This window comes from Marmota flaviventris, chromosome 1 (genome assembly GCF_047511675.1).
Source record: "Marmota flaviventris isolate mMarFla1 chromosome 1, mMarFla1.hap1, whole genome shotgun sequence".
Classification (NCBI taxonomy): Eukaryota; Metazoa; Chordata; class Mammalia; order Rodentia; family Sciuridae; genus Marmota; species Marmota flaviventris.
The window spans coordinates 213,296,528-213,355,292 of NC_092498.1; the positions used below are offsets into that span (position 1 = coordinate 213,296,528).

At 38.3% G+C, this 58,765-nt stretch overlaps 2 protein-coding genes and 1 pseudogene across 3 annotated transcripts; 1 reads left to right on the plus strand and 2 right to left on the minus strand.

The window, feature by feature from the left end:
- Positions 1-14,508: 14,508 nt before the first annotated feature.
- On the minus strand, positions 14,509-22,834 carry LOC114083520 (olfactory receptor 7E178-like). Its single transcript, XM_071601210.1, is given in 2 exon segments — positions 14,509-15,451; positions 22,290-22,834. Coding segments are annotated over 2 exon segments (1,488 nt in total).
- LOC114083521 (zinc finger protein 699-like) lies at positions 22,301-44,921 on the plus strand. Of its 2 annotated transcripts, none has more exons than XM_071603022.1 (7): positions 22,301-22,388; positions 24,808-24,860; positions 26,463-26,589; positions 38,122-38,232; positions 39,061-39,244; positions 40,156-42,225; positions 44,639-44,921. In XM_071603022.1, exons 2-6 carry the CDS (start codon positions 24,813-24,815, stop codon positions 41,927-41,929), a joined length of 2,244 nt encoding a protein of 747 aa, XP_071459123.1. In that variant the 5' UTR covers positions 22,301-22,388; positions 24,808-24,812; the 3' UTR covers positions 41,930-42,225; positions 44,639-44,921. The 2 variants fall into 2 exon arrangements, with proteins under 2 accessions (XP_071459123.1, XP_071459128.1); XM_071603027.1 differs by lacking the exon at positions 22,301-22,388 and adding an exon at positions 22,433-22,467.
- A 4,155-nt stretch (positions 44,922-49,076) lies between these two features.
- Positions 49,077-51,023, minus strand: LOC114082081 (eukaryotic translation initiation factor 4B pseudogene; annotated as a pseudogene).
- Between the last annotated feature and the right edge of the window lie 7,742 nt (positions 51,024-58,765).

Genomic DNA, 58,765 nt, shown 5'->3' on the forward strand with positions numbered 1-58,765 from the left:
GACTACAAGGCAGCAGGGAAAGCTAACATTTTGCTATCATATGAGCTTGGGGCTCAGGAACTCACAATCTGTCAAATTGATCCACAATATTGAAATGTATAAAGGACTTTCTCATAATAGTGGAGGGGAGAAATGAACATCTACAATAGGTTTTGGGCTCTTCTAATACTCAAGACTATACTTGTGTGTACTTTCCACTGTTTATTGCATTGATTTTAAAAATGATTAGAGCATAATAATTACACAGATTAGTTGAATTCATTTTGACAAAATCATTCATGCATGAAATCTGTTTGTTCCATTTCAGTCCCCTGTCCTATCCTTTTCCCTCCCCTCTTCTCTCCCCCATTATCCTTCCTCTATTTTACTGATTTTCCTTTCACTCATGTTGAAGTGCAGAGTTGGGTGGCATTAATTGCATCCACTCTTTCATGCAAACATCACCATCAACAATCTCCAGAAGGTTTTCATCTTCCCAAACTGAAACTTTGTACCCATTTAAAAAAAAAAAACACTTCCTCCTTCTCCTAGCCCAGGAAAACACCATTCTACTAAGAAACATGATGAAGAAATAAAATCATCAAACTACAAAAATAATGTTATCACAACGATGCATAAGTTACATGGAAATCTAGATGTTTACCATTGCTGCTTTTTCCAACACATGTTCCAAATGAAAGCTGCATGCCTGAACACTGTCCTGCTGTGCAGCCTCCACAGAGCATTATTAATGTCCCTGTTCCTCAGGCTGTAGATAAAAGGATTCAGAATAGGAATGACCACAGCATACATCAGTGAGAACACAGAAATCTTTCTGGGCGATTGTGATACAGTAGAAGCAATGTACAATCCAACCACTGTTCCATAAAATAAACAAACAGCTGCCAGGTGAGACCCACAGGTGGAGAAGGCTTTATACTTCTCGCTTGATGATGGGATTCTATGAACAGAGGAAACAATTTTGTAGTATGAGTAAAAGATGCCTGAGAGAGGAAGGAATCCTGAGATGGCACCAACAAAATACATGATTGCATAAGAAAGATTCAGTACTTGAGAAGCCTCACAAAAGAAACTAGAAATTTCCACATCTTTAAAGTAGGCAAAGTGTAAGACAATCAAATTGTGGAGCTGGGATTCCAAAAGGCTAAACAAAATAGACACCAAAACTAAAAAGCCACAGAGGCGAGGGTTCACGATGACTGAGTATTGCAGGGGGTGACAGATGGTCACAAACCGGTCATAGGCCATCACAGTCCAGAAGCATGTCATCCATACATCCCAAAATGATAAAAATGGACATCTGTGTCAGGCAGCCCACATAGGAGATGGCTCTGCTGTGAGTTTGGATGTTCATGAGCATCTTTGGGACCATGGTGGAGATGAAGCAGATGTCAGCCAAGGACAGGTTGGAGAGGAAGAAGTACATGGGGGTGTGGAGGTGAGAGTCAGAGCTAAAGGCCAGGATGATGAGCAGGTTCCTGAGCACCCCAACCAGGTACATGCACAGCAACAAGCCAAAGAGGATGGGCTGCAGGTCTGGGTCCTCTGAATGTGCCATGAGATGGAATTCTGATACAGATGTTAGGTTTTTCAGTTTAATTTTGCTTGGGCACCTTTTGAAAAAGAAAAGAGTATTGGACAAAGAAACTAGATAAGCAGAGACACCAAGTAATCAAACAATAATACAAATTCCTTTAGCTTATAATATTTAAAACACTAGATAAGGGATAGGATGGCATTATCTCACCACTCAGCTAAAGCTGATAGTTCATATCAGAAAGCAGTCATGTAGCCAATGACCATGAACACAGCATTTGTGGGCACTGAATTTATCAATGATGACACTGTACCAATATGCTAAGAAGCACTTTCAAAATTTTTATTTTATGCAGGTTGATTTGTATCAACCCCACACAATTACAGTAACATGTCTGGCAAAGAAAGTCAGTTCTTCTATTTCCCCTCCCCTGCTGTGGCCTGGGAATATTAATTCATTGCCTTTCCCATAATCTATCATAGATACAGTTGAAGACTATAACATCAGGGAAGAACCTGAAATTCAAATTTGATTCCAGCCCTTTTAAAAAATGTCATTTAATAGATTTTCACATCAATATTTTCTGGTACCTGGAATTTAATACCTGCATTCCAATTCTCTTAACTGAGCTACTTGAATATAATTTAGTGTTCTTGTGTTTTCAGATCATACTGATTTAACTTGGAAAATAAATGAAAAAGAAAAAAATTCCTGAAATAACATAAGCATACCTGGGCCATCAATTCCTCATCTGTAGAATGAAAAAAAAAATCATTACTTTTCTTATAAGTGCTATTTTGTAAAAATACTTAAGGTGTTTTTAAATACCAAATACTAGTGGTCCTCAGACTGATTTGTGATACAACTGGCCTGTGAATATTTAAAAATATTAGGATCCCTGACATTGTATTAAAGACAATTTAGTTAAAATACCTGCATTTGAAATTAGTGTGATCCTTTTTTACATCAATTTTGGGAACCACTGCCTATAACATTTTCTGACATTTAAAAATCGCCATCAATATTCTTCATTTTTATCGTCAATAATAAGCACTACCCATGTTAGAATATTAAACATTTAGCAATATGTGCTTTAGAACTAATATTTTATAGGGAATTGAATTACCACTTATGAAATTTGTACTTGATTATCTCTGCATAATTCCATTTTCCTGCATACCTGCCACCCAAAGGAAAGTGCTATCAGGATTAAGTGGTCTTATTTTTATGTCAATATACAATGTCCATACAGATTTGTGTTTCCATAGGCAGTTCTCTTCAGCGTTCACCTCAACAGTACCTGAATCTTATCTAGGTAGTGTACAACACAACATCCATGGTCCCTCAAATGTACAGTGTACATCTATATGTACACTTAAGCCTCTCTGTGAAGTATGTTTTCACTAATGCTTCTGCATTACCTAAAGGAGAAACATAATTTAATACACAAATTGGGGCAATCTTTTCAAAATCCTGTGTCTCATGAAAATAAGAAATTCTACATAGTATGTGGGCATGATGGTAACTTGAATTTCAGTAATTGATACATGTTGTATTTTACTATTAATAAACTATGTTGTTTGTCTCAATAAAAATGAGTCCTAACTGAGCCACTTGTCAAAAGAAACAAACTTTATTTTTGGAACACACACAACGCACCACACAGCTCCTCAGGAAAACCCTCAGAGCCCAACTGCCACCACCGGCTTCCCACAAGCCTCTCAACCTCCCCCACCCCTCCAGCTCTTGAGGCCGATTGGCTGGGTTGCATGGGCAGAGCCAAAAAAAGTCCCCCAATGAGCAGCTCCCATGGTCTGAAAGGGCGGGGAAACAGCCCAATGAGCATCACCGCAGAATAGCCAATCAGTTGGCAGCTAGAAGTTTGCTGGGGCCCCTGTGAGCCAATCATCAGCTGGCAGCTGGAAGTTTGCTGGGGCCCCTTCGGCTGTGGCTCTCAACATAATACAACAACCTATTACAGTTAAATGTGTACTGTCAGAAATGTTGCTTATGGGTATCTAGTGATAGCCCTTGCATGATTATTGGCTAAGACATTTCCTCTTGTGTAGGTAGTAATATTTCCATTTGACCCCAGCAGAGGGGACAGTGACCTGGGATAGGAGTAAGGAATTGGGACAATCTTTTCAAAATCCTATTATATGCAGAGTGGGTACAAATCTCCCCATCTCTCAGAGCACAGACTGGTTATTGAAAACAGGTACTAAAACACCATGTATAAATCCTGTAAGGGAAATTTGGAACCTAATTCATATTTGGTCATTGTATTATTCTTTCCTAATAAAATTTTTCATTTTAATGGAAACAGCAGATTTATTGATGAAGACAAATGTCAAAAGTCAGTGACTCCAAAGTGTGAATCAGTTCAGACATAAATATTATTTGTCCATTTCTCTTTCTCCTTTTTTTTTAATACCCACAAATATCCCCATGATTACATTTGAAACATTGAATAATGTAGACGCTGGTAAATAACAATTTAAAGTTCATGTGTTCAAGATACAGGCACAAAGAAGAGCTATAGTTCTTGGTTTTCTCTCAGAGTTATTCTGTTGAACATTCTTGAAAGGAAAGAAAGTGTGGACAGGAAATCACCAGGAGTGTTAATGACATATTGTGACTGATTTTTGTGAACAAAGGAAGAGTCTAGTAAATGTTTAACATAGTTTTACCTTGCTTGATGATTTCTTTGTGGAAAACAAGGTGTCATATACTGCAGAATTAGGAATGAAAGGGAATTAGCATACCTCTCCAAACAACATGGCTTATATTTGTACGAGGACAAAAGGACATGTCTTGTTTCAGAAACAGGGAAATAGTCACTACAAATAACAGGATATTATAGTTGAATGATATGCAGATTAACCTTATAATTAAAAAAGTAACAATATCTAAATTGTATATTCTTATTTGTACATTTATCAAATAACAATCATCCAAGGCACACCCACATCTGTTTAATCATTCTTCAGTGTGACAATGCTGAGTTTTCAGAGATGATAAGTACCTGCCCTGTTTTGCATTGGAGGATCCAATACAAGGGGGACTGACAGATTCAAACATTAATTTCTGGGCTCTGTGTCTGATACATGGAACTTTTCATTGTTTACCAGATATTTTAAAGTTTCAAGCAGATATCCAGAGATCTAAACCATAGGAGTTCCTGTGGTATATTTTTAAACTCTGGTCAATTTCCTGAGTAGGAAGAAAATCAACAGTAAACTCTATAATAACTTTTGAGATGGAGTGGATAGATTACAAAATGGCAGAAAGATTTGGACAGCTGCAAGGATATTCCAGAGAGGAGCGAGAGGAAAATCTGTGCTGCTTGGTCATGTGCTGTTCTTTCTGTGATCTTTGTCTGTGATCCTGACCTGTCCTTCCCATACTTGATGGACCTGGGTGGATGTATGTCCCCTACTGCTCTCCTCTGTGACTCATCAGGAACCCCCAAAGGGAAAGGCACAGAGAGCAAGGGGTGTCTTCCTGAAGTGACAGAGAAGAGGAAAGTCCTCTTAGGTTTTTAAGGGGAAAATCCTCCCAGAAGATCCTAGCATCAATGCCCTGGTCTGTGTTCAGGCAGACCAATCCAACCCTCTTCCTTCTTTTCTAACAATCTGAGAGTTGTTACCTCAAAATGCTGTATCCTGGTGCTGTATGTAACTAAAAAAATAAATTTTAAAATGCTGTCATTCCTCTTTCTGTGGAAATAGTGTGTGTACTTATGGCTTGGGGCCAACTATGCAGCTGACTTGAAATGGAAAGAGCTGACCAAACTTAGCTCAGAGCCTCACACTCAGTAAGCCCTCCAGCATGGTGCATGGCATTTTTCACAGCCATTCTTCTTGCCACCTTCCCCTTTGTAATCCTGCTGGGTACATAGGTCACAGTACAGAGGGACCCACTGATGGTGGGAAGTTCACAGCCAGAGTTACAAATGTGAGAGGAGAGCCCGTCTGTGAATGAGTCTGGGCTCCACCACACATCAGAACATCAGCCTCATACTCCTCCTCCCATCTGTCTGCACAAACTCACTCTTAGACATAAAGAAGGAGAAACAGCATTTCCAACAGGCCCTCTTCCATCCACCATCACCCTCAGCACTTACTGGTTTAAGCTGCTTCTCTGCTCGGTCATGACTAAGGAAGGAAGATCCAATGCTGCTGCCCTCTCTTGTGCCCAGTGAAGGCTCTGTCTCTGTCTTCAGGCTTGATATGAGCACAGTGTCACATATGAGCTTCCTAATCCCAAACAACCATGAGAGGAGGAGGCACAGGTATGGAGCACATTCAGCTGGAGCCACCAAGTTGAAGGGCTGGAGGTGCAGGCGATTATTTATCATAGCATAACAATGGAGGTTCAATACACAGAGGTCATAATTAGCAAAATTTGTCCATGTTGCCCAATCTCTAAGGGCTTCTTTATATTAGTGGAGAAAATGTAAAAAGAAGAAGAGAAGGAGGAGGAGGAGAAGGAAAGGGAGGGGGATGAAGAAGAAGAAAAAATGAATGCCCACCAAAATTTTTATCTTATACTTTCTGTTCAAAAGGAAGTTCTATGGGCTATTTGTTGGATTTTAGTTTTTATTCATTTTTATTTTTATTTTATTTATTTATTTTTGTGGTGCTGGGGATTGAACCCAGGGCCTTGTGCATGTGAGGCAGGCACTCTCCCCACTCAGCTATATCCCTAGCCCTATTTGTATTTAAAAGAGCTATCTGTATTTTATTTTTGTTGTTTATTGTGGAAAGAGATATCTATCAAAACTGTAACATTTCATGTGCACTATGTATTCAACCCATTCACCTTGTTGTGCAGCTATAATCAACACCCATTTTTAGAAATATTTTAACTTCCAAAACCGAAACTTTGTACATTGAAAAAATTTCACTCCTCTGTATCCCAACACTGGCAATGACCATTTTACTATTAAATACAATGAAAAATTAAGTCAAAAATCAACAAAAAAATGATATAAGGAATGAGGAATGGCTAAAAGGTCTACTTGTTTAGTTTTGCTGCCAACTCCAACCTACATTCAAAATGGATGTCAAAGATTGTGAGATTAGACCATCCTGCTCTGGATCCTCCTCAGGGCACCTTTAATGTCTTTTTTTCTCAGGCTTTAGATGAAGGGATTCAACAGGGAGTGACCACAGTATATAACACTGAGGCCCACCACACCCTTTCCGGGAGAATGTGAGGTAGCAGAATCAAGACACACTCCAATGGCTGTTCCATAAAATAAGCCACCAACTTCCAGGTGAGAACCACAGGTGGAGGAGGCTTTGTACTCTCCGCCTGCAGATGGTTTTCTAAGAATGGATGAAACAATTTTATAGTAAGAGAAAATGATCCCTGAGATGGGGAAAAATCCAAAGATGACTCCAATAAAATACATGACTATGTTGTTCGTAAATTTAGCAGAACAAGCAAGACTAAGGAGTTGAGAAGGGTCACAAAAAAAAAAAAAAAAAAAAAAAAAAATTGAAATGTCCACATCTTTTTTTTTACCTTTTAAAATGTAACTTTTATTCACTGAACAATAGGTTTGGGGGCTATTCCCAAGTTGATGGACATCTGAATCATGTTAATCACTGTACAGTATTTTTTATTAGTTGCTCAAAACATTACAATGATCTTGAAGTAGGAAAATTGTAAGATGATCAAGTGGTGGAGCTGGGATTCCAAAAGGCTAAACAAAACAGACACCAAAACTAAAGAGCCACAGAGGTGAGGGTTCATGATGACTAAGTAATGTAAGGGGTGACAGATGGCCACAATCTAGTCATAAGCCATCACAGTCAGAAGCATATTATCCATGTTTATGAAAAAGATAAAAAAGGACATCTTTGTCAAGCAGTCTACATAAGATGACTGACTGTGATCTGAGTTTGGGTGTCCACAATCATTGTTGGGACTGTGGTGGAGATAAAGCAAATATCAGCCAAAGAGAAATGGGGAAGGAAGAAGTACTTGGGGGTATGGGGGTGGGAGTCAGAGCTGATGGCCAGGATGGTGAGCAGGTTTCCAAGCACTGAGACCAGGTACATGGACAGGAACAGTCCAAACAGGATGGGCTGCTAGTTTGGGTCCTCTGAGAGTGCCATGAGAAGGAATTCTGAGACATGTTAGATTCAATGCTTCCCATATTGCTCGGACATCTTTTGAAATAGGAAAAACTGTTTGGAAAAGTGATTCAAATAAACAGACATACAATACTCTGTAGATAGTTTTAATTCAAATATTGACATGTATTCACATTTGGTTTCCATAAACTTCAACAATATTTATCATTTGTAATCAACACAAATTTGTTATCACTCTTTCCTTGTTTATTTTTGTTTTTCATATCTTTCTATGCATACTTACTTTATTATTATTTAGATATTATTTTTCAGTGATATTAGGAAACCAAGAATATCAGAGGTAGCTATTTCATAAACACAGTAAAAAACAAAGTATTCCTTAGATAACATAGCTACTAAATATTCTTACTTGCTTAAGGAAAAAATTCCAATTAAAGGCAATTCAAACAATTGAATACACCTTATTTTTCTAAGATAGTAGTACTTCCCTTAAATCAGCATATTTAATGTTTATAAACATTTTTCTATGATCTAGGACAACATTATCTGAACACTTTATCTGTGTTGATAGTTCATAATCAGGAAACAATTATTATATACCAGTTTTCTCCTAGAATTTTTTCTTCATTATTGTTTTCTAATTACCTTCCTTTGTGGGTATAATTTGTCACTCATTCATATTTTGTTTTTGTTTCTTAAAAATCATTTAATATGGGGCTGGGGTGGTGACTCCGTGGTAGAGCACTTGCCTAGTTTTTGTGAGACCCTGGGCTTGATCCCCTGCATCACATAAAACGAAATAAACAAAATAAAGCATTGTGTCTATCTACAACTAAATATATTTTTTAAAAAAACTTTTAATATATGTCCCTTTTTTTACATTGGTGGACATCAACATTTCAAAAAGTGGCTTAGTTAAATGCATATCTGACATCTATTAACACAAAGGTGACTTTAGTGTACGGTGCACCTATCAGTGAATACAAAATACTAAAGTATGAAGAAACATAGCAAGAATATATGCTTGCTTTTCTCCTTCATTCTGTGTTCAATAATGGCCTGTTCACACAGGGAAGTGGTTTCTGAAAGCTTCACCCAACTTTTAAAAGTGGAGGACTTTAGTGTCAGTGAAGATCACAAAGTACATTTTGAGTCCCAACCTGATGATGGGTCTATGCATTTCTGTCCAGTTCTTCCTGATACATGGTTTGCAATTCTCTCACTTCAACTACCCTTAGGTTTATTATTTTATGCGATCAGACTATGACTTAAAAGGAAAAAGTTGAAAAAAAATTCAGGAACTATGAAAATGTGCTGACAGCTTCTTCATCTGTACAAAAGGGATAATAATTACCTTCTTAGAGGTTTGTTGTTAAAAAATATATTTTATTTAATTCTTTTAATTTGCATAGAGTATTGGTCCTCAGCCCCATTTATCATCATATCTACCTGTGGGTATCTATAAATGCCCAGATATCTGGCCACATGTGAACATATTCAATCAGAGTGCCTGCATGGTGAAGTTCTTAATGGTCATTTCTTCTTCTTCTCCTTCTTCTCCTCCTCCTCTTCCTCCTCCTGGGGGTGGAAAGAATCAGGGAATGAACTCAGGTGCACTCGACCACTGAACCACATCCCAAGCCCTATTTTGTATTTTATTTAAAGACAGGATATCACTGTTTGCTTAGGGCCTCACTTTTTGCTGAGTCTGGCTTTGAATTTTTGATCCTCCTGTCTAAACCTCCTAAGCCGCTGGGATTACAGGTGTGCGCCACTGCACCCAGCTCCCGATGGTCATTTCTTACACCATAATTAACAACAGCTGCCTTTGAGTATTCCCTGGCATTAAAACAATTAATATTAATATTAGTCACCATTGATAATACCACTACTTCCAAGAACATATAAAACTTTAATATTTGCATAAAACTCCTATTTTGTGGAGATGCAAATTATCCTCTAGACATTTGAGTTCTTGGTATCTCTTCATGGTTCCATTCCCTTGTATATCTGTCCCCCAGAAGCAACTGCTATCATGAATTTGGTTCATTTATTTTCCTCTCAATGTTACCATAGAAGTATTGGTTTAGGTATCTATGGAAATTTTTCTTTCAAACTTACCTTAAAGTTTCTCAAGATTATCTAAGTAGTAACACCTATTGTCCCTCAAATACACTAGTGTCCATTGACATGTGGTTTTATATCTCCTTGTGTAACACATACATTGACCTCAAAAGCTTTGTACTTTACAAAGCATTACCCAGGAAAAGGACATCATTTAGTATGTCAGTTTATTGTGGCAACAATCCTTTAAACTTCCTGTGACTCTGTCTGTATAACACAAGTTAGAATTTCTATGTGCCATATTTATGGGAGATAGTTGTTTGACCTCCAATAATTGATGCATGCTCAATGTTAATATTAATTATCTACATTTGTTTTTGTTTCTTAAAAATCATTTAATATGGGGCTGGGGTGGTGACTGATCAAGTCGGTTGTTATCAATTACATCATTGTATTCTTCAGTTATACTATCAAAAATATCCCTGCATTCTGTTTTGTGAGAATCCTTCCACAAGAACTCATGAAGACATTTCATAATGCATTGGGGATAATATTTCCAATTTTCACTAGTAATGGAGATAGGAGACTGGAACACAAGTTAGAAAATGAAAATTTTAGTTCTGGATCTTGGAGTTGCCACTATATACAGAACATGTGTAAAATATCTGTAAACTTGCACATGCTAGGAAACTGAGCTACAACCCCAGCCACTCTGATATTTTTTCATACTTCCTCTATGCCATGCAAGGTAGAATAGAGAATCAGAGGTGAAGAGAGCTAGTCATTCTTGTCCAAATACCTGGCATATGATTATCAAATATAACTTTTGCCTCAAAACAGAAATTGGAGAATGGTAACTTCAGGCAACAGCATATTTTGGTTGAATGGTAGGAGATTACCCTTATAATTAATAATTAGTATAGATAATAATATCTATATTTTATTTTGCATTATTTAATACATTCATCACATTATAATCACATGGGAGCATCCATTATCTCTTTATTACTAATTCAATGCAGTTGTATCACCAGTAGATCAACTCAGATGACAATGTTGTCTTCAAAATACTAACAATCTTCCCCTCTGAGAATAACAAATTCAATAGATAGTGATCAAAATTAAACAATCAAGGGGAAGACAGAGCCCCCATAGAATGGGAGAAAAATCTTTGTCATCTTCTCTTCTGACAGAACATTAATATCCAGAATACACAAATAACTCAAAAATTTAACATCCAAATCCCTCAAATATCGCAATAAATAAATGGACAAATGAACTAAATACACATTTCTAAAAACAAAAAAAAAAAACAAATACAGATGGCCAACAAATATGTGAAAAAAATGCTAAACATCCTTAGCAATCAGGGAAATGCCAATAAAAACTACATTGAGATTTCACCTCCCTCCAGTTAGAATAGTAATCATCAAGAGCACAAATAATAACCAAGGCTGGAGAGAAGGCAGGGATTGCAAGTTAGAACATCAACCGTGGAATGCAGCATGGAGATTTTCCAAAATAGTAGGATTGGAAACACCATGTAACCCAGCAATCCCATGCCTTGGTATTTACACAAAAGAACTAAAATCAGCATATGATAGGGACACAGGCACATCAGTGTTGGTACCAGTGAGATTTGCAATGGCCATGTTATGGAACCAGACAGGGTGTCCATCGATAGATGAATGGATAAAGAAAATGTGGTAAATACACACAATGGAGGTTTATTCAGTCATACAAAGAAAGAAAATATGTAATTTGCTGATAAATGGGTGAAACAAGAACTTCATGCTACATGAAATAAGAGACTTGAAAAGCCAAGGATCAAATGTATTTTCTCATATGTGGAAGCTGGAGAAAATATAAATAAATACAAATGGCCCTTAGGAAAACAGAAGGGAGGACAATGGAATAGAGGAAAGGGCTCAAAGGTGGCAGAGGAAGGAGGGAAAGCAGAATCCTGGGGAATGAAACTGACCAAATGATGCTAAGTGCATGTACAAATGCACCCCAGTGAATCCCACTTTGGGGTAGAATTAAAATGCACCAATTAAAAAAAATAGTAATAAGACCACTAAAGTAAAGAAATAGAATCAGGGGGAAGGAGAAGGAAAGAGATAGGAGAGGTCCTGGGAAAGAAATGGACCAAATTTTGTTTTGCACATGCATGAATAATCGCAGAGTATTCCATTATTATGTATAACTATAATAATAGTTATAGTATAACTATACTAATGTAAAAAATTCAGCAGTCATTATCTGGGTGTGATGCAGTAATCTTGTCCCTTATTTCCCAATTATCAGAAAGTTTTAAGCAGAGGTCCAGGACCCTGACCACCAGTACATCTGGAGAACCCTTTAAAACTCTCCAGTTTCTTGTGTAGGAATGAAACCAAGAGGTGGCATTGACTCCTTTGAGACTGAGTGGGCCAGTAGCAAGGAGGATAGAGAGGGCTTCAGAGTGTCCTGCAGTGGGGAGAGGTCTGTGATGAATTTTTATGTGCCCCTGTTTCCTGTGATCTCTGCCCTTGATCTATTCTTCCCATGTTGGATGTGGCTTTCATGTCAACTGCTCTCTCTTTGATCTACCAGGAACACCCACAATGAAAAGCAGAGTGAGCAAAGGGACACTTCTGGAGTGACAGGAGTGGAAATGGCAGATTAGCTTGTCAAGGAAACAGCCTGCTGGGGTTCTCCTGCCCAGAAGCCTGGTGTCCATATTTAGACCACCTCAATCAAACAGATTTACTCATCTCTGCCTAACAATCTGGCAAAATTTTCATAAATATAATATTCTTTTATTTTCTATAGAATAATGTGAACATGTGTAACTAAAGAAAGGCTCTGTGGAGACTCTGAGATGAGCCAAACTGCGTGAAACACAGCTCTGAACCTGGCATTTAGGAAGCCCTTGGCGATGCATCATAAAGCTACGTGTGCTGCTATTTTCCTCTTAAACATCATGATCACCTTTATACTCCTCTTGGATTGCTGAAGAAAGAGTTTGGGGGACCCACTTTCTGCTAGAATGGATGAGGAGTCTTTTGGAAGTACAGCTAGTGGAGGTGAGCACTGGAGTTGGATGTCTCACCCTCAAAACAACCAAGAATATAAAAACCAGATCTCATAACTCTTTGTTTTGCACACTGATATCCTTTCATTTGGCCACCCAGACTATCATATTTGTCCTGATGACGTAGAAACAATATTTCTGACAGCCCTTTTCCTATCCAATGTCTCCCTCAGACATACTGGTTAAGTTTCTTCTCAGCTGGCTCATGAACAAAGAATGACCATCCAAAGTTACACCCTAATCAGGTGCCCGTGAAGGCTCAGAGTCAATCATCAGGACTGATAGGCACACAGGGTCAGGTAGGAGCTTCCTGCTACAGACAACCCTGGGAGGAGGAGACCATGTACGGAGCCCTCTGAACTACCAAACTCAAGTGCTAGAGACACAGGCTGATTCATTTTATTAAACTTGGAGGATCCATGCACAAAGCTTGTAATTAGCCAAGGTGTTCTGTTATCCTAATCTCTAAGGACTTCCTCACATGGGTAGAGGTAGAAAAAGAAGAGGAGAAAATAAATATCCCCCAGGTTATGGTCTCTTCCTCTACTCAAGGAAGCTCTGGGGTATTGTTCACTCAATTTGTTTCTTTTCCTTGTTTTGAATGACCCATTTGTGCCTAATTCTATTTCTTGTGATAAAATATACAGGAAACAGTGACTTCCATTTTTACCTATTTTATGTGCATAGTTCAGTAGTATCAATTACATTCCCTTTGTTGTTTAACCATTACCATCGTCCATTTCCAGAAAATTTTCATCTTGCTAAACTGAAAATTTATACCCATTCTCACAACTACATACTTATCCTGATTCTGACCCTGGCTAATGCAACACTATTATCAAACATCAGAGCATATATGTGGTCTACAAAAATAATGTAAAGAGGGAGAAGGAATACATTTGTAGAGGCTAGCTTTTGCTGCAGTTTTTCTAGCCTACCTTCTAACTATATGCTGCAGGTCCTGAGATTGGACTGTTCTGCTCTGTGTCCTCAGGACCCAGCGTGGAGATGAATGCAGTGCATGTCACTGAGGTCTGGAGTTGTGGGGGAATGGGATACCAACATGTACTCCAAATCTGGTTCCATAAAATATGCAACACCTTACAGGTGAGACCACAGGTGGAGAAGGCTTGATAGCCCAACTCTTGATTGGACTCTCAGAATGAAGAAACAATTTTATAGTAACAGAAAAAGCTCCCTGAGATAGGAAGCAATCCAGAGATAACACCAACACCATGCATGACTCCGGGCTTGGTGACACACACCTGTGATCCCAGCAGCTCTGGAGGCTGAGGCAGGATGATGGCAAGTTCAAAGCCAGCCTTGGGAATTTAGTGAAGCCCTGAGCAACTTAGTGAGACCCTGTCTCAATATAAAAAAAAATAAAAAGGGCTGAGGGTGTGGATCCATGATTGAGCGCCCCTGGGTTCAATCCCTGGTATCCAAAAAATTAGTGAAATGATAACAAACATATTTACATTTTATGTTGTAAGTAATGAATAAGTGCTATGTGGATCCCTCCTCCCATCCTGACTCCATCAGCACATTCTTGGTTGCGCTGACTACCTGCTTGGTCATGACTAAGGACTGCAGATGTGAGAAGCCTCCCCTGCTGGGGGCACAATCAAGGCTCTAACTTGCTACTGAGGACTGATATGAACACAGTAACCAGGGGTGTCCTGGTTTAGAATCCACACTCCAAGAAAAGATGAAACAAAGAAAAATTAGGCCATCCTGCTGTGCAGCCTCCTCAGGGCACTTTTAATGTCCCTGCTCCTCAGGCTGTAGATGAAGGGGTTCAGCATGGGGCTGACCACAGTGTACATCACTGAGGCCACTGCACCCTTCCTGGGAGAATGTGAGACAGCTGTGCCAAGGTACTCTAAAATACCTGTTCCATAAAATAGACAAACAACTGCCAGGTGAGACCCACAGGTGGAGAAGGCTTTGTACTTCCCTGCTGAGGATAGGATCCTCAGAATGGAGGAAACAATTTTATAATAAGAGAAAAGGACCCCTGAGATGGGAAGAAAGCCAAATATGCCACCTATAACATAAATGACTATGTTATTGGTAAAAGTATCAGAACAGGCAAGATTGAAGAGTTGTGAAGGGTCACAGAAGAAGTTAGAAACTTCCACATTCTTGAAGTAGGCAAACTGTAGTATAATCAAACTGTGCAGCAGGGAGTTGAAAAGGCTAATTAATAAAGACGCCATGACTAAGAAGCCACAGAGATGAGGGTTCATAATGACTGGATATCGCAGGGGGTGACAGATAGCCCCAAACCAGTCATAGGCCATCACAGTCAGAAGCATGTCATCCATACAGACAAAACTGGCAAAAAGAGATATCTGTGTCAGGCAGCCCATCTAGGAGATGACTCTGCTGTGAGTTTGGATGTTTACAATCATCTTGGGTACCGTGGTGGAGATGAAACAGATGTCTGTCAAGGACAGGTTGCAGAGGAAGAAGTACATGGGGTTGTGGAGGTGGGGGTCAGAGCTGACCGCCAGGATGATGAGTAGGTTCCCAAGGACAGTGACCAGGTACATGGACAGGAACAGTCCGAAGAAGATGGGCTGCATGTCTGGATCCTCTGAGAGACCTAGGAGGAGGAATTCTGAGACACATGTTAGATTAGGTTCTTCTATATTACTCGGACACCTTTGGGAATAAAAGTGTTAGAATAAGGAAACAACAGGTGTTCAGCACAAGCAAGTACTCATGCTTGAATTCCATGCACCTTCAGAAATATTTTCTGGACAAACTGAGTCTTCTCTGAACTCTTGCTTTATTGGTATCTGTGTTTCACACCCTTCTCTGCTCATATGTAAATGAGCAGTGCTAGAGACCAAGATCATTACACATAACAAGTCTATGATCACAGTGAAATATAGTCCATTTTGACAATTTTTATGGGTGTATATTACTTATATCGAAGAGTAGGTTTTATCGTGGTCTATTTGTACATGCATTTAACAATTGATCAGTTTTATTTTCTAGTACCTACTGCTTCCCTCCTCACCTTCCCCAAGCTCCTACCACTTCCTTAATGTCCTCCCTCTTATTTTGATGAGTACCATTTCCCCCCTCTTTTCTCTCTAACTTCCACATTGGAGAGAAAACCTGGCTTGTTTTGTACAGTCTTCTTTTCTAATAAAATAGCAGAACCAGCATGCCTTTTGGGCTCCATCCCCAGCACCATAAAAAATAATAATAAAAGAGAAGAAGAAGAAATACTGTTACCATTTGAAAATTATTGTCATTAAAAGAAATCAAGAAGCTGTCAAATATAACTTACCTTAAGGCAATGAAGAAAATCCTGGCATTAAAATGACTATAAACACTATGTCAGAGAAATTCCTGTCTCTGGCTTTGGTGATCTTCATATTTTGATGTATAGTTTAAATGCACATAGTCACATAACATCAGTTAGCACAAAGGTGATATTAGTGTACAGTGCACCTGTCAGTCACTGGTTAAAGAATAATGTAGTAACAAGACACCCTTATGAAATTTTTAAATTTTTTGGCATTATATTTTTGTCCAACCCCATGCCATCACAGGAAGGTATCTGTTAGGAAGACAGATTTTTTTTGTTTTTTATTTTCTCTTGATAATTCATTTAATGTTAGCCTGCCAATGCTGCTAGATTGTTGTTCTAATCATAAACTTTTATTTTCATTTGATGATTTTAGCACCTAGCATGTGACCGAGGGTAACAAATTCTTCTCTATATTTTTTTCTTTGGGTACTAGGGATTAAACCCAGGGGCACTTAACCATTGGCCACAACCCCAACCCTTTTAAATATTTTATTTAGAGACAGTGTCTTGCTGAATTGCTTAGGATCTCACTAAATTGCTGAGGACTGAACTTCTATCCTCCTGCCTCAGTCTCCTGAGCTACTGGGATTACAGGCATGCACCACACGAGCCAGCTTTCTCTATTCATTACCTTCTGGTTGTGTTCACTGGGTCCACATTGATCAAGAAAGAACCTAGGAAATATGGAGATTCCTGGGAAAGCTGGGAATGGAACCACTATTTGACCCAGCTATTGCCCTTCTTGGACTATTCCCTGAAGACCTGAAAAGAGCATGCTACAGGGATACTGCCACATCAATGTTCATAGCAGCACAATTCACAATATCTAGACTGTGGAACCAACCCAGATGCCCTTCAATAGATGAATGGATAAAAAAAAAAATGTGGCATTTATACACAATGGAGTATTACACAGCACTAAAAAATGACAAAATCATAGAATTTGCAGGGAAATGGATGGCATTAGAGCAGTTTATGCTAAGTGAAGCTAGCCAATCCCTAAAAAAAACAAATGCCAAATGTCTTCTTTGATATAATGAGAGCAACTAAGAACAGAGCAGGGAGGAAGAGCAGGAGGAAAAGATTAACATTAAACAGAGACATGAGATGGGAGGGAAAGTGAGAGAAAAGGGAAATTGCATGGAAATGGAAGGAGACCCTCATTTTTATACAAAATTACATATAAGAAGTTGTGAGGGGAATGGGAAAAAAAAAAACAAGGAGAGAAATGAATTACAGTAGATGGAGTAGAGAGAGAAGATGGGAGGGGAGGGGAGGGGGGATAGTAGAGGATAGGAAAGGTAGCAGAATACAACAGTTACTAATATGGCATTATGTAAAAATGTGGATGTGTAACCGATGTGATTCTGCGATCTGTATTTGGGGTAAAAATGGGAGTTCATAACCCACTTGAATCTAATGTATGAAATATGATATGTCAAGAGCTTTGTAATGTTTTGAACAACCAATTAAAAAAAAGAGTAACAAGAGAGGGATGGGGCTGTAGCTTAGCATATGTGAGGCACTGGGTTTGATTCTCAACACCACATAAAAATACACAAGTAAAATAAAGGTATTCTGGGCTGGGGTTGTGGCTTGGTGGTAGAGCATTAGCACATGTGAGGCTCTGGGTTCGATTCTCAGAACCAAATAAATAAATAAATAAAGGTATTATGCCTGTTTACAACCAAAAAAAAAAAAAAAAAAGAACCTATTACATTAGGGTATAATTCAGAGTTCCCCAACCAAGTCTGACCACTATATTTATTTGTTTATTTTTATTTAGCTGAAGAAAAGGAAGTGAAATGCAGAAACAACCTGATTGGCTACAGTTAGCATTTGCCTTATATGCACTTGGTTGTTGAAGCATCTGCTTCACATGAGCATTGGCTGATCAGGTGGCAGCCTGTGGCTGGCTGAAACTTGATTACTGTGATTCGCTGAGACTCCATTGCTAAGGTTAGATCCAAATTGCTTACACATCAACCTACAGTCCACTTCACATGGGCTGTTTGAGGCCAAACTTAATTTAACAATATCTAATTAAGTTCTTAGCTTTTAACATTTTGGTGATGTATGATCACTTTGGCCTGTGTTTAGCAAGAAATCTGTTAGGTTGGTTGAACCAAAATTCCCCTTTTACCTGTGATAGTTTCCTCTTAGTATATTCCTTTCTGACTTCCCCTCCACACAACCAATGGATAAGGAGATAAGATGATATCTGAGATAAGATCTTTCTGGAAATCGATGTATTCTTTGGCTTTCGTGTCTTTGTATGAGAAGATTTCAAGCAAGAGGTGAAACTTAGTAAGAGAATAGCAGAATTTATTAGAAGAGAAAGAAGGGGAAAATACCCTCACAGGAGAGAGTGCTTTCTCTCAGGAGAGTGACAACTCACTTCTTTGTGAACTCAGTTTTTATTAGGACAGAAGGGAAGGTTTCTAGAGAATCCCACCTAAGTGTTAAACCACAACGCAAAGAAAAGACCACCAACTCCAATTTAAATCAAATTAAAGCAAGCTTATAGTTCTGACAGGCCAAAACCTGTGGGAATAGTAGACAGCCCTCCAGCTCTCTAGGAGTGTAGCTTTATAGCACAGAAAGTTGCAAAAAGGGGAAGTGTCTTGAGAACTTACAAAAAAACAGGATTTTTACAAGCATAACACAAAGGTAGGTAGTAGATTTAATGGTCCAGCACTTAGGGAGTAAATTTAGATCCTAACACCAGAATTTATGAGGCACCATTACAGGTTCCAAGAGGGTCATTATCTGGCCAGGGAAAGCCAGAATTTATGAAGCACCACTAATGTTTCAGAGAGGGTTGCTATCTGGTCAGGGAAATCCAGGCATGGATGAGTTCAAGGCACGGGCAGGCATTCCAAGCAAGTTTAGAAATCACAGTAATTTATAGTAAAGCCAAAATGGGCTCACAAAATAAAATGTGACGAGATGGTTCGCAGTCTTAAGAGGAAATTAGGCTGGGTTTATCACTAAGCACAACCTCTTTTGACTGATGGTAGGATTGTATCATATTTTTTAGTCCCTACTGTGCATGTTTCTACTGAACAGAAACTCTAGTCATTTTGGTTTGTGTAAAGTCAAAGATACTCTTTCATCCAGATCCATCCCAGATCAGTGTAACTTGTGCTTTTTTATTTGATTTCCTTTTCTTTTTCTTATTAGAAAGGAGTTTTGGGTCCTGTGCTCTTCAGCCCTAGATAAAAGAATGTGACAGTGGTCCATGTCATGTTTTGAATATATCCCTTGTTGCTTTTCCACTGAGGCTTATTTTAAAGCTGACTTTCTTTTATTTTCTCTTCTCCCTTTTCCCTTTCCTATCTTCTGGGGAAAGAGGTTTACCCTTTTCCTATCCTAGGCCCAGTTATCTGTCCTTGAGCACACATCAATCACACAAATGAAGTAAATAGATCTCTGGGGATGGAACCAGAAGATTTAAGAAATGGTTATCTCTCAAATTAACAAATAAATTACATCAAGGTAAATGTGGACAGTAGCCTTTGAATCACCTCTTTAAAAACCCTCTGTTCCCCTGATAGGCAGAATCATAATCTATCAGGACAAGGACCAGAACATCCTGAAAACAAGAAGCTCGTTAGTCAAGGATTGTAAATACTGCTATCTTTTTATTAACAGATTGTATTTTTCATGTTTATTTTTATGTGGGGCTGAGAATTGAACCCAGTGCCTCACACATGCTAGGCAAGAGCTTTACCACTGAGCCACAGCCCCAGCCCAAATACTGTTATTATTTTTAAAACACAGCTGAGTTAGAATGGCCCTGTATGAATTGTTTCAAAGAAAGACATGCTGAGAGTTAGCATGTAGGCTCATATAAGCAAAAATAACTGAAAACAGGAGTGGACCTCAGCTCAGCAAGCTGTCTTTATTAAGCAGTAGTGGAATGGCACATTTTTAGGGGAGAAAATGGTTACTGATTAAAAAAGAGGTCTGTTTTTTATAGATCTTAATGAGAGTTAATCATAGCAGAAGATTTCGTGTGACTTAATCATGAGAGACTTGGGACATGTTGGCTGAACAGTCAGGAAACTAGTTGTGTAGGTTAAAAATCTAACTCAGGAAAACAGTTGTAAAAGGTTGAAACTCTTTGTTACTGGGATAATAATCCAGAGCCCAGAGCCCATTTGTTTGCCTTCCCCTCCAGGATACTGGGAAAGGAGGAAAGACCAGAGAGAGCACAAGGCACTTTGTTTGCCTTTTCTCTCCCAGGACCCATTGTCCTCCCTCAGCCCTGGGGGTTGTCATTTCCCTTTTCTAGGGAGATGTTGTTTTCCATATTCTTCACTTATATATAGAATTAATCATTTAAACACCATATTCCCACTGTTCATGTCTACCTAGAACCACCACCATGTTCCTTGGCTTATAAATTTCCACTTATCTGTGCTGTATTCATAACTGAGTCCAGTTCTATACTGAGGTCTCTACTCCCCTACTGCAGTTGTCCTAAATAAAATTTGTTCTGGGGTAGGGGTATAGCTTAGTGGTAGAACACTTGCCTAGCATGTGCAACACATTGGTCTCATCCGTAGCATTGAAAATAAAAATCTTTACTGCTTTGTAAGGGTGAAGCAGACCAGTTACCCCCATCCAAAAGACCCTTGCCATAATTAAGCTTCTTTTCTTGTCAGAAAGAATTTTACAAAGGGTGTCAATAGGATATCAGCAAAATTTTCTGTGGTTTGTAGCTTCCTCTTTCTTATAAATGCCAGGTTTGCAGACAAAATTTGTGAAACCTCTGTCTAGCCTAAAAAATGTGGGACAAAGAGTCACTGTTATGTACCCACCCAGTGACATGTAACCACCCCACTGAGTATAAATCTAAAAGAATTTTCAGATTCAGGGTCCAAAGCTTTTTAGGCATTAGCCTCCTCTGGACTGCTGCAGCTAAAATAAACCTGATTTCTGGTGTCCAGCCACATCTGTCCTATATCAAGGAGACAGACAGACTTAGATGTAAGGTGTAAGGGGACAAATAGATGAAGATGGTGGGAACACAAGGTTAAGAGAATAATTCTATAAAATGAGTTCACTGTACTGATTCTCCATATGCTTTCTTTGCTAAAAAGCAATCTGCCTTCAGCCCTACCTGGCCTCGGGGGACAGGAAAATCACATTCCTTGCTTTTTTTGGCTATACCTTTTGTTTCTTAATCTATTCTTTAGGTTTGGACAGGAGAGTCTGTTTCTTACAGACATGACATCATAAATCAAGTTGGAGTAAACTATTATGATCTTAATAGTTTCATATATATTGTATAATATTTATCAAAACTACTGGTAAAAATGTCTTCACAAAGCAGATTCAAAACAGGACTTGATAAAAGCCACAAACTACAGCTAACATGGGAACCTTGGTGATTATTATTAACCAAGACATGAATACCTTATTTCTTATCTGACTTATAGTTAGGAGGCCCTGCACAAACAAGAAGAAAAATAAATGACTTATGAATATTATAATAACAAAAATGCACAGGAAATATTATTTATATTTAAGTCCAAAATAACGAACTTACAGATATTAAAGTTCAGCAAGGTTTCCAGATAGAAGGACCTAATTAAATACTTTTCAACAGCTTTCCTCTAGCAGAGCAATAGTCAATAAAACAATGAAAGGGAAAAGTAAAGACCTAAAGGACTGAATCAATGGAAAAGAGTTTATCGCACAGGTTGGTAGACTCAGAGTTTTAAGTATGATGGCCTGTGGACAGGGCTCTAGCAAGGGTATTAATGCATTTGATGAGCATCCTACTCCTGGGTCTTAGGGAACCTGTGTGGCAGGCTCTAACCTCAGCCCTGCCTCTAGGAATTTCCAGGGGTCTCCCTTGGCAACCAGGTCCCCTCTTAGACTCAACCTCTGGAATATTAAAAGTCACGCCCCTTGATCTGGTCTCACCTGAGTCCACTCCGCCGGCCTAGCCTGGTCCCTCCCCAGCCTCGCCCACGGTTCTGGTTCTCTTTTTACCTACAAGCCCAGGGAAAATCAGCACGTTCTGTGCCCTGATGGACTGAGCCGGCCGCTCCGCCCCACGCCCAGCTCCCGAAGCCCCGCCCCTGACGCAGAGCGTTTCTCAGAATGAGGAGGCGGGTAGCGGGCGGCAGAAGAGCGCGTCCGCGCACGCGCGAGGTAGCTTACTGTGCCTGTGGCCGCCATGACACTTTAAGCTGCAGCCCGCATCTGAGATATATTCTTGCCTCAGTCCGCATCCTATCCGTCCAGGCCCCAGCCATCCAGGTATGGGCCGCGGGAGGCGGAAGGCTGGCTTCCTCTCTTCCGCCGCCGCATTTTATCCGTCCCGCCCCGCGCCATCCAGGTATCGGCGGCTGGAGGCGGAAGGCTGGCTTCCGCTCGCCCGCCATCCCGGGGCCCCCTTCAGCCGCGCGGGCCCAGAGCCCCGTGGCTCCGCGGGCGCCGGGCTCATCCTGGTAACCGCAGCAGCGACTTCGGGCTGCGCCAGCGATGGGCGAGTCTCCTGCAGGCCTGAGCTGGGGAGCCCCGCGGCCTCTCCTTGCGGAGAGCAGAGGCTTCGCCTGCGTCGGGGTCCCGGTCCGGAACCTCGTGCAGGTCTGCTGGTCTGCACACACCCAGCCAGGGGTGAGCTCGGCCCGCTGCCCCTGGGCCTCGCTCACTGTCCAGCGCGGGTCTGAGAGTTCCCCGGGCCCTGGGCATGTTTGACACATTGCATTCAGATACACAAGAGGGAGCTGATTTTAAAATACTGTTAACCCCTCTCCTGGGCAAGTGCATTTCATCCTTAATAAAGTGATACATTTTAGCCTGGCGCGGTGGTGTACACCTGTAATCCCAGCTACTTGAGGCTGAGGTAGAACTTGATCCCAAGTTCAAGGGCAGCCTGAGCAATTTAGGCAGGCCCTATCTCTACACAAAAAATTAGAGGGACTGGGGGTGTACTTCAGTGGTAGAGTGCCCCTGGCTTCAATTCCTAGTACTGCAAAATTCAGGGAGGGGGGGAAAAAAAAAAAAAAAGCTTGGTCACTTATTTATAGATTCTTTCAATTTTGCACAGAAAATGTGCCAGTTTGAATTTTTTTTCCTCCTAAATCTTTGTGTTTTCCATTTTTTTGTTTCTAATTACTGCACTTGCCAGGACTCCCAGCTGAATGGAGATTAGCATATAATTTTCATTCTTGCCTTGCTCCTGATTTCAGAGAAAATTAATCAGTATTTCACTATTAAATAGAATGTTTGCATTTTTTAACGTATAAAATCTAATCCTTTCTAATGGCCTAAATTATTATTAGCAATGTACACTGAAATAGATTAGTCATTGCTTTGTGTCTAAGGGAATATGTCAAATAACTTTTCTATGAATACTGTGAATTTCATTAATCAGTGATTCAATTTTTGTTTATTTTATTCTTGTGGTGCTGGGATTGAATCCAAGGACTCAGCGCTAGTAAGGCACCATACCACTGAGTCCCAGTGATTCAGTTTTATTCTTTTTTATTTTTTTAGTGATTCAGTTTTTAAGCATCCGTCATTCCTAGGATGAAATTAACTTAAATTATGATTTATACTTATTGTTCATTTCTCAACTGTTACCAATACTTTTGTATTATTTGTACTTTGTATGTGATCTGGCATATTTTTTAGTTGTACCCTTCTGGTGTTAGAAGTAGGAAATTACCTTCCTCTACACTGGAATTATGAATTTCCTACTAATTTTGTGAAACTTTCTGTAAAACAATTTGCAACTTCTGTTTCCTTGTGCATGTTTTAAATATGATTCTTTTAATGACTGGATACAATGAAATTTTCTTCTTCCTCCTCCTCCTCTTCTACCACTACCATCACCACCCACCACCACCACCACCTCTGCCACTTCTACTACTTCTTCCTTTTCCTCTTTCTCTTCTCTTCTAGATTCTACCTCTTATAGTTCCTGTTACCTCCCAGTAGTCCATTCAAACTCCTAATCCATAAAATGGATTAATCCACTGATGAAGTCAGACCCCTTATAATCCAGTCGCTTCCCCCAAGCTGAAACTCTGAACACTGCAGCACTGGAGACCAAGCCTTCAACACATGAGGCTTTGAAAGACATCCCAGATTCAAACCATAACAAATAGGTTGATTCTCTTTCTCAGAAATTAGGTTTTTTGGAGCCCATTGGGTGGGGTTGGGATGACAGCAGTGTTCAGGGCTTTGTAGTAATGCCTATTATCCTGTAAAATGGTAAACAAGTAAAAATGTTGGTCAAGGAGCCCCAAGAAGCCTAGTGTTTAAATAAATTAGTGCTTTCTTAGATATGAGTCAGGGAATATATATTCTTAGGGTTGAAGGCACCACTTGATACATTTTATGCTTTTTGTTATGGGGAAATGGACAGCCAGATGTTCTTAAGACTTGAGTTAATTTACTAATAAAATGTTACTATTAACCTCTTTTGTATCATTGACAAGGATAAGAGTGTTGTTTTATATCTCTAGGGGAGAAAGGATTGTTCCAGTTTCACACAAGTTCAGTTTGCATTTGTTTGGGGGTCGTGATATGTGTTTTGAGATTTCACTGGTAATTTATGTGCTACAATATCCAGGCTCATGAATATGGGGATTCTCTGGAGGGTTGGATTCCCATGTCAGCTTCTGTCTTACTTATATAACTTCTCAATGTCTTACTTTTCTTTATGAAGGTGACATGGAGGAAGAAAGAATAAGTGTTGGGTTACAGAAAAGTATGATGCAGGTAAGTAAAACGTATAATGCTCTAAAAGAATATTTCACTTGATATCCTGCTGCTATTTTAGAGCACAGGTTAGCAATCTGCTTTTTTTTTTTTTTTTTGATCACATGGTAAGTATTTTAGGTTTTGAAGGTCATAGAATTTCTATTACAAGGAAATTGTCATTTTAATACAAAAATATTCATAGAGGAACATAAACAAATGTTTTATTGTATTGCAATAAAACTTTACTTACATAAGTAGGTGATAGGCTAGAGTAAGTGCATGTGCTATAGTTTGGTGAGCCCAGGCCACAATACTGTAAAACAGAGCCAGCTGTGGGCCTGACTTGAAAGACGTGCAGGCTCTTGGGCCTCTCAGGATTGTGAGGGGGGAAAAAAGGAAAAGTTCCCATTCATTTTCTGTGTTTTCATTCATTAAATCCTCATCAAGATTTAAACCTGAGTTTGATGTTGTGCTCAATGCCTTAATAGGAATATAGTAGCAGGTGAAGTTATTCTTGAATAAGGGAGAATTTCTGAATAAGGAATAATATGATATTGTACAATATGTGGTCTTGGTCCCATATCCTGGCATAGAGTTCCTAAAACCCTTCAAATGTCTGGACTGATAAGAGTAGCTTTGTATGATGACTGTTGACCAGGACAGATAGCCTCAGGATGACTGCTGGTCCAGAAGAACTAAGGTATGCTTGACTCTTCAGCCCTATCCCTTAACCTTGAAGTTGAGAGGTACTGAAGGTTAAAATGATTATTTAAATTGCTAATTTAAATTAGTCATGCTTTCTAGTAAAGCCTTTGTGAGAACCAAAAAGAATGAATTTAGGGAGCTTCTGTATGGCTGAATATGTAGAGGTTCCTGGTATGAGGCACCCCAATAGGCATGGAAGTTCTGCAGCTTTTCCTACCCTGCTATGCCATATATATATATATATATATATATATATTTCTTTATCTGGATAGTTCTCTGTATATATAACAAACCATAAGCACAAGGAAGTGTTTGCATAGATTCTGAAGGCCATCCCAGCATATTACCCAACTCAAGGAAGGTACAGTGGGGACCCTGAGATGTAGCCATTTGGTCAGAAATATAAATGACAATGTACTAGTTGTTGTGTTGTTTGAAGAATGGGGAATTTTTGTGGGACTGAGCCCTCAACCTGTGGGATGAAGCTGTCCATGTAGATAGTGTAAGAATGTTATTGAATAACAGGAAACCTAGCTAGTGTCTGTTGGAGAACTGCTTGATGTGTGTGGAAAATTTCCCACATACCTAATATCCAGTGTTCTATGCAGGTTCGAAGGAAAATAACTTTTATTTTTTTTTTTCTTATTTCATTACCATCAACTGCAAAGAGACTAATGTAGTATTTTAGAAGTATTTTGGCTTTTAGACAGGATTTGTTCAGTCATTAAGTATGTGTGGGTAGAAAGGGAAAGAGATCTGTTGATGGAGTCCTGCCATAGACTTGGGGAGTCCACAGAATCTTCTGAACCTCCCCTGAATTGATTCTCAGGTCCCCAGTGCTGTCAGCCTCACCCATCATCTCGCACACACTGGAGGAATTGTACCTTTCTGAACTGAATTTGTGGCATCTTTTAGGACTCGGTGACCTTTGAGGATGTGGCTGTGGACTTTACCCAGCAGGAGTGGGCTTTGCTGGATCTTGCTCAGAGGAGCCTCTACAGAGATGTGATGCTGGAAACCTTCCAGAACCTGGTCTCACTAGGTAAGATTGGCAATGTTGGTTCATGTAGTGGTTTAGAAAACAATTTTATCTACTAGTTGACCTTGTTCCAGGATCTGTGCTGAGGAATGAGAGTACTTGGTAAATAAGACAAACGTGGTCACTAACCACAGGGTGCTTACGATCTGGTGGCTTCTTCATGAAAATGAACACGGGCATATTAAACTTGTTTTTTCTTTTTCTTTTTGTGGTTAAAAGCCTTGAGGCTTATTAAGTGTTGAATGTGTGGGCATTGAGGGGCTTCTCTGGGGCACAGGGAGAGTTTGTGATTTGAGACCTTTGAAGATTCTACTGCTGTGTATGCCCTTTACCCAGAGACCACCAGGAGCACATCTGTAAGTTAAACAAGCGGGGTTTATTTTGCAGTCATGGGAGAACATACCCATGGGGAGTCGAGGGGCATCTTAGTAAGAGGGCGTTAGAAAGTACCTATTCGAGAATTTGTGCTTTTTGGATGATTTAGAGATGAGTCTGTGGGGTAGATTATATTGGTTTGTTAGGCTCTCTATGAACAAGTACCATAAACTGGTGGGTAAAAAGTATAGAAATTTTTATTTTTTCATATTTCTGGCATCTGGGAGTGTGAAACCAGGTGTCAGCAGAGCTATATTCTTTCTAAAGGCTCTAAGGAAAAAGTCCATTCCTGTCACTTTCTAGCTTCTGTTGGTTGCTGGCAGTCCTTTTTGTTTATAGATGTATCACTCCAGTCTCTGCCTCCACCATTACCTTCTCTGTGTACCTGTTTCTAATCTCTGTCCATATAGGGACATCAGTCATTGGATTTAGGGTCCATCTTAATCCAGAATAACGGCATCTTAACTTTACTATATTGACAAAGACCTTGTTTCCATATAAGGCAACATTCTGAATATGGGTGAACATTTTCAAAATAGGCTTTAAAAAAGTGTATGTGTGTATGTACATTTGTACGTATGCACATATGTATGTATGTATGTGTGTGTTTATGTGGTACTGACAATTTAACCTAGGGGCTCTCTACCACTGAGCTAAATCCCCAGCTCTTTTGAGAAAATGTCTTGCAAAGTTGCCCAAGTTGGCTTCAAATTTGGGATCTTCCTGCCTCATCCTCCTGAATAGCTGGAGTTATAGGTGTCCACCACCATGCCCCATAGTAACAGGCTTTAATTTTTAGAGCATTTTCAGTTTCAAAGCAAAATAACTGGAAGGTAGAGAGATTTCTAACAACTACTGTCCTCACAACACAGACAGCCTCTTTCACTATGAACATCTTCCACCAGAATGGTCCATGTTTAATTTACCAATGATGAATGTACATTGACACATCTTCATCATTCACTAGAGTCCATAGCCTATATTAAGGTTCATTTGTGGTGTTGTACATTGTATGGCTTTGGGCAAATGTACAATGACATGTACCATCATAGTAATATATAGAGTAGTTTTATTCCCCTAAAAATTTTCTGTGCTCTCACATTTTAATCCCTTACTCTCTCTTAACCCTTTGGCAGCTACTGTTCTTTATATCATCTGTATATTTTTTATCTTTTTGGAATGTCATAAAATTGGAATTTATATAGTATGTAGCTTGTTCAGATTTGCCTATTTCACTCGGTAATGTGCATTTAAGTTTCGTTCATGTCTTTTTATGATTTTCCTTTTATTATTGAATAACATTATGTAGTATAGATGTGCCACAGTTTATTTACCATCCTGTTTACTAAAAGGAATCTTGGATGCTTTCAGGTTTTGACAACTATGAATTATGCTCTTGTAAACATGTGTAGCCTTTTGTGTGCAGTTTTGACTCCTTGGATGAATGCCAAGGGACACAATTTAATTGCTGCATCATATAGTAAGAGTTTTTTTTTTTTTTTTTTTAATATTTATTTTTTAGATGGACACAATATCTTTATTTATTTATTTTTATGTGGTGCTGAGGATTGAACTCAGTGCCTCACGTGTGCTAGGCGAGCACTAGCCCCAGCCCCATGGTAAGGTATTTTTAATTTTATAAGAAACCACCAGATTGTCTTCGTAAGTAGCTGTACCATTTTGCATTCCCGTCAAGAATGAATGAGAGTTCCAGTTTCTCTACATTTTTGCCAATATTCGGCATTGTCAATTTTCTGGATTTTGGCTGTTCAAAAAGGCGTGTAGATGTGTGTCACTGTTTTGTTTTTCCTGGATGATTTTAGGATGCGGAGTGTACTTTTACTTTTTTACTTGCCATTTGTCTGTATTTGTTTAAGTGTTTGTTTAGGTCTTTGGCTATATTTTTATGGTTTTTTTTTTGTTCTCTTATTATTGATCTTTAAGAATTCTTTGTATAATGCAGCAAAAGAAATGATTAAGTGCGAAGAGACAGCCTTCGGGATGAGAGAAAATCTTTTCCACCTACTCCTCTGACAGGGGATTAACATCCAGAATATACAAGGAACAAAAATATTGAACAACAGAACAAAACAAACAAACAAACAAAAAAACAAAAGCAAACAAAAACCAAATAACCCAGTCAAGAAATGGGCAAAAGTGACTAAACAGATTTTTCAAAAGAAGAAATGTGGGCTGGGATTGTGGTTCAGCCGTAGAGAGCTCGCCTAGCACGTGCAAGGCCCTGGTTTCGATCCTCAGCACCATATAAAAATAAATAAATAAAATAAATATATTAAAAAAAAAGATTATTTGTTAAAAAAAAAAAGAAGAAATGCAAATTGTTGATTGATTGCATTCTTCTTCTGTGAAGTGTCTATTCAGTTCCTTAGCCCATTTATTGATTGTGTTATTTGTGATTTGATTGTATTTCTTCTTCTGTGAAGTGTCTATTCAGTTCCTTAGCCCAATTATTGATTTTGTTATTTGGTGTCAAGTTTTTTAGTTCTTTTTATATTATCGAGATTAATGCTTTATTGGAGTTGCATGTGGTAAAGATTTTCTCCCAATCTGTAGGCTCTCTCTTTGCGTTATTTTTTTTCCTTTGAGAGAAGAAGCTTTTTAATTTGAATCCATCCCATTTGTTGATTATTTTGACTTTGCTTCTTGCATTTTTGGAGTCTTGTTAAGGAAGTTAGATCCTAATCCAATGTGGTGAATATTTGGGCCTATTTTTTTCTTCTATTAGCCATAGGGTCTCTGTTCTAGTGCCTAAGTTTTTTATCTACTTTGAGTTGATTTTTGTGCAGGGTGAGAGATAGAGGTTTAATTTCATTTTGCTACATATGGATTTCCAGTGTTGCTGTACCGTTTGTTGAATAGGCTATCTTTTCTCCAGTGATTGTTTTTGACATTCTTGTCTAGTAGGAGATAACTGTATTTATGTGGGTTTGTCTCTGTGTCCTCTATTCTGTATCATTGGTCTACAAGTCTATTTTGGTGCCAACACCCTGCTGTTTTTTGTTACTATAGCTGTGTAGTATAGTTTAAGATCTGGTATTGTGATGCCTCCTGCTTCACTTTTCTTGATAATGATTGTTTTAGCTATTCTGAGTCTCTTATTTTTCCAAATAAATTTCATGATTGCTTTTTCTATTTCTATGAAGAATGTCATTGGGATTTTAATAGGAATTGCATTGAATCTGAATAATGCTTTTGGTAGTAAGGCCATTTTGACAATATTAATTCTGCCTGTCTAGGAGCATGGGAGATCTTTTCTTCTGCTGAAATTTTCTTCAATTTCTTTCTTTAGTGTTCTATGGTTTTCATGGTAGAGGTCTTTTGTTAGATTGATTCCCAGTTTTTTGGGGGGATGGGGGCTATTGTGAATAGGTTAATTTTCCTAATTTCTCTTTTAGTGGATTCATTGATGATGTATAGGAATGTGTTTGACTTATGGGTGTTGATTTTATATCCTGCTACTTTGCTGAATTCACTTATTCTAGAATTTTTCTAGTAAATTTCTTTGATCTTCTAGATATAGAATCATGTTATCAACAAATAGTGATAGTTCTTCTTTATCTATTTGTATTTCTTTAATTTCTTTCTTTTATCTAATTGCTCTGGCTAGAGTTTCAAGGATGATGTTGAATAGAAGTGGTGAAAGAGGACATCCTTGTCTTGCTCCAGTTTTTAGTGGGAATGCTTTTAATTTTTCTCCATTTAGAATGTGATGCTGGCCTTGGGTTTAGCATATATAGCTTTTACAATGGTGACATATGTTCCTACTATCTCTAGATTTTCTAGTGTTTTGAGCATGAAAGTGTGCTGTATTTTGTCAAATGCTTTTTCTGCATCTATTGAGATGATCCTATGATTCTTGTTTTTAAGTATATTAATATAATGAATTACATTTATTGATTTCTGTATATGGAACAAACCTTGCATCTCTCAGAAGAATTCCATTCGATCATGGTGCACTATCTTTTAAATATGTTTTTGTATGTGATTGCCAGAATTTTATTGAGAACTTTTGCATCTATGTTCATCAGGGATATTGGTCTGAAGTTTTCTTTCTTTGATGTGTCTTTGTCTGGTTTTTGTATCAGGGTGATATTGGCCTCATAGAATGAGTTTGGAAGGGTTCCCTCCTTATCTATTTCATGGAATACTTTGAAGAGTATTAGTATTCATTCTTCTTTGAAAGTCTTGTAGAACTCAGCTGAGAGTCCATCTGGTCTGGGCTTTTCTTGGTTAGTAGGCTTTTGATGGTGTTTTCTATTTTATTACTTGAAATTGATCTATTTAAAGCATGTATGACCTCATCATTCAGTTTGGGTATGTCACATATCTTTAGAAATTTGTTGATATCTTTAATATCTTCTATTTTATTACAGTATACATTTTCAAAATAGTTTCTAATCATCTTCTGTATTTCAGATGTGTCCATTGTGATATTTGCTTCTTCATCTTGTATTTTAGTAATTTGGAGCTTTCTCTTTGTTAACATGGCCAGGGGTTTATCTATTTTATTCATTTTTTCAAAGAACCGACTTTATGTTTTGTCAGTTTTTCCAATTGTTTCAATTTCATTAATTTCAGCTCTGATTTTAATTATTTCCTGTCTTCTACTTCTTTTGGTGTTGATTTGTTTTTCTTTTCCTAGGGCTTTGAGATGTAGTGTTAGGTGATTTATTTGTTGACTTTTTATTCTTTTAATGAATGCGCTTGATGCAATAAACTTTCCTCTGAGTACTGTCTTCATAGTGTTACAGAGATTTTGATATGATTATCAGTGTTCTCATTTACCTCTAAGAATTTTTTATTTCATTCTTGATTTCTTCTACTATACATCATCATTCAATTGTGTATTATTTCATCTCCATTTGTTACTTCTATTTTTATCTTATTGTTGATTTCTAATTTCATTCCATGTGGTCTCATAGAGTGCAAGATATTATCTCTGTTTTTTTTTTTTTTTTTTTTTTTTTTGTATTTACTAATATTTGCTTTGTGGCATAAGCTATAGCCTGTTTTAGAGAAGGAGCCATATGCTGCTGAGAAGAAAGTATATTAGCTCCTTGATGGATGAAATATTCTATATATGTCTGTTAAGTCTAAATTATTGATTGTATTATTTAGTTCTATGTTTCCTTATTTAGTTTTTGTTTTGGAAGATCTGTCCCATAGTGAGAGAGGTATGTTAAGGTCACCCAGTATTACTGTATTGTGATCTATTTGACTCTTGAAATTGAAAAGCATTTGTTTGATGTACATAGATGCTCCATTGTTTGGGGCATGAATATTTGTAATTGTTATATCCTTCTTATATATACTTTCCTTAAGAGGTATGAAATGTCCTCTTAAGGGAAGTATATATAATCTCTTCTGATTAACTTTGATTTGAAGTCTACTTATCTGAGAATGGAAACCTCTGCTTGTTTATACAATCCATTTGAGTGATAAGGTTTTCCCCATCCTTTTACCTTCAGCCTGTGGATGTCTTTGCTCATGAGGTGAGTCTCTTGAAGACAGCATATTGTTGGGTCTTGCTTTTTAATAAAATCTGCCAGTCTATGTCTTTTGATAGATGAGTTTAGGCCATTAAGATTTGAGGTTATTATTGTGATCTGATTTTGTATTCCCTATCATTTTGATTTTTTTTCCGGTTTTTGATTTGTCTTAGATTCTCATTTGGTTGAGTAATTTTTAGTGTAGATCCTCCCTTTGCTGGTTTTCACTTTTTTTGTCCCCTCACTTCATCCTCATGGAATATTTTGTTGAGAATGCGCTGTAATATAGACGTACCAATTGTGAATTCTTTTAATTTTTGTTTATTATGGAATGTGTTAATTTCATATTCAAATCTGAAACTTAATTTTGTTGGATATAAAATTATTGGTTGGCATCCATTTTCTTTCAGAGCTTGAAATATATTATTCCAGGACCTCCTAGCTTTGAGGTTCTGGGCTGAAAAATCAGTTGAGATCTGAATTGGTTTACCTCTATATGTAATTTGATTTTTTTCTCTCATGCCTTTAAGATTTTATCTGTATTCTCTGTGTTAGTCATTCTAGCATAATGTGTCTTGGTGTGGGTCTGCTGTAATTTTGTACATTTGGGGGTCCTACAAGCCTCTTGTATTTGATTTTTCCATTCCATTCTTTAGATTGGGCAATTGTTTATTATTATACCATTTAAAAATTATGCATTCCTTTGGTTTGTATCTCTGCTCCTTCATCTATCCAATTACTCTTAAATCTGGTCTTTTCATGTTATCCCATAATTCTTGGATGTTCTGTTCATGGTTTCTTACCATCTTCTCTTCATGGGCAACTCTACTTTTAAGATTATATATTTTTTCTTCATTGTCTGAGGTTCTGTCTTCCAAGTGATCTACTCTGTTGGTGATGCTTTTTATTGAATTTATAATTTGGTTTACTGATTCCTTCATTTTAAGGATTTCTGTTTTTTTTTTTTTTTTTTTTTTTTAATGATCTCTAACTCTTTATTGAAATAGTCCTTCACTTCCTGTATGTTCTTTGATTTCACTCCTCATACTGCCCTTTATTTCACATATCAATTTAACTGTATGCAATCTGAACTCCTTCTTGGACATTTTTTCTACTGTGTTATCAGCAGCTTCTGTTGTTGAAGCTTGGGGCTCTTTATTTCCTTGTTTTTTTTTTTTTTTTTTTTTTTTTTTTTTTTTTTTTTCATGTTGTTAGTGTGTTTTCCCATCTAGAAGTATGGATCTAAGGCAGCATAAAATCTACCCTGTAGACTTATAGTGTCTAGGTGTCTGAAGGTTTCCAGAGCCTCACCTTTAATGGTGAGACCAATATCAATATTACTCAGCATATGTTATGTAGCCTTAAACCTAATAGCTCCCACTAAGGCAACTACTGCTTTCTGGCATTAAACCAAAATGATGAATTTAATAACTATAGTATAAACAGAAATTTTGTTAAAATGGTTTACAATTTCAAAGGGTGGATGAGAGAACAGAGTAGTGTAGTATGTAATATTGGTGAGGGAGGAAGAGAGAAGCTAGAAGTAAAAATTCACAGGAAGAGTGGAAGAGGAGCTGACAGAGATTGGCTGTTGATTGGAGAGAAGTTGGAAAGAAAATAGCATAAAAAGCATCCTTTTCCAAATATTGTAGAGAGTTTAGTGAATAAAAAATAAAATAAATCTTTTTGGATAGTCCAACTGTCTCTGTCAGTGTTCAACAGTTTCTCAGCTCTGACTCTGACGTCTCTTGGGATCAACAAACCCAGATCAGCCCTTGCAAACCTAGTCTCTAGCCTACAAACCTGGGTTTCAAATACCTCAGGCTCTGCCATTTGTAGTCCCAAGATCTCAATGCTGCTCCTACTTGCAGAGAGACCACCAGGAATACACTCATGCAAACAAGCAACAGCAAGAGATGCAGCAGCAATACCCAGGCCACTAGCACTCTCAGCAGGAAGACCCCAGGGTCCTCCAAACCCACAAGTACCCCAACACTGGACCTGCAGGTCCTGATTGGAGTCCCCAGACAGAGGGTCTTGTGGTGGTAAACCTGCTGGCACCCAGGTTCCAGGCCCTGGCTGGTATCCCAAAATGGGTGCAGCCACATGCAACCAAACCTGGAATCTCCCCTGCAGCAGTCCTCTAGGCTGTGGTAGCAGCAGTAGTGGCGGCTGCATTGGCAGTTACAACTGCAGCTGTGGGAGCAGCGTCACCAGGTGATCTCCAGGGGTCAGCAGCAATGTGGGCTTCAGTTGCATCCACAGTTTCTTCTGTGGCAGCAGCACCCAAAAAGAACACCTCCAGGTGATCTCAGTCTAGCAGTAGAGAAATCAGAGGCAGCAGCAATAGCGGTAGTGGTGCAGGTGGCGGTTGAGTAACAGGAGACTTCCGGTTCAGCGGCAGTGACCATGGAGGTAGCATCAGAATCTAGTCAGGGGTAACCAGGTAGTGCCCAGAAAAGAGACCTCTGGGCACAGCAGTGGCTTCTGCAGCAGCCCAGAAAGAAAACCTCCAGAGGACCTCAGGCTGGCAGCAGTAGAATCAGAGGCAGCAGCAATTGACACATGGGTTTTTATTCTGCCATAAAGAAGAATGAAATTATGGCATTTGCTGGTAAATGGATGGAAATGGAAAATATCATGTTAAGTGAAATAAGCCATATTCAGAAAGCCAAGGGTCCAATGTTTTCTCTTGTGTGTGGAAGCTTGAGCAAAATAAGAGGGAAACAGGCAGAGGGAGCCCATGAAAATCAAAAGGGTAGGATAGGTAGGGGGCAGATGGGAAGGAAGGAGGAAGAGGGAAAGAGGGGACTGCAAAGTGCACCTGGCCAAATCGTGCTGTGCAAATATAGGAATATATCACAGTGACTTTCACCATTGTGTGTATCTATAAAGCAGGAATTAAAACAATAGGTAAATAGAAGGAAGACCAGTAGAGAAGAGGAAGGGGTCAGGGGGAGGGAGGAAGAAAAGGAAAGGAGAAGTACTGGGAATTGAAATGGAGCACATTAATTCCATGCATGTATGCTTGTGTCAAAATGAATTGCAATATTATGTATGTGATAATACAGTAATAAAAATATATTAAAAAAAAAAAAAAAAACATTCTGGGCTGGAGTTGTTGCTCAGTGGTAGAGCGCTCGCTTCACAATGTGAGGCCCTGGTTCGATCCCCAGCTCCACATTAAAAATAAATAAACAAAAAAAGGAATTGTGTACAACTAAGAAATAATTCTTTTTTTAAAAGCATTCTTTGTGTAAAGAACAGGAAAACAGTTTCTTATCAGATAAATCTCTGTGAAACAGCCTCTTACCAGAGAAATTTCTTGCTAATGTCTTCTTTTAGGCATAGTTTATCTTTTCTTTCTTTAGACATTATCTTTCACAGAGCAGGAATTTTAATTTTAATGGGGTGTATTGTATCAATCTCTTTCTCATTGATCATACCTTTGATATAGTATCAAAAAAGTCATAGCCAAATCCAATGTCATCTAAATTTTCTCCTTCTATCTTGTACATTTTTTCTAGTTTTATGTTTTACATTTAGATCTATGATCCATTTTAAATTAATGTTTGTGAAGAGCATAGATTCATTATTTTATGTGGGTATGTCCAGTGTTCTAACAGCATTTGTGGAAAAGGCTATCTTTTCTATTATCTATTGTGTTGCTGTCAATTTTTTGTCAAAGGTCAGTTGAATACATAGTTATTGCTTGGTCTGTAGGGATTTGATACTAGTATCTTCCCAGAGACCTACATCTGTGGATGGTCAAAATCTTTTAATTAAAATTCCCTGGTATACAGCCTAAGCTCTCATATACTTTACATCATCTCTTGATTATTTTTAGTGCCTGACAAAACGTAAGTGCTATGTAATTGAAACTGGAGTTTGAAGTGAAACCAGATTCTCCACTCTGCTAGTCTGTAGGTCTGCATAAGTTACATGCCTCTGCAGCTGAGAGAGCCCATTTTAGTATTGCAACTAATCACAGCAGGGAAATGCCTGTCTGGTCAGCTCCATGGGTCAGAGCTGGCAGAACCTGACTCTTCTTCACTATTACTGAGCAGTGTGTTGTAGCTCTCAATGGCAGACCTCAGCAGCTGGCTGCCATTTTTTTTCCAGGTTCTTATTCACAGATTTGAAGACAAATCCACAGATAACAGAAGGCAAGAGTGAAGGTGTAGTATTTATATAACTGAAAAGAAAAGAAGCAGAACTCTCAGGGGCTGAGAGGGGAACCTGAGAGTAGGTTTCCACTTAAGTGTACTAGTCTAGGGACTTAAATAGCTACTGGATGAGGCATTCATCAATATCTGTGTTAATCAGGCTTGGAAAGATACTAAAGGTGTTGGTCAGTATCTATGCTAATCATGTCTCGAAAAAGTGCCAATACTATTGGTCAACACCTATGCTAAACAAGTATTGGAACAGTGCCAAGGCTCATGGTTTGGTCTGTGACATTCTGATTAGTTAGGCCTTGAGTCTGTAGTCTTCACTTAGGGTGGCTCTACCTCCTTTTTCCTGCCACCCGGGACAAAGAAGTTGGCTGTAATGTTTGGAATGTTTTCTATAGGTTAGTTTTGTGAAATAGCCTCTTCATTTAAAGTCTCTCTCTCCCTCTTTTTTTTTTTTTTTTTTTTTTTGGTGTGGGGGAGTGCATTTTCTTAACTGTCTGCCTGTTTTACTATCTATCCTATCTTATTCATAAATACTTTTGTACTGTATTGATTTGGACATAAGCACAAAAATATACATGTTTAATACAGATGTAATTTTTTCCTATTGTATTTTCTATTCATGGTTGCTTGAATTCACAGATATAGAGGGCCAACTTTACTTATGTAGATCTGTGTCTGTGCTCTCTACTCTGTTTCATTGATATATTTGGACATGACTTTTGGTGAAACCCTGTTGAACCTGATAAAATAAAGGTATTGTGTCCAACTACAACTAAAAAAATATTAAAAAAAAATAAAAAATAGTCTGGCTGTGTGTCAAATCAGCTTATAATAATATTGAGGTTCCACTGTGAATGTAGGTCAATCTTTTTTTTTATAATTTTTTACACCTTTATTTTATTTATTTATTTTTATGTGGTGCTGAGGATCAATCTCAGCACCTTGCACATGCTAGGCAAGTGCTCTACCACTGAACTATAATCCCAGCCCAGATCAATCTTTCTTTCTTTGTCTTTTTTGTGCTGGGAATAGAACACCTAGGGGCACTTTACCAAGAGCTACATCCCCAATTCTTTAAAATTTTGTTTTTCTTTGCTTTGAAACAGGATCTTGCTAAGTTGATGAGGTTGGCCTTGACTTCATGATCCTCCAGCCTCCCAATCCCAACCCAAGGATTATAGGCTTGTGTCACTATGTCTGATTCAGATCAGTTCTTTCACATTAGAGGCTGCCTTTCCCCCCACATCTCAGCTTTTTCTTTTACCTTCTCTATTTTTCTTTTCTTTCTTCCTTCCTCTCCCTCCCTCCTTTGCTTTTTTTTTTTCTTCAATGGATTTGACATTTTGTTTCAGTTCAACTCATCCTTCTCTGTCTTTAGAGTATCAGAAGACCAAAGTTTGACCCAATTTTATGGAAAGATATTTGTGATTCTTCATTGCTTTCTCTCATGATATTCCTTTCCTCATGTGCAGGGTGTCCACTACTCACACCCAATCTGATCTCCCAGTGGGAACAAGAGGAGGAACTGCAGACAGTGAAGACAGAACTTATCCAGGGCACCTGTACGGAGCAGCACCAGGAAGGCAAGAATCCCTGGGAGAAACTGGCCTTGGAGGAGACAAAAATAAAATAGAAATAAAGTAAAAGTTTGTTTTGTCTGAGGAGGCTCATTATCCACAGATGCCTCAGAGGACTATTTTGACTGTTTATCTGTCCTCTCGTACTTTCCTTGATCTTGGCAAAGATCTCCATATTTGCTTTTTTAAAGTTTGTTTTTGGTATGTGTATTTTATCCTTTCTGTTTTCCTCTCTTAATAATTTTTTAAAAATTATTAATGAAAAATTTTAATATATTTTCTATACTAATATGAAATATCAAGTTAACAGAAAAATTTTAACATAACCTTTTTTTTTAAAAAAAATATTTATGTATTTGTTCTAATTTGTTATACATGATAGCAAAATGCATTTTGATTCATATGGAGCACAATTTTTCATGTCTCTGGTCCCAATAATTTCTACTGGTCATGTTACCATCACTGTCATTCTTCATAGAACTAGTTTTTTTTTTTTTTTTTTCAGCACTGGGGAAACCCAGGAGTGCTTTACCACTGAGCTATATCCCATACCCTTTTTACTTTTGAGACTGGGTCTAAATTGTTGAGGCTGTCCTTGAACTTGTGAACCTCCTACCTCAGCCACCCAAGTAGCTGGGATTACAAGCATGTGTTACCATACTATGGTAATGTTACCATACTATGGTTTCATGGAAATATTTTTTAGTGAACTGTTTTACTTTTGACCCTTGTGCCTATTAATAATGAAGTCCTGAAACAGCTGCACTGCTCAAAGTCCTTTGCTCATAGGTAACTTTATTTATTTATTTATTTTTTTTTATTTTTTCGTTTCAGGTTTTGAGTCTCTACTTAATACTAAGGAATTAGTTGCTCTTCAAGATAACAATGGAGAAAAAATATCCAATGAACAGAAAATAGTGAGATTCAAAAGAAGTGGTTCCTGCTCCTCTGTTTTACATGAAAACCAGGATACCCATTGTGTGGATGATTGCAACAAAAGCCATGAGAAAGGTTTAAGGTGAGTGCCCTTCATATAAGAGAAGGTAGTGCATCAGGAAACAGTCTTGAGATTCAAGAAACTTATTTTGGGGCTGGGGTTGTTTCTCAGTGGCAGGCAGAGTGCTTGCCTCCCACATGTGAGGACTGGGTTTGATCCTCAGCATCACATAAAAATGAATAAACGGAATAAAGATATTGCATCCATCTATAACTAAAAAATATTTTTTAAAAAGAAACATTTTCAACATAAACCTAGGTCAAAAATTTTGCTTTCATAAGAATGAAATCATGGTATTTGCCAGTAAATGGATGAAGCTGGTGCAAAGAACCAAAGGCCAAGTGTTTTCTCTGATAGGTGGATGCTAATTCACAATGGGGGGTGGATTGGGAAGAATAGAGGTATTTTGGATTAGACAGAGGGGAGTGAGGGGAAGGGAGGGGGTGTGGTCATAATAGTAGAATGAATTCGACATTATTATCCCATGTGCATTTATGATTACATGACTAGTGTAACTCTACATCCTGTATAACCAGAAGAATGAGAAATTATACTCCATTTATGTATAATGTATCAAAATGCATTCTGCTATCATGTATAACTAATGGACTACATGCAAATAAAAAATAAATTTAAAAAAAAGAAATGAAAGGATTCAAATTCAAAATAAAAAATAAAATGTACTTTCACAAAGAATTTTGTCTAGGTAGTTTTTCCTACAAATGATACTGAGGTATTGAAAGTTTGACACATAGATTGGTTTGACAGATTTATCAGAAAAATCATTTAAGTCAAAAGCTCAGTTACAATGGTGACTGTGGAAGAGCCTTCTTGAGAACGTTTAGCTTATGAGTTGATGTGGCAGAAAGCATACATATTTACTGAAAATGGTAATTTTTTTTTACTAATAATCTGTCTTTTATTTTTAAAAGTCATGTGGTAGAGAACATCTGTGAATACAGTGAAGAAAATCAATGTGGACAAATTTCAAATCTTATGCTCCAGAGAACTACTGAAGTCAAATCCTTTGAATGCTATGAGTGTGGAAAGTCCTTCCTGTTTCATTCATCACTTAAGAATCACACCAGATCTCATGCTGGAAACAAACCCTATCAGTGTAAGGAATGTGGGAAAGCCTTCCATTTTCTTTCTTGTTTTAAGAAGCATATGAAAACTCCTACTGAAGAAAAACCATATGAATGTAAGGAATGTATAAAGGCCTTCAGTTGTTCCTCCATGTTCAGAGCACATATGAAAATTCATAGTGAAAAGGCAAACCATGAATGTAAGGAATGTGGGAAAACCTTCAGTAGTTCTTCCCACCTCACAGAACACAAAAGAATTCACAGTGGAGATAAGCCCTATGAATGTAAGGAATGTGGGAAGGCCTTTAGTTGTTCCTCATCACTCTCCAAACACAAAAGAATTCATAGTGGAGATAAGCCATATGAATGTAAGGAATGTGGGAAGGCCTTTAGCTGTTCCTCTCATCTTATAAGACATATAAGAATTCACACAGGAGAGAAACCTTATGAATGTAAAGAGTGTGGGAAGGCCTTCAGTGAATCCTCAAAACTCACTGTACATATGAGGACACACACCGGAGAGGAACCCTATAAATGTAAGGAATGTGGGAAAGCCTACAATTGCCCCTCCTCCTTAAGTATCCACATGAGAAAACACACTGGAGAGAAACCTTATGAATGTCTGGAATGTGGAAAAGCCTTCTATCTTCCCACTTCCCTGAACACACATGTGAAAAATCAAAGTAGAGAGAAACCCTATGAATGTAAGGAATGTGGGAAGGTCTTCAGTTGTCCCTCATCCTTTAAAGCACACATGAGAGATCACAATGGTAAGGTGCAATATGAATGTAAGGAGTGTGGGAAGGCCTTTAGTCGTTCCTCATCCCTCACTGAACACCTAAGAACTCACAGTGGAGAAAAGCCTTATGAGTGTGAAGAATGTGGGAAAGCCTTCATTAGTTCTTCCTATCTTACAGTACATAGAAGAACTCACACTGGAGAGAAACCTTATGAATGTAAAAAATGTGGGAAAGCCTTTATTCGTTTCTCACCTTTTAGTATCCACATGAGAACCCACACTGAGGAAAAACCATATGAATGTAAGGAATGTGGGAAGGCATTTCGACATTCTTCTTACCTTACTATACATGCAAGAATGCACACTGGAGAAAAACCCTTTGAATGTCTGGAGTGTGGAAGAGCTTTCAGTTCTCCCTCATCCTTTGGGAGACATGTGAGAAGCCATACTGGAGAGAAACCATATGAATGTAAGGAATGTGGGAAAGCCTTCATTAGTTCTTCCTATCTTACAGTACATACAAGAACTCACACTGGAGAGAAACCTTATAAATGTAAAAAATGTGGGAAAGCCTTTATTTGTTTCTCAGCTCTTAGTATCCACATGAGAACCCACACTGAGGAAAAACCATATGAATGTAAGGAATGTGGGAAGGCATTTCGACATTCTTCATACCTTACTATACATGCAAGAATGCACACTGGAGAAAAACCCTTTGAATGTCTGGAGTGTGGAAGAGCTTTCAGTTCTCCCTCATCCTTTGGGAGACATGTGAGAAGCCATACTGGAGAGAAACATATGAATGTAAGGAATGTGGGAAAGCCTTTATTTGTCCAGCCTACTTTCCAAGACGTGAACATTCACACAAAGGACAACATATAAATGTAAGGAGTAAGGGAATCTCTGCAAGACTTTTTCTGAACTAATGCAATTTTTGAAGTGTCATTTTGTGAAGTCTCATACTGTAGAGACACTATACATGTGTGAACGTGGGAGATTATCACTCATTCTTTTGAATAGTTGAGGACAACTGAGAGAAACCCTGTGTTTGTAAATCCATTTGATTTTGAACATAACTTGTGCCACAGTCTGGCTGGGCTGTGCAAAGTAGCCGGGGGGGCGACAAGCAACTTGTGAAGTTTGAAACAGCGGGAGCCTCTTTATTCAGAACAGCACAGGTATATATACTCAACTAAATACACACAGCTTATCTCAATTAACATCTAATTACAGCAATCAGTCATTAAGGAATCCTCATCATCTTAATAATTAGACACAGCTTAACTCAATTAACATCATCTAGATACAGCAGTCAGTCATTAAGGAATCCTCATCAACTTAATAGCTCGCTGGTGTTACTTCTCAAACCACTCCTGCTGCCAAAGTGCCAGGTGTCTACTTGACTTGGCTGTGGCTCTCAACACTTGTAGAAGAAAATTCAAAATTTGAGCTAGAAGAGATCAGTTCCTCATTAAAGTGGACTTCTAGAGGGTCATTGATTTCCAATGTTTTCTAATAGGAAGATTTAAGGTTATATGTTTCCCTTGTCAGCTTTTATGACATACTTTTGAGTATGAGGTGAGTTTCTTTAGCTGAGATGTAAATGTTATTTCCATTACAAAATCTTTTGGACTCTTGGGAGGTTGTGTGTGTACGTGTGTGTATGCTTCTCCTCTGAGACAGGGTCTGGCTATGTTGTCCAGGCCTGTAACTCCTGGACTCTTATTTGGATATGCCATCCTTTTTCCTGTAACTTGCATAATGCGTCTGAAGGTATTCCCACAAGCAAGCCACAAGGTATTTTACATTTGAAATAGGCCTTAATGGTGTTCATTATGCATTAGCCTCCAGGTGTGGGAAAATCACTGTTGCAGATGTAAGAATAGCCAAGCTGGAGTTCTGGATATTCGATGTTATGGATTTGAGTCAAATCATCTTCTTTTTGGTCTGTAGAAACGCTTTGGTTACTCTCTCTGGAATCCAAATCGGCTGCTGTTCTCCCTGTGGAAACACACAAACAGAACCCTGACTCCAGACAATCACTGGGTCAGGACCTTTCCATTGTCCTGTTAGAATATCCTTCCAAAGTACCTTAGGCTTATGTACATTTTTTGGATACATATGTCTTTCCACAGCACTAAGCCCTGATGAATCCAAATTTAAAAAGTTTAGAGTAAAAAGGGTTATTTTAAGTTTATCTTTGGGGGATATATACCCCTTTCCAATTCCCTCTTTTTGCTTTAATAAGTACATTTTAATAGTTTGATGAGCTCTTTCAACTATGCCTTGTCCCTGTGGATTGTATGGAATTCCTGTTATGTGAGTAATGTCAAATTATGAGCAAAATTGTTTAAAAGAGGTAGAGGTATAGCCAGGGGCATTATCTGTTTTTAACTGTTTTGGAACATCCACAGTGGCAAAATTTTGTAAGCAATGAGCTATATTATCTTTAGCTTTTTCTCCGGCATGAAGGGAGCCCATAAAAAATCCGGAAGAAGTATGAACAGTAACATGTAAATATTTTAATTTTCCAAATTCTGGCAAGTGTGTGATGTCCATCTGCCAAATATGGTTAGGTATCAGTCCTCTAGGATTGACTCCAAGATTAACTTGTGGTAAAAATGTCACACAATTTTGACATTGTTTTATTATTTGTCTAGCTTGTTCCTTAGTTATTTTAAAATTCTTTTTTAAAGTATTAGCATTGACATGGAACCTTGTACGAAAATTTGAAGCTTCTTCTAGTGTAGAGAAAATGTGTATGTCATGTGTAGTTTTTTCTGCTAAATCATTGCCCAAACTAAGGGCTCCAGGCAATCCTGTACGTGCTCTGATACTTCCTATAAAGAACGGATCTTTTCTGTCACAGATTAGACTTTGTATAGTGGAAAACAAAGAGAAAACAGTAGAGGAAGGAGAAATCCTACCAGCATCTTCAAGGGATACTATACCATTAACTATATACTGACTATCAGAAATTAAATTAAACACAGAATCTTAAACATCACAAAAGCTTGTAATACTGCATTAAGCTCTACCTTTTGAGCTGATTGTTTGGGTACTAAAAATGTAAAAGTTTGATCAGGGGTAACTACTGCTGCTGTACCATTATTTGACCCATCAGTGAATATATTTGGAGCATTCATGATAGGTGTTTTTCTTGTCATTTTTGGAAAAAACTACAGAATGCGAAGACCCAAAAGACAACAAAGGATTAGATGATAAGTGATTATCAAATGAAACATTAGATTTACACATGATTATTGCCCAAGTATTTAACTCATTAGCTAACTCATCAATTTGACCCATAGTATATGTAGTAATAATTTTCTTGGGAGAAATTCCAAACACTCCCTTTGCTGCTTTTATTCCTTTGAGTATCAATTGTCCTACAGGCTCAGGATACCTAGTAAGAATAGTGTTAGTAGAATAAGATAAATGTATCCACAATAATGGACCTTGCCAAAATACTCCTGCAGGAATGTTGTTTGTTGGTATTACGATAAATAATAAAGGCAAACATATCAATTGTATCCAAATGCATATTTTCCATATATGTTTCAATAATTTTTAATGCCTTTCTTGCTTCAGGTGTTAACATGCGGGGTGAATTTGGATCTGATGGACCTTTTAGGATATCAAATAAAGGTCCCAACTCTCCTGTTGGTATGCCTTGATAAGGCCATATCCAATGTATGTCTCCCAATAACTTTTGAAAGTCATTAAGTGATTCGAGTTGATCTACTCATATTTGAATTTTTGGTGGACGGACCATGGTTGAGGATAATAGAACTCCTAAATAATTAATTGGAAAATTTAATTGTACTTTATCTATTGCTATCTCTAGATTATATTTTTTTAATAAATTTTTAAGTGTGGCATAACATTCTAGCAATGTGTTTTTATCTTTGTGTGCTAACAATACATCATCCATATAGTGAAATATTTGTAGTTCAGGATTTTGATTTCTAAGTGGCTGGTTTGCTTTGTTAACATAAATTTGACACATAGTTGGGCTGTTAGCCATCCCTTGAGGGAATAATTTCCATTCATATCTCTGATCAGGACCTTCATGATTCAGTGCAGGGATAGTAAATGCAAAACTTGGACTATCCTCAGGATGAATTGGAATTGAAAAAAAAAAAATCTTTAATATCTATAGCTAAAACATACCAGGTTTTTGGCAAAGCAGACAACTGGGGAATCCCTGATTGAGCAGGTCCCATAATAACCATCTCATTGTTAATGACTCTTACACCTTGCAATAATCTCCATTTTCCAGATTTTTTTTTAATGACAAAAATGGGAGTATTTTGGGGAGATATGGAAGGTTGAATATGTCCCTTCTCTAATTATTGTTTGACCAGGTCATGGGATGCTTGTATCTTTTCTTTAGTCAGGGTCCACTGAGGAACCCATACTGGTCTTTCTGATTTCTAAGTAATTTTTATTGTCTCAGTGACCCTTTCTGAAAACCCAATCCATGTCTATTTATTCCTTGATCTATTTGAATTGGTGCTGCTATACCTTGTTCTTGTTCTCCTAATCTTTTTTTTCTTTCCTAAAACCTTGTCTAGCCCTAATAGTGGGTGCATTTGAATTGATGTTATTTGTTAATATCAAACCTAATTGATCTAGGACATCTCATCCCCATAAATTTATAGGAAGATGATCCAATACATATGGCTGTAGAGTTCCTTCATATCCTTCAGGGTCCTTCCAATCTAATACCATTCCACTTCTCTGGGGATGAGTCGCCACTCCTAGGCCCTGAAGCATTTGAGTGGCTTGTTGTAATGACCAATGTTTCGGCCATTCTTGATGAAAGATGATGCTAAGGTCTGCACCTGTATCAAGTAGCCCATTAAATTCATGTCCTTGAATATTTAGTTTTAACATTGGGCGAGAATCTAAATTTAGACAGCATAGCCCAATCTACACCTGTGGTGCCTAATCCCCTGGAACCTCATTCTATAGTACTACTGGAAAATTTATCATGTAGGCTGGGTATTATTAATAACTGTGCTATTCTATCTCCTGGTGAAATTACTGATATACCCTTTGGAGAACTAGCTATAATTTTTATTTTACCTTCATAATCGGGATCAATTACCCTAGCACTTATCATAAGTCCTTTTAGAGTAGAAGAACTGCGTCCTAACAATAAGCCTACTGTTCCTTGGGGGAAGAGGTCCTTTTCCTCCTGTTGGAATGATTTGAACTCCCATCTCTGGAGTTAGTACTGCTCTGGCGGAGGCGCAGATATCCAACCCTGTGCTCCCTCTCATTCGTCTGATGAGAGATCTGATGGATAATGTGTCCTGTGCACCACCATGATGGTGTTGCTGGGTTCCTCCATGGTGTTTCTGGATTCCTCCAGTACCCTGTATATTGTGGTCATGGGCCCCGGAGCATTGGGCCCCTCTGTCCATTTTTTGGCAATGGAGCCCAATGCCTTTCTCCATGATATTGTCGGTAAACACCTGGTCCTTGTCCGTTTTTTGATAATGGAGTACCCTATATGGTGGTTTGAGAACGGCATTCATTAGCCCTATGTCTCCCTCTATGGCATCGTGGGTAGATACCCGGTATTCTACCCCTTTGATACCTAGTTTTGTTAAACCCTCCTCCTATGATGCAATTCCTTTTGAAATGTCCTGTTTGTTCACAATTGTAGCATGTTTTTGGCCTTCCACCAAAACCTGTTTTACTGCAGCTGCCAAGACTTGCCCTTGTTCATTAATGTCTCTACATAATTTAATATGTGTGTTTAAATCTCCATGTTTCCATGGTCTAATGACCTCTCTGCACCAATGATTTGCTTGCTCATAAGCCAGGTGTTTTATTAATGGCATTGCTTGTTCTGTATCCCCCAAAACTCTGGTAGCTCTTTGAATAAGCCTATCTACAAATTCAGCATAAGGTTCATTAGCTCCCGGTATTATCTTACATAATTGACCTTGTAAATCTCCATGTCCTTGTAAAATCTTCCATACCCTAACTGCATATGCAGCAATTTGTGAATATATAGCGGGATCATATTCAGTTTGTTGCTGTTGACCCTCATAAGGTCCTTTTCCTAGCAACATATCTAGATTTCTTTGAGGGTAACTGGATGCTGCATTTCGCCTAGCCAACTCCATGCAAAATTCCTCATTGGCAACCTTCCATAACAAATATTGTCTTCCATTTAGCACAGATTTACACATGCTATCCCAGTCTGCTGGCATCATGTCCAAGTTGGTAATGGATTTGACCATGCTTACAGTGAAGGGTGCTTGGGGACCATAGGTTGTTACAGCGTCCTTTAACTGCTTCATTGTTTTGAAGTCTAAAGCAGGGTGAATTCGCTGCCCTCTTGCCTGCTCAAGTACAGGGCATGCTAATCTTTGAGGTCCTGTCTCAGGATCCCATCTATCAACTACAGGGGTTGAGGGCCACTCAGCTGTCTCCATAGGTGGAGCTGTTGGTTGAATTATGCCCTCTGGTGATAGAATGGTGTTAGTAGCAGCCTCCTGTTGTAGCTTTTTCCCTAATAGCCCCTTTTCCTTTAAATTTTCTTCCTCTGTCTGACTAGCTCGAGAGACCTTCTCTTTTGCTTGATCTAAAATGTCTTTCTCCATGGTCTGAACCTCTAACAATTTACTTAACGCTCTTTCTGTTTGTTTTTTACTAATGTACTATAAAATAATGCAACCCAACAAGATAACACAAAACAAAACTGAAACAGAATGAAACAAAAGCGGAACAAAAATCATTGTATCAATTTTCCTATTTTCTTTTTTTTTTTCTTTCCATTATCATTTATTCTCTCATAGGAAGATAAAAAAAACAAACTCCAAAAAGCAAAGTAACCACACATTGGTCTAGGCCACATTATAAATCCAAGCACTGGTGTGGAATTTCAGTGGAGAGAAGAAAACTTGTTAAAAACCCCCAAAGTCATAAGAAAGTCTTCCAATTTAACTGTCTCTGTTTACCCATCCTTATTCACCACCCAAGACCATCAATTCTAGACTAGTCTGATCTGTAAGAGGGGTCAAAGCAGCAGGAGCAGGCATGGATGGAGGGAAGGAATGAGAATCAAAAGACATCAAGGAGCTGATTTGTTTGAGAAAAGCAGTGATTCCTCAGTTCACAGCTTCCAGTGGCTGAGATGTAAAATGCCTAAGAGAGCAGATCCGAGAATTAAATGGATTGCTTTTTGGGAGGTGAAAGTAGTATGAAGAACATGAGATGACAAGAGTCTGATTTTTTTTTTTTTTTTAAGCTTCAAGGTTTCAACAGAATGTGGATGTATTTGAGCTTTTAAAAAGGATAGCGGTTTAGAAAGGGCAAAACCAGGATGCACAAAAGACTGGGAATTCCCATGACCCTAAGTACTTCCTGCTTCAGGAAATAAAGTGTTTACTGGAGGTCACACCTACTACCCAGTGCAAACTAGTCCATCACCTCTCAAAAGCTTTTCAAACCACGATTTCTCCATTTATTTTCTTCCCCAAGCAGTCCTCTTCTTTAGTGGCCTGTAGACTCACTCCCAACTACCCCCCTGGGGGGTAAAAAAATAAAGGAATTCCCCCTAGGCTGGCCCCAGTAACTCAGAATTAAAGTAAGAAGAAGGGCTGGCAGCCTCCTGGAGACTAAAACAATTTGAGACTAAATCTACCTTTCCAAGGATGGAAAATTTATTCAGATAATGTTTGAGAATTCATATATGCCACAATAGAATAAGAATTAAAAGGTAGAAATCTCACTCTTCCTTATACCTCTACCTCCCCTACTGCCCAACCAATCCAAACATTTTACCACTGTCATTACCATTTCTTTTAAATGGAGGCCCCTAGGCACTAATCACACAGGCAACTGAATGGTATTGTAAGAACACACCACAACTTTTCCATTAAAAAGCTGTAGTCTCTGTCTCTCTGGCTACATTGGCGATTCTCCGGTAACTTCAATACTTTAAAGGCTGCAGCAGCATGCAAAAGAATTTCATTTCATTTTAAAAAAAAAAAAATTAAGAAAGGTCTCCAGGAGATGGTGAGTTTTATTTGTCTTGTCTGGATAGAGGTTTGATTTGCTCTTGAATGTTCCAGGGTGGAGAGACTAGGAGAAAGCACAGGATGCAGAAGTCTACTCAGTGTAGTCTTCTCCCTCATTTTCATCCTCACCATCCACAGAGAGAGTGGCATACTTGCTTGCAGAACTGAACTTAAAGAGGCTGGATTTTCGTCAGGTTTCTTTGGCTCAGGTGCAGATCTGGAGTCTTGATCCTTTTTGCCCTCTTTCCTATCTGACTCCTTCCAGTGATCTTTGTTCCCTCCATCTCCTGTACCACGGCTGGAGTTCCCAGTTTGGCCTTTTGGGACACTCATTCCATCTATTTTATTATTGTCTTTCCTTGTGGGTCCTTCCTCAGATGGCTGAGCTGGAGCTACTTTCCCCCCACCACTTGTGGGGGATTGCTGCTCTGTGTCTGAGCTCTGTGATCTAGCAGGAGGGTTAGAACTTCGCTTCACCCATGCATTCTCCTTTGGTGGAGGGGCTGGCATTACCTTTAGAGGCTGATCAGGTTTGGGAGGCTTAGAAGTTGGAGAGTGACAGTCTTCCTCCTTATTGAGTGTTTCATTTTCTAGAGACTTCTCACTCTCTCTCCTTCGTGCATCAGGGTCTGACTTACTTCTGCCAGATGTGGCTGAGGTTCCAGTCTGTGATGACTCACTTCCTGTCCTTGACCGTTCCCGTTCCTGAGTTTCTTCACTTCTCCAGCTTGGGTGTCTCTCCCTACGCCACCGTTCTAGTTTTGGCTCATCCAACTGGCACTGCAATTTCTCCTGCTCCTTCTGTAGCCGTTCTTCTACTTCTCTTTCTCTAGCAGCTGTGTCAACAGGTTTTGCCCCTCCAAAGATGGAAGCTGCTCGACTGGACTGGGAGGTGCTAGCAGAGGAATCATCTTCCTTAGGAGTACTCCGAGGCTTTAGATTCAGTTTGGGTCTTTGGGGGGGGGACCTCTATCATCACGCCTATAATCATCCCGAGAGTAATCATCTCTGGAGCTCCACGACCAATCATCCCGTCTGTCATATCGGTCTTCATAACGGTCCCCAAATCCTCTGTAGTCATCATCCCTTCGGTACCCACTACCAAATGCTCTTCTGCCACTGCCTATCCTGGAATCATAGCCTCTATCATAATCTCTGCTGCCTCAGTCATCATAGCAATCCGGGCCCCCATAGCGAACCATATCCCGGCGTGGGCCATCACAATATCCATCTCGATATCAGTCGGAATCATAGCGATCTCGATACTTGTCACCAAAGCTGACATCACCTCTTCTAGGCGGATAGTTGTCAAAGCTGTCTGTGACAGGTCGGGCTCTCCAGTCTGTGTCTGTTTTGTCAGAATCCTGATTTCTATCTCGGCCAAAAGAACGATCATCCCTATCTTTATCCTGTGCTTGATCAGCAACATCCTCTCAAATTCTCCTGTTACCTAGAGACTCTTCATTGAGACTCAGGGCACTGAGCAGGGAATCCAGGTCCTGAAACTCAGCATAGCCAAAACCTTTCAACCTCTCTGGATTGCTGGGTTCACATGATAAACGCACTGCACTGATATTTAATCCTCTAAAGAATTCCTTAATGGAGTCTTCTGTCACATCATAGGGCAGGTTCCCTAGAAAAGCAGTGTAGGGTGGCGATTTGGGAAGACGGCTCCGGTCAATATTGGGTTCCCGAGCAGCCCGTGGAGCAGTGGGAAGGATGGAACGGTCAATTGGAGGTGCCCTGTACACATCATCATCATTACTATGCCAAGTGGTTGAAACATCTCCTTCCAGATCGTCTGTTTCATCAGCCCAGCTGACTGGTTTGGGGACATAGGTGCTTCCTCCACCAGTCCCCCCATCCTCAGCCAGAAAGTCCATTAGGGAGATAGTCTTCCCCTTCTTATTCTTCTTTTTTGCTGAGGCCGCCATGTTGGGAGAGGGAGAGAGAACGCAAAGGCAATTTTCCTATTTTCTTGACATGTGCATTTGTGGTCTATTTCTATCTCTTCCTCAGGGGCGAACAACTTCAAACCTTGAGCCAACCATTTTTCCCAGTTTGCCTGAGAAAGTTGTAGGGATAGGCAGCTTGAAACAAAAACAAAACAAATCAAAACAAGAACACATTGTTTTTTGAAATGGTCAGCCATTCTCTCGCCTTCCCTTGGGGCGAGCAATTTCACTTACCTCTGAGCTTCAGGCATACCCCATACGGGCCGCCAAATGTCGCAGTCTGGCTGGGCAAAAATCAGGAGCAACTGAATCAGGAACAAATTTTATTTCTGAATGCCACCAGCACACTCCACACATGCTCCCAGGAACTCTCCCGAATGCCACCCACGCGGCTCCTCCAGGAACCACCAACCGGAAATCCCTCCTCCGGCACTTCCCCAACCAATGTGAACTCTTCAGGAATCCCTGTGAGAGATCAACTGGAACTCAACGGGAACTCCGGGAGAACTCAAAAGTCATCATCTTAATGGCTCGCCTCTCAACCAATAGTATTGGCAAAATGCCAGGGGCCATTCTGACTCGGCTGTGGCTCTCAGCAGCTTATTTTATGGGACAGGCATTGTAGTGTACCTTGGATCAGCTGTATCACAGTCCCCCCAAAACAACACAGTGGCCTCAATGATGTACACTGTGGTCAGCCGTATGCTGAATCCCTTCATCTACAGCCTGAGGAACAGGGACATTAAAAGCTCACTGAGGAGGATTCACAGCAGATCAGTCTAATCTCAGGACCTCTGACATCCATTTAGAATCTTATTTGGAAAGTGCAACAAAGCCAAATATCTGGATCTGTAGATTCTACCTCCTTGGATATATAAATTTTTATAGTTTAATGACTAATTATCACATTTCATAATAGAATATTAGTTGCTACAATTGATGGAAAACAGGAAGGGGAGATTTTAAAATGGGTACATTTTCAGTTTGTGAAGATGAGAAATTTCTGGAAATGGATGGTAGTGATGGTTGCACAACCACGTGAGTATAATTCATGCCACTGAACTGGATAGTTAACAGTGGTTAAAATGGTCAAATTTTGTTCTGTGTATTTGACAGTTACAAACAATGACAATAAAAGGCACACTGGTATTTGAAAAAAAAAAAGAAACGAAAGAAATGAATAAATATTATGCATGAGCTTACTCATTAGTAGAGGAGTCCAAATTCTTTCATGGTCATTGATTCTCTCCTCCTCCTCCTCCTCCTCCTCCTCCTCCTCCTCCTCCTCCTCCTCCTCCTCCTCCTTCTTCTTTTCTTCTTCTGTTTCCTTCACTAATATTAGCAGGTCCTTAATTATTAGTATAAATTAGGCCAAACTTGGTAAAGATGAACTCTGGGCATTGAGCCTCTAGGGGTATATAATATTCAATAATGAGTCTATGCTTTGGGACTTTTGGTCTGATGGCTCCAGTCCCATGAATTCCATGCCTGTGCCTTCCCCTTTCTTAGTTGTCTGCATTATGAAAGTCTTTTGTGACATTGATAATATCAACCCTGAGGATGGAGCCTGAACCTTCATTGGGCATCATACAGCCAAGGGACATGGTACCTGCAGTCCTTGAAACACAGAGTCACTGCTTAACCCAGTAAGTGCTGAGAGAGAGAATGCATAGAGGAGACAGCCAGGGGCAGATTGTTTATTAATCATCATCAGCACAAAAATGGCAGTTTGTGTGGTCAGGTGGCAGGATACAAATACATAAAATTTCAACTGAGAGGACTGCAACATTTATGTTGTGGTTGTCATGGAGTCCCAGAAATCTCATTCAAACTGTTTCTTTCCTTCCACACTGGTTCTTTCATTTCTGATTTCCAAGAACTGACACTTCACTTGCACAGATAAGGCATCAAACATAAAAATCTCTGTTAAACATTGAATATACCCTTCCTTGGTTCAAATAGTGGCCATAATCACTGTGGCTTCTGTACACTGAGCACTTTCCAGACTCTCTATACTTTCCTCCCTTTCAGGAATATCCCATAGAGTTTGAGACACAATGCCTGTGATCCCACTTAATTGTATTGGTAACATTCAGTTATTCAAGAAGCATTGCAGAAATCTTCATGGGATATAAAAAAAAATCAAGCAGAAAGTGAAGGGTTGAAGGGGTCAGGTACATTTTATTTCTTGAACTGAGAGACATTTTAGAGTTTCACATAATTCTGGCTCAAGTTCCTTTTGTGTGTGTGCTTTAAGCCTATTTATTTTATATATTTTTAAATTTATTTGTTCTAATTAGTTATACATAACAGTAGAATTTTGATACATCATACTTAAATGGAGTATAACTTCTAATTTGTCTGGTTGTACATGATATAGAGTTACACATGTCATGTAATCATATATGCACCGAGGGTAATAATGTCCAATTCATTCAACTATCGTTACTACCCCCCATGTCCCCTCCCCTTTCTTCATCCCCTTTGTTTAGTCCAAAATACCACTATTGTGCCCCCTGCACCTTATTTTGAATTAGAATTTGTATATCAGAGAAAACATTCAGCCTTTTTGTTCTTTGGGATTGGCTAATTTTGCTTATCATGATATTCTCCAGTTCCATCCATTTACCTGCAAATGCCATAATTTCATTCTTCTTTAAGGCAGAGTAATATTCCATTGTGTATATATACCATATTTTCATCTGTTGAAGGGCATCTAGGTTGATTCATAGTTTAGCTATTGTAGATGGAGCTGCTATAAATGTTGATATGGCTGCATTACTGTAGTATGCTGATTTTAAGTCCTTTGGGTATAAACTGAGGAGTGGGATAGTTGGGTCAAATGGTGGTTCCATTGCAAGTTTTCTGAGAAATCTCCATACTGCTTTCCAGAGTGGTGGACCAATTTTCAGTCCCACCAACAATGTGGGAGTGTGCCTTTTTTCCCCACATCCTCGCCAACGTTTATTGTTTCTTGTATTCCTGATGATTGCCTTTCTGACTGGAGTGAGATGGAATCTCAGTGTAGTTTTGATTTCCATTTCTCTAATTGCTAGAGATGTTGAAGATTTCTCCATATATTTATTGATTGTATTTCTTCTGTGAAATGTCTGTTTAGTTGCTCCAGTCCCTTTTGACAATTGTATTCAACAATAAACTTGCTCTTTTCATAATGACTGCTTGATTTTTTATTTTATTTTATTAGTGTATTAGATATATATGTAATATTGGAGTTCATTTTGCCATAATCATATAAGCATGGATTATAGTGTGCTCTACTTAGGTCCCCATTACTTCCCTTTTTCTTTCCTCCTACTTCCCCCATTCCTCTTCTCTACTCTACTGGTCTTTCTTGTATTTATTTATAGTCTCTTTTTTAAATTAGTATTTTATAGATATACATAAAGATAAAATTTACTGTAGAAGATTCCTATATGTACATAGCATAGTTTGATCAGTTTCATTCCACCATTCCTCTCTTTTCCCATCCTCCCTCCTTTCCCTGAATCCTATCTATCTATCTATCTATCTATCTATCTATCTATCTATCTATTTGCTTTTGAGGTACCAAGGATTGAATCCAGAGGCACTCTCTACTGAGTACCTAGCCCTTTTTATTTTATTTTTTTAAATTTTGAGACATAGTCTTTCCAAGTTGCTAAGGCTGGACTTGAACTTGTGATTCTCCTGCCTAGACTCCCCAAGTGACTGAGATGATAGGTGTGCACCCCTGTGCCTATGTGAATGTTTTATTTAAGAAAAATCTATATTGACCAAATATTAATTAAGCTCCAAACTTCCCTTATGTGCCACACATGTTGTAGATAAGGGTGTTAACTCTATTTCCAATAATCAGAGAGATGGTGAGATTTACACACATTCTGTGTAGTAGCAGGTCAATAATACAAGACTTAAATGTGGATGTTAATTCTCATTCCAGGGCACTGTCTCTTCTACTGGAAGAATGTGGTAATATTCCCCATAGAAGATGCAATTTCTTCATAGTTTATCATGAAAGGATCATTAATATACTCTATAAATATTTTTATGGTATACAATAAGGATGTAGTTGAGAATGAGTGATCATTTATTATGACAATATAGGTGATCAGAAATAAAATTGAGCATGCATCAACTGTTGTAATTCAAACAACTATCCTTTACCCACACAGTATTTGAAAATTCTCACTTGTTTGATATGAACAGAGGCACAAGAATTTTGAAATGAATATTGTATTAATAAACTGACAAATAGTGTCTATCCCTCAGGTAATGCCATGTACCTGTTAAAACATTTGAAGTTGATGTATGTCTTACATCACCACATGTTGATGTAAACTAGTATATTTCAGGGGCAATAGATTTTGTGTTGTAGACTACTTAGATGAGCTTTAGGTACTTCTTAAGTAGGTTTTTAAGAAACAAATTTTAATTAATGCATAATAATTGTACACATTAATGAGATTCAGAATGATATTTCCTTACAGGCATACAGTGTGCACTAATCAACTAATCAATTCTAATCAGCCTGACCCCAACCCTCTCAATTTTCTCAATGTCTAGTAATCACTATTATAATTCCAGGTTGACTTTTTTTAAGCTTCCACATAAGATGGAGTACATGTGGTATTTTGTCTTTCTCTGTCTGGCTTCTTTCACATAGAATAATGTCCTCCTTTCCATCCACTCTGCTTCAAATGACTGGAATTTATTCTTTTTTTATGGTAGAATAATATTCCACTGTGGATATATGTATCATGTTTTTTAATCTATTCATATGTTAATGGACACCTAGGGTAATTCTATATCTTAGCTATTGAGAGTTGTGCTGCAATAAACATGGGCATGAGGGTATATATTTGGTATGATGATTTCTTCCTTTATGGGTTTATTTTCTTTCCTTTGAATAAAGAAGTGAAACAGCTAGATCAACTAAATCATATGGTAGATTATTTTTACTGTACCCATTAATACATAAATCAATAGTGACATGGAAACACTGACAGGAAAATCTACCTATCAATTCCATGACAGTGGTTGCCTTTGGGGGACAGGTGTGTAGAAGAATGTAATCATTCAGAGATGCCCAGAATTCAAATTTCCCACACTGTTATCAAATCAATATAAAATATTAGGTATGAAACAAATGTTGCTAAATTTTTGAACTTTAACAAAGAGGTGTGTATTATTCACAGAAATAAGTAATATTTTCCTTTTTTTTTTTGTCTTGAAACTTGTATTGGACTTGGGGAAAGAGAAGGGTGAATTAATATTAATATTAGGGGCTGGGGATGTGGCTCAAGCGGTAGGGCACTCAACTGGCATGCATGGGGCCCTGGCTTCGATCCTCAGCACCACATAAAATTAAATAAAGACGTTTTGTCCACCGAAAGCAAACAAAATATTTAAAATTTTAAATATTCTTTTTTTTAGGCATACATTCTTTTCTCTTTTATTAGTACATTTAATTATGTAGAATAAATGGCTTCATTGTGGCATATACACATATTCTTTTTTGGGTTTATTTATGCAAATAACATACTTTGATCATACCCACCTCCTCATTAACCTCCCTTACACTCCTCCCTCTCCCTTTTCTCTAATGATCACTCTGCTACTTTCATACGTCCCCCACCCTTTGTTCCACATAGGAGGGAATACATGTACCCCTTGCCTTTCTGAGTCTGGCTTATTTCACTTAAAATTATGATCTACATTTTTATCCATTTTCCTGTGAATAACATGATTTTATTCTTTTTTTATGGCTGAATAATACTTTATTCTGTATATATGCCACATTTTCTTAATCCAGTCATCTGACGATAGGCCCTTAGTCTCATCCCATAAATTGGATATTATGAGTTGTGCCATGATATATATGGGTATGCAGGTGTCTTTATAGTATGCTGACTTTAATTTCTTTGGTTATATGCCCCAAATCTTATAGATGGATTACATGGTATTTCTATTTTAGTTTTTTGAGGAAATTCCATACTGATTTCCATAGTAGCTGAACTAATTTACATTCTCAAAACTGTGTATAGGGGTTACTTTTATCCTCATGTACTAGTCAACATTTTTTTTGTATTTTTGGTGATAACTATTCTGACAGGGATGAGATGAAATCTTAGTGTAGTTGTGATTTATATTTCCCTCAGGCTAAAGGTGTTGAACATTTATTTTCATGGAATTTTTGGCTATACATACTTTTTCCATTGAGAAGTATGTGTACATTTCATTTGCCAATTTATTTATTGGGTTGTTTCTGTTTTTGATATTAAGTTTTTTGAGTTCTTTATATAATATGTATGTTAATCCCTTTTGGAAGAGTAGCCCATAAAATGTTTCTCCCATTCTATAGGCTATCTCTTCACTCTATTTGGTTCATTTGCTATGTAGGAACTTTTTAGTTTGAAACAGTCCCATTTGTTGATTGTTCTTATTATTTTCTAAATTATCAGGAAGTCATTGCTTATGCTAATGTCTTGATATTTACCCTGAGTTTCTTTTTTCTAACATTTACATTTTGGGTCCATAGTTAGGTCTTTTATTAATTCTGAGTTAACTTTTTATATAGTGTGAGAGATAGGGATTCAAGTTTCATTCTTCTACATATGTATATCCAGTTTTCCCAGCATCTTGTTGAAGAGTCTGTCTTTTCTTCAAGGTATGTTTTTGGTGCCATTGTCAAGGATCAAATGACTATATTGTTAGGGGTTTGTCTCTGGGTCCACTATTCTACCATTGATTTATGTTTCTGTTTTTATGTCAGTACCATGCAATTTTTGTTGCTATGTGTATTTTGAAATCGAATATTGTGATGCTTTTAGCATTGCTCTTTTTGCTCAGGATTACCCTGGCTATTTGGGATCTTTCTGTATTTCCATATGAATTTTAGGATTTTTTTTTCTGATAAAATGTCATTTGTATTTTTATGGAGATTGTATTGAATCTGTAGATCATTTTTGGTTAATATGGCAATTTTAACAATATTAATTCTGCCTATCCATGAACATGGGAGGATTAACCATCATCTAGTGTCTTCTTTAATCTCTTTATTCAGTGTTATGTAATTTTCACTGTACAGGTCTTTTCACTTCTTCAGTTCAATTTATTCTTAGGTATTTTATTTTATATTTTTTTGAAGTCATTGGAAATAGAATCATTTTGCTGATTTCTTTCTCAGCAGATTTGTTATTGGTGTATAGAAAAACTATAAATTTTTGAATGTTGGTTTTGTATCCTGTTATTTTGCTGAATTTGTTTATAAGCTCTAAAAGTCTTCTAGTGTAGTCTTTAGGATATCCTAAATATAAGATCATATCATCTACAAGAGGTATAGTTTGATTTTTCCCTTTCCTACTTGTATCCATTTTATTTCTCTATCTTGCCTATTTTCTCTGGCTAAAGTTCAAGTACTATATTGAATAGTGTTTCAGTTAGCTTTTCACTACTGTGACCAAGATCTCACAAGAACATTTTTAGAGGAGGAAAAGTTTATTTGGCACTCATGGGTTCAGAGGTCTTAGTCCATACATGGCCAACTCCATTGCTTTGGGCTTGAGGTGAGGTAGAACATCATGGTGGAAGGGTGTGGCAGAATAAGGCAGTTCTGGGCATGGCCCCAGGAAACAGAGAGAATTCTGCTCACCAGGGACAAAATATGTACCCCAGAGGTACACCCCAGTGACCTACCTCCTTCAGCCACACCCTTCCTGTCT

Excerpts from the sequence above, each read along its gene's own strand:
- LOC114083521 (XM_071603022.1), top strand. The coding sequence starts at position 24,813 with ATGGAGGAAGAAAGAATAAGTGTTGGGTTACAGAAAAGTATGATGCAG. Across the intron at positions 26,590-38,121 it reads CCAGAACCTGGTCTCACTAG|GGTGTCCACTACTCACACCC; the intron begins GTAAGATTGGCA and ends CCTCATGTGCAG. Across the intron at positions 39,245-40,155 it reads AGCCATGAGAAAGGTTTAAG|TCATGTGGTAGAGAACATCT; the intron begins GTGAGTGCCCTT and ends TATTTTTAAAAG.